This window comes from Rhineura floridana, chromosome 7, assembly GCF_030035675.1.
Source record: "Rhineura floridana isolate rRhiFlo1 chromosome 7, rRhiFlo1.hap2, whole genome shotgun sequence".
Lineage (NCBI taxonomy): Eukaryota > Metazoa > Chordata > Lepidosauria > Squamata > Rhineuridae > Rhineura > Rhineura floridana.
Window position 1 is genome coordinate 16555031 of NC_084486.1, and position 72089 is coordinate 16627119.

General features: G+C 41.7%; 3 protein-coding genes across 3 annotated transcripts in view; 2 read left to right on the plus strand and 1 right to left on the minus strand.

Annotated features, from left to right (window-relative positions):
* The first annotated feature begins 2123 nt into the window (after window positions 1-2123).
* Window positions 2124-11787, plus strand: LOC133388330 (pulmonary surfactant-associated protein A-like). The gene is made up of 4 exons (XM_061634310.1): window positions 2124-2304; window positions 6496-6615; window positions 8788-8865; window positions 11411-11787. Exons 1-4 carry the CDS (start codon window positions 2124-2126, stop codon window positions 11785-11787), a joined length of 756 nt encoding a protein of 251 aa, XP_061490294.1.
* A 12820-nt stretch (window positions 11788-24607) lies between these two features.
* LOC133388620 (pulmonary surfactant-associated protein A-like) lies at window positions 24608-32517 on the plus strand. Its single transcript, XM_061634579.1, has 4 exons — window positions 24608-24698; window positions 25660-25749; window positions 29191-29268; window positions 32141-32517. The coding sequence occupies exons 1-4, from the start codon at window positions 24608-24610 to the stop codon at window positions 32515-32517; spliced, it is 636 nt and encodes a 211-aa protein (XP_061490563.1).
* A 36126-nt stretch (window positions 32518-68643) lies between these two features.
* MAT1A (methionine adenosyltransferase 1A) overlaps window positions 68644-72089 on the minus strand; it is a 22695-nt gene continuing 19249 nt past the window's right edge. The window contains exons 8-9 of the mRNA XM_061634972.1: window positions 71882-72015; window positions 68644-70543 (exon numbers count right to left, since the gene is read on the minus strand). Of these exons, the coding sequence (XP_061490956.1) occupies window positions 70441-70543; window positions 71882-72015 (237 nt within the window). The 3' untranslated portion in view covers window positions 68644-70440. The remainder of the gene's footprint in view (window positions 70544-71881; window positions 72016-72089) is intronic.

Here is a 72089-nt window from a genome sequence, read left to right on the forward strand (position 1 = left end):
AGACTGACTATCTGGCTAATCACAGAGCAGTACCATCTGCCATCTCCACCATCTGATCTCAGCAAATCTGTAGGGCCAGTACCTTCTGCCACCACTACCACCCCACAAGCTTACCTGGCAACAGCATTCCTGTAATCATCAGTAGGTGGCCACTATTCTAATTTTCCAGAATGCCCCATAGCAATGCTACATCAGGGCATTGTCAGAAATGAAAATGGTGGCTAGCAGGCAAAATTTAGGGAGGGGCAGGTCAGGTGTTGATCGTGGGCTGTGCCAAGGCATTGCCCAGAGATACTGGATGGTAACACCAGGCCTGTGATTCTGGGCTGGAGATTGCACACTCCAAGTCTGGATCTTGGTGCCATCCATGGCCTTTTCAACCTGCGCTCTAGGAAAGCCTGTTGTTAGCACATTGACAGCTTACCCAGACTGTTGATGTCCTCCTGCAATGTACAAATGCAGAAGACTGTTGTGTCTGTTCTGGTGTGTCTGTAAGATCAATACCTTATGTTAATTGTGGGCCCCTCCAGACATCCTTTTTATTGTACATTCATGATGATTTGTGCTCATGATGATACCTGGCTGGTCACACCCAATCCCACTTTCAATACTGTTTGTGCCTGCAAGCGTTTTGGGGTAGCCACCCTGCTTCACTTCTAATAAGTGCATATCCTGCAACTTCCTGGTAAAGTGCTGTAACTTTTTACACCACAAATGTTCTCGTTTATTTTTGTCCTGCTTTGGTTGTCCTACAGCCCTCTGGACAGCAATAATGTGGTAGCATTGGGGAAGCATCGCAGAACACACTAAAGCAGAATAAACCCACCACCAATGTGTTGTTATTGTGTCAAGAACATGTTGCAGAATACACCCGCAATAAAATAGCAGTCTGGAGGGGTCGTGAATACTAGAATATACTTGTGCAATTGACAGAGGGCCCATGGCAGACAGACAGTGGTTCTTCAGGATACATTTAGTTGGCATGGAAAGGGTTCTCTCAAGATAGAAAGTATGAAAAACATTAATCTAGAAGATTGAAGTTGATGGGAAGTATGACAGGAAACCTGAACATAAGGACAGGATGACATGCTAAAAGAACAGGCAGAGAGTTTCATGTAAGCCTTTATATCTTTGAATGACATCTTTTATCATGTCAACTTCTTGTATTTTTTGAATGAGAATCCAGTTATTTGGAATCTACTCTTCATTATTTTCTCAGTGTGAATTCTCTTTTATTACAAGAAAGCTTACCTTCCATGTCAGACATCATCACAGGGTCCTTCACTCCATGATCACACAGGAAGCATGATGTGTTAATTGTACAGGGACTGCATTCCAAGTAAGTCCTTACATCTCTTAAGGCTGCAATCCTAAACCCACTTACTTGGGTGTAAGTCCCACTGAATTCAATAGGAGCTACTTCCAAATGGACATGACTGAGATTGCACTATAAGTGGCATTCCCCCCCCCGTATAAACCTTTACATCTTTCAGATGAAATTAGAGTTTTTTGGAGTAATCATTTTTATTCCTGTGAATTTTCCTCCACATTTAACAAAATAAATCATTCCCCCTCCTGTTTTAAAGAGAAGTATAATCACTGAGTCCTTCACCTCATTTGAAGTATTTCAAGTAAATGGAGTACTTAAATAAAACAAAGACTCATTCAAATCAACCCTTATCAAACTTCCATCCACATTCACAAGAGTATATCAAATTTCCACTTAAGTTTGGAGCCAGCTATACGGCAGCACTGTATAAATTAGATGGCTTGAAACCCTTCTTTTATGTCAGACTGGAACACTAGGGTAAGTGGACTTGAATTAGCATTTTGCTGTCAAATTTATTGGCTGAAACATTATTCTCTTTATTTTTATTGGCATAATCATTATTTTTTATTATATTGCCATGATTTCATTTTGTACTACTAAGTTCTAGGGGAGATTATGTATCCCCCCCTTTTGTCTGTCTTTGTTCAAGAAGAGCAGGGTGAGAACACACTACCTTCAACAGATGAAATTAGCATGTGAAGTTTCACAGTTTAGAGCAAACAGTTTTCAATACCTTTCAATGGATACCATGATTAGTTTCATTTATGTATGTTTTTTTTACAGCTGGTCAGAAATGAGGCTCTTGTCCCAGTTGCTTCATGTGGCAGTCTTAGTCACTGTTTTCTCCCTGCCATGTCTTGGACAGTCAGTGGATAAATGTGCAGGAGCACCAGGAATCCCAGGGACTCCGGGTTCCCATGGGTTGCCTGGAAGAGATGGACGGGATGGCATGAAAGGCAATCAAGGACCACCAGGTATCTGTTTATTATACAGTGTCACACATTCAGAGTAAATCCTGATATTGAGAATTGCTAGTAATGAGCTAGTGTTGTTCCTTATAGACACCTGGTTGTGGATTGATTCATATCAGTGTTCAAATTACAGAGGATCAGAAAAAGCCCAGTTCCTTTACCTTTTGTGATGTTCCCCTTTGCTACAGTTTTTACAAAGCTATGGGGAAGGACCATGATTTGGCTAAAATTGGGGTGGGGATCAGGAATCATTATGGGCTTGATTTTATAAGTTTGGGTTTGTAGATCCTTAAATACAGCTCTGGATTCTACCAAAAAGCAGTCCTGAAGCCAGCCTTCCTTGCTAAGTGGGGCAGCTACATTTCCATGTGGGGCGTTTTTGTGGGGGGAGGTGCATAGCTCACTGATGGAGAGATGTGAGGCCAGGAAAGGAAAAGGCAGAGACCTTCCCCTTCACGCCACCTCCATGCAGAGAGTGTGTGAACTTACATAACAGGCTATGTAAAGGTCAAGTTAACAGACAACTTAGTATGAACACCAGGAATTAAATGACCGGCATATTTTTTGTTTCATAACAAAAAAGGATGTAAAGGATACAGTGAACAAGGGGATACCCAAAGTGTTAACTCCTCCTTAAGGATATCGCATTCTAGTCTTGTGCCTGATTTTCCTGACCTTTCCTTCCTGTTGGACAATCAAGGGAAAGAATTAACTGGTTGCTATATAAAGGAGTAACTAAGCAATTGGAAGCTAAATGTGGAAAGCAACTGGGTTGTGTTTTTTACTGGTTGCTGGGTTGATTTATATGGCCAGAAACCCTGAAAAGGCCTCATGCTGAGTTGCACACGTTGGGAAAATCAGAAATTAGGCCAGAGTTAAAGTCTAGTTGGCCAGCCAGCCAGATAACTATATTGTGCAGAGCGGTGTTTCTATTCCTCTAGGGCTGTTTTCATCCTTTGCCATCAAGTAGTCAAGAAAAAATTATTGTGACTGTAGTGAACACTTTAAAAGAGTCAAGGGTAACTTAGGGTAGATATTTTTTCTCATCACTTTAAGTTATCTCTTTATTTCATCCTTTAGCAATAAGCACCCATTTGTGCTCTACTCATCATAACTGCAGAACAAACACACTGTTTCTTCTTACTGCCGACAAACACTCTTCTTTATTGCTGGCTGGGTACAGAACACAACTGAAACTGAAAAACTGAGCAAAGGAAAGTCCAAGGGGTGGAGTTGAATAACTGTAGACCATGATACAAAGTTGTAACACTTAACTCTTTAAGGGTCATGCTGCTATACAGTCTATTGGGGGCTCTTCCAGGTGTGTGTGTGTGTGTGTGTGTGTGTGTGTGTGTGTGTGTGTGTGTGTGAGAGAGAGAGAGAGAGAGAGAGAGAGAGAGAGAGAGAGAGAGAGAGAGAGGGAGGGAGAGAGAGAGGAGAGAGAGAGAGAGAGAGAGAGAGAGAGAGAGGGAGGGAGGGAGGGAGAGAGGGAGGGAGGGAGGGAGGGAGAACTTGCCCTGTCTTATTCAATGAATTTTTCAGAGTGTTCTAGTCTTAAATTGCTCCTGTTCTTAGAACAAGCTGTCATTCTTTAAATGAAGACTGTCACTGTCTGTTATGTTAATAAAAAGGTTAATTATATTTTTAAAAATCCTGGGGTGGGGAAGCTCAGCTCGGGGGAGGGGGTAATGTACCCATTTGCCCCACCCTGGCTACAGGGCTGCTATTCTTCAGTAATTTTATTGTAAATCACTCTGTCTTTTTCTTTTTTCTTATTGGAAGTTAGACTTCCCCTTATAAACATTTTAATTGAGAAAACTCCAAGAAGTAATCAGTTCTTTATACATAAGCACAGCCCCACATGTCTATGTGAAGTGGAGGAATACCAGTGTTTGTTTTAATCAGACCAGTAGAAAAGTTGAAGGTTCACTACCTCTTAAGGCAGGTGTTTCAGTGCCATTGGGAAGTTTCTCCTAGCATTTTAATTATTTAAAAAATACTGCTTCCCAGCAGTTTCCACCTACTGGTTCAAGTCCTCTGTGACAGGTCTTCAGATATTTGAAGACTGCCCTCATGTCTCCCGTTACACTTTGCCATAAACTTTAGACAGAACATAATTCAAAGTGTCTAGAAAAGAAAGAAAAAGAAACTGTATGAATGATCAGAGTGCATTCATGAAAGCTTTATTAGGAGATTTCTTAATCAGGCTCTACATTTGTAGTGGAAATATGGTTCCCTGAGGCTTCCCAAGGGCCATTTAAACAAATACTTTGTAAAAGAAAGAAATAATAAACTGATCTTGAGAAGCAACATTGTGGAAGTCATCTGTTCCTTTTTTATGTGCTCAAAATATTAGGTGAGCAACTAAAAGGTATTCAGTAGTATACTAATTTGTGTCCACATGCTAAACTAGTTAGCTGATGTGTAATCATATTTTAGAGTTCAGGAGATTAGATAGCTTCCAGTCTAGAGAGAGACTATACTATGATTTTGCTTTCTGACTAGGGATGTAGTTTGCCATATTTTTTCAACCAGAGTGCTGTCTGACAGACAGTTTATATTTCCCAGACCATGGATGTTCATGATCAGCACAGCTACATCTTTACCATCCCATTGAGCTATAATGGCAGAATTTAACAGTACTCTGGCATCCCACCTACCTCTACGTCTAATGTAACTTCCAGTACTACTGATGATTTCCATATATTTCCTGATAGTTTTTATTCACAAATCAATGAGGCAGCTAATTGCCCATCAAGTAGTCATCTGCCCACAGGGCGATTGCCTGTCTGGGAGATGAAAGATGAAAAGACACAAACAACGTGGTTGCCCGCCTCCACAAACTGAAATGATGAAGCTTGCTGAGTTGAACTGAACAGAACTATTTTTAAGTATTTTGCAATGGTGAAACTGAAAACACTAACACTTCATAGGTTTGTTGTGTAATGCTGAGAAAATTTACATGTGGAAAATTTACTCCAACCCCAACTTGATTATTATCAGCAGCAGTGTCTTGGCTAACTGTTTTGTTGTATTTTTTATCATTTTCCTAAATACATTGTTCAATGTTTGGATAGTAATACATGCACTGTGTTCTGACCTGACTCTAAGAGTGTGAACAAGCTCCCCATGCGTCTGTCAATGAGTAACTCACTATTCCCCAAGCAGCCAGCAGCCAGCACACATCATCCACAACAACACTGTGAGGTAGCATGGGATACTTCAATTTTTTTACTATCTCAAGATCACACACTGAGCTTCATGGTTCCATGTGCATCTTTGCTGATGTATCAGAGGGCTGAGTCTTTATTAAATAGCGGTTCTGGTTCCAAAACAATTATTTCTTAACATTGCAAGAAATCTATATTGCAGCTGGCTGCAGTCCCCCAGTACAAATAAATGTTTAATTAACTTATATGCAACATAACTTATATTTATTTATTTATTTATTTATTAAATTTGTTAGTTGCCCATCTGGCTGGCTGTCCAGCCACTCTGGGTGACATACAAAATAAAAACATACAAATACATTAAAAGCATACTTATAGGCTTCTCTCATTCTGATTATCTGAAGGCCTGAGTTCCCCTCCACTGTCATGACTTTACCTCATTCAGTGCGGTCAGACATTTTGCTTCAGGCATCAGACCTCTTAAAAACATTTTTCTTTTGTCATTTAATTTGTCATTTCTGTTTTCACCCCAACCTGTGCCTGCTGTGATTGTGAAAAAATGACTGAGCCATTTCACTGATTGGATTTGCCAACATGCTAATGCAAAGCAGACCCATAGATGTTAATGTTAGTAGAATAAAACTAACATTAAAATTGACCTTGTTTTGTTCATTGAATGTAACAATAAAAAATGAATGGCCTCGTTTGGTTAATGATGTTCTAAAGTTTGCTGACCTTTTTCAAAAAAGAAAATTGGTGTTGGTGAAACCTGTTGGCATTTGCGGTCCTCACACCAGGCAAATGTGCAAACTGCAGCAGCATCTGTGCTTGCATCTGATTGGAGCAGATTTCTCCGGTATCCCTATTTCTGACTCATCATTCCAAGGAGATCAGCAGGCCTGTGATGCAGTCTACATGCTCAAAGGCCACCTGTAGGCTCGAAATGGTTTTTTACTCTATTTCTACTATAGTATACCACTGAGAAGAATATCTTGCATGTCATTATTACTGTGTTTTCTTTTAGGTCCAATGGGCCCCCCAAATGGCCTACCAGGTGCTCCTGGAAGAGATGGACCTCCTGGTCAAGTCGGGCCAAAAGGTGAACCAGGAGAGAAGGGAGAGATGGGGCTTCCTGGACCAGAAGGTAAAAAGGATGGTTAGCCTCCATGTTATACAAAGAAAATTGTGACAAATTTCCCTGTACACTCAGGCCGTACAATTATTAATTGCCTGAGCTAGGGATAGGGAGAGATTTGATCCAGTTTAAAGGTGAATCTACCAAATTTGCACTCTCTGAAACAATAAGAGAACTGAAATGCAGCCACTTTTCAAAATTCACACTTCTATTTTGCAATATGGTTCTCTAGTCAAGAAATCTGTACAAAAATACATATACATATACTAGGGTAGTGGTGTGCATAAAGATAATAGTGAAAATAACATGCAAAAGGCATTGTATATGGGAAAATTGCTTTGCAAAAATGTTTATATTAGAGAAAAAGTGCATACAAAATGTGTAAATTAGGAGAATGATGCACTAAAATAAAGGATTTTTTTTAAAAATCACAAACTGATGTGGGAATGTGGAAAACTGAACTTAAGACTGGAGAAACTGAGAGAAACCAAAATTGACAGATGTGGCCATTCCTAATTGCTTCAAACTGACATTGAATCAGCTTGGATAAAAGAATGCCCAAAACTCAATAAAACACAATCCACACTATTATATAAGCAGGGACTATGCCTCTTCATTCTGTTTGGCTTTGTACAAAGAGGACTCTGTGCTAGGACATCTACAAAGTCAGGTGAGCACAGTGCAGACAAGGGTTTTCAGACTCTCAAGTGAAACATCTGGCTTATTCCACAGACAAATACCATGTCTGGGCACACAAAATTGTTGAGATTAAAATAAGCCATATGTATTTTGTTTTAGAGTCTGATTTTCAAAATGATATCTGTTTGAATGATCATATATAATCTACCTCAACATGCATTTGAAAGACATATACTTTGCTTAAAAGTAGGTTTTGTTTGTTTTAAAGTTTTTAAAGTTGTTTTGTTTTAATATGTTTGAAAGTCTTTTGTTTTTAAGATGTTTTGAAGTGCTTTTAGTGTTTTTGTTTGCCCCCCTGAGGAAGGGCAGGATATCCATCCATCCATCCATCCATCCATCCATCCATCCATCCCCATCCGTCCATCCATCCATCCATCCATCCATCCATCAATCAATCAATAAGTAGTTTTGATCGAGTTAGCATTTTCTTTTTATTTTACCAAGTGGCAGCTAATTTAGGACATAAAAGAAAGAGACGTGTAATGAATGTATTATTAGATATGCCTTAAAAATGTATAAAAGGCAAGTTGCTGATATTAGCTTAGTTTTCTTGCTGAAAACTTGTATTAAAGAGAACTGGTAAAACCACAATTATACTGTTAAGCCTTGTTTAAGTATTATCTAAGCTATGATTTCATATACTTGTACTAACCTCATGTTAAATTTTTGTTCTATGATAGGGTTCATATTTTGCTAGTAAAAGGGCAAGATGTTTACTAATCTTAGCCTTAGGAAGTCATTCCTGGGATTCTTCTAATTCGTAGGCTGGGGAATTTCCTTATCTGGATGATTCAGCTGAATTCTTAGTTGTTCTGAGGGGCCCTGTGTTCCAAGGTATGGTCAGCAGGCACATGGGGCCACCACCTTACTGAATCTAAGCAAGTCTGGGTCTGGTCAATGTCTGGATGGGAGGTTGTTTGGGAACCACATGGAGGCTGCCAAGGTTCCATGATGGAACAAAAGGTGGGATATAAATGCAAGAAAAAAGATAAATAATATCTACACTATCAGTAAGGAAAATATACAAACAGTATATCATGAAGATCAGAGCATAATACTTCATACACCATTTCCACCATGATTAGAATGGTTTTGGCTTGTTTGGAATGGCTTAGATGCCATTAAAAATGGATTAGACAATGGAGGATACACATTACAAATGTTATACACCTGGAACTCAACACTCACCCACTCATCTAACAACGGATAAAAGAAACTGCACTTTTAAACGTTTTTATCCTGTAGCTTAAAACTAAGGGGATACTGTTTTCTATGTTGGATATGCTGGGAATAAATCGTACTCCAGAAGTGATTTATTAGTGGTCACTGTTAAATTTAAGAAATGTGTAACGGGGCTGAATTATTCTCCACTGAAAATGAAATACACTGGCTCCAAAAATGATTTACACTAACGACAATAAATTTGCTATAGCCAGTGAAGCACAGTTCAACTCAATTATTTCTTTTTACATTAATTCACAGGCCGTTCTGCTTCACTTGATCCAGAAGTGCAAGAAGCCCTTAGAAGTCTGAATCAAAGAATCTTCAGGCTTGAAGGAGGTAATCTCTCTGCTTTATTTATTTATTATTTGATTTATATCCCGCCCTTCCTCCCAGCAGGAGCCCAGGGCAACAAACAAGAGCACTAAAAACACTATAAAACATCATAAAAACAGACCTTAAAATACATTAAAACAAAACAACTTTAAAAACATATTTTAAAAAAAGAGTTAAAAACATATTGTTTTTAAAAAAGGTTTAAAAAAATATTAAAAAGCAATTTCAACACAGACGCAGACTGGGATAGGTCTCAACAAAAGGCTTGTTGAAAGAGGAAACCCATCCTAATACTGCTGAAAACATATGTACATGTGAAACCCTGTCTTATCGTCTTTTGTGTAGCTTCAACTGGAGACAAATAATAATTTTAAGAGAGTTAAAAGTGGTTTGCAAGAGGCTAACTTCCCATTGTGTCTACCCATTTATTTCACTCCCTCTCTTTTGCCTCTGAAAGAACAAAAACAAGCCTGTTCACCAAATGTGAACGTAAGGTAAGCATCCACACCAGAAGTAGCAATCCCTCTTCCAAACCATCTTTGGGGGAGGAAAATCCTATTGCCTGTCTCCAGTCCAAATTTCAAAAAGTTAAAAATTACATATTTGGGTTTTCCCCATGCCCACCCCTCCAAATATTTGAAAGAATAAAGTATTCAAAAAATAAGAAACACTTCATAGCTGTGCTATTGATTGTATGGTTTTTCAACAGAATTTTAGCTTTCTGAAATAAAGAGTTGTCATATTCCTAAATCTTAAAAACAAATAAAAATAATGAATTTATGGTAATACTATGAGAGAGCAGGTTATACAAGGGATACTTTTGAATTATCTTAGGATCTGACCAGTCTAATATGCAGATCATAACGGGCAGAGAAACCCAACCCAGGGGTAGCCAGTGGGAGTAGTACTGGGGCAAGAGAAGCCGGCGTAAAGTTCTGCCACATCCAATTGCGATTCAGGGGCCTCTGGGTTAGCTGAATGCTGAATGCTGGCTCAGCCAGGAGCTGCATGCAGGGACCAGAAAGTAGAAGCCTGCTCTCCTAAATCCCCCTACCAGGGAGTAAGCTCTCTCCATTGACTTCTATTGCAATTATTTTCTTAGACTGACCTTTTTCCCGGCATATCTTTTGCCTGAATTGGGACCTGTAGGAGAATTCTGAATACGAGCTGGATGTGGCCTAAGTCCCCTCACCTTGGCCCCTCCCCTGGCATGTCCCCGACACATCCATTTTTCAGGGCTTATGCCGGCTTCACTTAGGCTGGTCTTGACTGAGCCCCTGCTAAACTGGGATTTACTCCGGCATAGCCTGGATGAGCCGGAACCCAGCTGGCTCAGCTGGGGATCCACTGCATCCAACTCCACTCAGCCTGGTGTAAATGTGAATTGGATTGCACCCCTAGTTATCCACTTGCTTTTGCACTTCCCTAGCATCCCAACACAGTATTTGGTTTTAAAAAATAATAATAGGAAAAGCAGGTTTTAAAATGTGCATTTTGAGAGAAAATACATTTAGGCTACAACCTTAAGGCATGGGAGAAAGAGAACTGAAGGTGATTGATCTGCCTCATCCAGTGCTCAGCTGGGCTCTCACTGATGGGGCAGGTGGAGGGATTTTGCGCTCCTCTCTCCTTTTCCAAGCTTTCTTCCTTCTACAATTTCCCTCCCGTTGGGAACAATGGCACAGAGATATACTACACCAGTTCCTAGGATGGCATAGTTTCCCCCCCCCCGGCTTGGAGGCATATCGAAGGACTGGGAGGGCCTTGGATTCTTCAGATCCAAGCCTTCCCCTGGTCTGTTCCCAGCATGCCTCCCCCCTTTGGCCTTACTGATGTTGGAGTTCTGAAGTCGGTTGAAGAAAGACTAAGGAAGGGTAGAAACACTACTCACTGTTCTGCCAGTTCCAGTGTGTCTCCACCTCTCTCTTCAGAAAATGGGGGCACACACTGTAGTCAAACTGCACCCCTTTTACTGTAAAACCTGGTGGGAGCAGCTTGAGTGCGCTTTTTTTGTTAAAAAAAATTCAGCTTCAAAGAAATTTCACAACTGATTGGCAGATCATCCCATTCCCCCTTCAGGTGTGGCCAATGGAAACACTTTGCTCTGGTGACTAGTGTTATTCACAGCCGAAGTTTCTGCAGCAGTAGAAATGGGACATCTAACATTGGATCTCCCTCTTCAGGATGGAGCTCTCTGTCCACCCTCAGAGAGGGAGATCTGGTGCTTCCTATGGTGCCTGGGACACCCTTAGAAATGTGTCTTTTGAGGGAAAATTCATTTTAAATTTATATTTCACAATGTATTTAAATGCACATTTTTGCGCAGTTTTTTTAAAATTGCAGATTAATGTGGGAAAGAGATAGAACAAATTTATGGGACAACACACGCAAAAGTAATATGGCCTGGAAACAGATTGATTCACCCGTCCCTAATATATACATGCATGTTTGTCACTTGACGGTACAAAATCTAGTGATGGCTTCCACGCATTCATTTTTGTTGAAATAGTACAAAATGGATAAATGTGATTGTTTTTCTCTATTGCAGTGCTTGCTCTAAAAGGAATTATAAATAAAGTGGGACACAAAATATTTGCCACCAATGCTCAGCAAGTTAATTTTGAAACCACACTCCAAACATGTGAGAAGTCTGGAGGTTCAATGGCAAAACCCATGAATGAAGAGGAGAATGGTGCCATTTTGGATATCGTGAAACAGAATAACCAATATGCCTACTTGGGAATTAAGGAGAGCCCTATTCCAGGTGAATTTGAGTATTTAGATGGGACGGCTGTGAATTATACTAAGTGGCGTCGATATGAACCAAATGGCAAGGGAGCCGAAAACTGTGTTGAGATGTACACCGATGGAGGCTGGAATGACAAAAAGTGCAATCAGTATCGTCTTGCTGTCTGTGAATTTTAATCAGATTCCTCTGTCTACATTAGAAAACCTAAAACAACAAAACTATCATGGTTTCTGGGAATTGTGGTTCTGTGGAGGCCCTTAAGATATTTGTCAGAAATCAACCTTCACAAAATGACAGTTCCCAGCGTTCCTTATAGGAGCCATGATAGTCCAATTGACACAAAGCCAACTTTAAGGTTGAATGTAATAAACAGATTTTAACCCACATCTGGCATGTAAAATCAAGAAAATTAGGATTTCCAGCTTCTGAAGGCTTAAAAAAAATTAAAAATGTTTTATGGATTAATACTGTTGACATCATGCTATATCCTTTCCAAATTGGAGCTAAAACAAAGCACAATCATGATACTCAAATGCATATTCAAATGTTTTGAAAGTGAGTGTAAAGTTTTGAGTGGCCCTCTGTGATTTTTGCATCGATTTTAGACTTTTGTTAGGTCCAAACCCAACACGCAAGCCGCCCTGTCAACCCCAACTCGCTTATTACACCCAGGAAGAGTGCGGAGCTGAGTGCAAATGAACCCACTATCAGAGATCAAGTAACACGAGACAAAAACCTTTGCAAAGGGGACCCAATACTTACAAGCCGAAGCAGGCCAGCATGGGAACCTCGTTTATTGGCGTTCCAGAGTTTATATAGGCTTACCCCGAAGTTTACAATATCGGGTTCACGTCATAAAATACAAAAGAAGCAATTGCTAACTGACATAGCTTTGGGGCATATGTAAGGAGGTAAAGGGGTACAGGGGGAAGGACAAAAGGAGAAACATCAAGACTATCTCTCAGACTCTATGTCTGCATATTTCGCATGTCCTTGAGATAAGCACTATGCAGGAACAGACAAAGGCAACTATTGAGGGGAGGCCCAGCTGCAACCGGGCGCCCCCTAAACTGGAGACAGACATGATACTATTCTGCTTACATATCAAAAGGAGTATTACAAGTCAAGGATATGAGGGGCATAGGAATGGCGTTTGACATTTCTGTGCAATGCACATTAGTAACAATAAGCAAGGCCATAAGGATAAATGTGATACAGAAATGCATAGTAGGGAAGTTTCCAGCTTAAACCGGCTTTTACTATGCGAGCCACTGGAATGTAGGTAAGGGTCAGGTCACCAGGAAATAAACCGACATTTCATATCAAAAGTCAAATAAAGGCCACTTTGGTTCTATTTCCCATAAAGCCCGAACTGGTTTAGATAGGGCAAGTGAACTATAGTTTACAAGCACTGGGGATTTCAACTTAACCTCAACACTTTCAATGGACAGGTGTAATTGGCAACATTCAAGTCATAAAGAAACAGATCTCTCATCCTAAACTCCTAATATTTTATAAAACATCCAATTAGTCTTTGGTAAATATCATAGTGAATTTATTCCAGCTAGACAAAAGAAAAATTAACCATGACATACAATTATCTTCAGGGCCGGCACCAGGCATGCTGTGGCCCTTGGGCACTAGCCTGCCCCGGGGCCTGGCACACGCGCTTATGCACGCGCACTTCACCTACCTACCTTTCCCTTGGTGAATGCTACCTGCACTGTGCGTGCATGCCTGCCATCAACCAAGATGGCGGCTGAGGCATCAACCCCTTAGGGAAACCTCAGCCACCATCTTGGTTGATGGCAGGCTTACACCTGCAGTGCACCCAGGCAAGCATTGCAGGCCTGAGCATCAGTAGGTGGGGTGCCTGGGAGCTCCTGCTCGCAATCCACGGCAGGGTCGGGAGCTGACGCTGCCATGGATTGTGGAAGGGAGTGCTACCCACCCACGCTAAGGAGGGGCCCTTCAGGGGCCCCTTGGGATCCAGGGGCCCTCAGCCAGGGCCCAACCTGGCCGCCCTCTGGCGTTGGCCCTGATTATCCTCATGTGCTGCTCTGATGCTAACATAATAGAGTTACCTGGCCCCAACAAACCAGATGCTGACACTATGAGACTACTGCCAGGGCCTCCCTATTTTAGTCACAATAGCCCTTAGTCAGGAAATACAGGCGGGCCCCGCTTATACGGCAGGTTCCATTTCAGACCCCCGCCGTAAAGTGGAAATTGCCATAAAGTGGAACCCCATTGAGTATAATGGGGTGCGTCGCACGAAAATGACGTGAAAATGCCACAAAAGCGGCTTTAAAATGGGGAATGAAAGCCACCGCATTAGCAGAACGCCGGGAAGCAGAGCGCCAGTAAGCGGGGCCCTACTGTAGTACCTACAGACTTGCAGCATTGCTAGAAGGAACAGAACAGCAGAGTCACTTTATCTTCTGAACTCCAGGCATGGCTTAGGTTTGCTGGATCTGGGAGGGGGAGAGATAGAATGTCAGGGAAATGACTAGGCTGAACCCTTTTCTCTGACATGCTCATTTTCTACATAACAAGAGTTTTTTTTTCTTTTTACTACTATGTAAGCATTGTCATGGGATTCTCTCCCCCCATTTACACGCATTTTGAAATGGTACAGTCCAATAAAAGCTTTATCACATGATTCTGCTGATTGAATTAACCTAGCCCTGAACCTATTGAGAACAGAGGGTTGTACTTTATGTATGTTGTCACCAATGAAAATGATGGCAATGATCTTAGACTGCTATGTGCATAGGTGCAAAAGAAGGGTATGGAGATACAACTGGAGATGCTTTGAAAGTTTTTACCGCAGCTGATTGCCAAGCAGAATGGGCAGATTGCTTTGTCATTTGAAACAGGCTTGCAATAGATTACAGTTAAAAAAATCAAAATGCCGCTGACAGTGCTTACCCTTCTCTAGCCCTCATGCATATGACTGCCTAGGACAGCAGCTGATAATAGCAGATGTGTGATCGAATGTGGTGTTCCATTGTGTTTACACTGGCTGATTAATGGACAGCCTGGTGTTGAGGAAGCTTGTCCGACAGCAGCTTCATTCACTGCAATGGGATTTACTTTGAGGCCTTAACTGCCAGTCATTAATACAGTGTATAGGAGCAAGATCCATCACAATAACGGATAGCATTTATTATATATCATGTTAAGAATGTTCAAACCATTTTGCATATATGTTCCCAGTAATCCTTAATCACTAAAAAGTAAGCCAGTTTAGCATCTCCCCATATGGTGGAGGCTGAGAGAGAGTGGTTTGCCTAAGGCCATTTAGTGGGTTCTAGTGGGTTGAACTGAAGGTATCTTGGCTCACAGCTCACAAGTGTCACCACTGTATAGCCTTAAACAGCGTGTAAACGTTGAAAGGATCACTCATTCAGTGGATGCAGAATGGTGAATGTTTCCCGATACAGACAGAATATTGCTGTACATTTGATTTTTTCTTCTTTTGCCTTTTGTTCTATTTACATTATTTCAACTCAAATAAATCAGATCGAAGCATCCTCAAGGAGTGTTTGCGAATTCTTGCCTGGCAAAGTCAGTGCAATAGCTTAAGTTACCAGGACATTTATTGTATAGATGGCATTTCTAGACCAGTATTACTTCAGGGATTCTTCTTTTAGTATTGACCTAGAACAGTTAAGTGTTTGGTTTTCAGTTACCTCGGGCAAATATGCTGCTGTTTTATGTTTTGTTTGCTTTTTAAGTATTTTATAGCCCAGAAAATTGTCACTGCATCTTTAGCAAAGAAAGAAAGGGCAGGAAATTTTGAATATAAAAAAATAAAATTGTTCTAATGGAGAAGAGTGTGCTCTTCTATATCTGTTTCAATAACTGTAAATAATCCAGCTGAAAAACGTGATTGCTATGTCTCCATGGTTGCTCCCAGGCCACTCCTAGCAGCATGGTATGAAATCACATGCTCTGTCTTTGGTTTGAAGGAAATACAGACATTGCCTGGAGTTGTGTAGGAGCAACTATGGAGATGTGGCAACCATTCCACTCTACGTAACATGCAAACGGGGCTTCAGTCACCACCTGGCTCTTGTGGAGTGACAGACATAGGAAGGGAGCCACCTTTATGCACAACTCCCATCACCCTTTACGCACAACACTTTATGCATGACTCCTATCACCCATTCTGTGAACATGTGGGAGGAGAGAGGGCGCCCGCCTACTAGCTCCACCCAGAAGGCTAAGCAACCTACTGGCTCCACCTCCGAAGTCTGCACATTTAGTGTAATGTCTGAAAAGGAAAGCCTATATGCATACACCTGTACACCTGTGAATTTGCCACAAGATCGGGAATCCCAATTGCATAGGGTTCCTGAGTGCATAGCCTCTTCTTTTCAGATGGAATGAGGACATTGGGGAAAGCCTGGTGGCGGATTTGATCATAGTGGTGGAACCAACAGGTGGTATCCCTCTGTGCATTCGCTGAATATGTGGAGAGTCAATGGGTAAGCTAATGTGTCCTATCAGGATTTTTGCTTTTGTAATGGGACTTTTCCTCCCTCTTGTGGGAGGCCTGCACCCTCCCCAAATCTGCTCCAGAGGGTTGGGGGAACCCCTAGAACAGATTTAGGGGATGGAGGAGAAGAGGGGGCTTATTGGAGTTTGATCTATCTATCTATCTATCTATCTATCTATCTATCTATCTATCTATCTATCTATCTACAGCAGCAGAGTGCAGAAATGAATAGTCTGGTAAGACTGGTGGTTCAAAGAATAAAGAAACGTAAAGTGTATTACTCCTGGGAGATAATGCCATTCTGAGTATAGACATATATGTGACGACTATTGAGTTATGAGGTTAACACAAACACCATCAAACAAGAAGGAGGAAGGAAGGAAAGCCTGGGAAAAACAATCTACATAACAACAAGTAGTTACTGAAGAAGGAATCACTGAGGGAAGAATAGGTTGCCTTTCTGTCTATCGCCCTCACTCTGGTTCAGGTTACTTGTTACAAGTGATGGTGCTTTACTCCCAACAGGGTGAACTTTCCATTGCACAAGCAGAAATTCTTGCACTCGCATAACACTACATTGGATGCAACCCAGTGTCTATGACCACATTTAAAAAGTTCTCAGCATTGAACTATGGATCAGCATGTACTACTGGGCAGGGTAGCAGAGGTAATATAATAGTACTTTGTCCAGTTCTTTGATGCATGCTTATAGGTACAACAGTAATTCTTGTCTACATTAGTGACTGTGGGACTAGAGCTCTAGTAGCAGCTATTGTAAATCAGGAATAGCCACCTTGAGGCCCTGGTCACATTGTTTTATGAAGCAATTTTATCTGTTGGAAAATTCAGGACAGAGAGCGGAGGCTGGTCCATTAGAAGGAATGGAGTATTGCCCAATCAACCTCACACTGCCCTCAGCCAACCCCCACCTACCTGCCTGCCTTACTTACAACCCATCCAAGGGATGACACTGCCTGTCAGCTTCCTCCTCCTCAGTTCAGGGTTGCTTTTGTAGAACTCAGGGAGGAGGACTGAGACAAAACTAGAGTAAGTTGGCTTTGCCTGCCATTGGCTCTGGCTCCACCTACTGTTGGTCTCTCTGACTTTCACCCTACCAGTCCCAATGGGTACCAGCCACCACTGAGGGCAGACAAAAGAAAGTACTTCTTTACACAATGCATAATTAAACTTTGGAATTCGCTCTTGCAGATATAGAGATGGTCATCAGCTTGGGTGTTCTTAAAAGAGGATTAGACAAATACATGGAAGATAAGAGCATCAAGGGTATGAGCCATGAAGGACATGTGCTACTACTTCATGTATCAGAGGCAGTATGACTCTTTATTTATTTATTTAGTATATTTGTTTGCCACTTTTCATCACCAGGTGACCTCAAAGCAGCTTCCATAGCAAGAACAAAACAATATAACAAAAACAATTCAGAACATCATCATAATAAAAAAAACTACAACAGCATCAATCAATAACATAAAATATCACAAAACAGGCTGAAATTTCAAGTCAATCTAGTCTGCAAAATCTAGAGAAAACAGGGGGGGGAGTGTTGTTGTGTTCATGTCCTGCTTGTCGGCTTCCTGCAAATATCTGGTTGGTCACTATGAGAACAGAATGCAGGACTAGATGGGCCTTTCGCCTGATCCAGCAGGGCTCGTCTTATGATCTTATGTTATCTCACTCTGGAAAGTCCATCCTCAACTTTAATGTGTGGTAAAAAAAGGGGGGACGGATGAAAAAGTCCATCATTTAACGTATGGAATAGATAATATTTTGGAAACGTTTTTGAGATATAGAGATATTTCACATCGTAATGTTATAGTCTTCTTTGGGTTTGGGTTTTTAGTGATATTGTGCAAGTATCCTATGCAGGATTACTCTGGATATTCTCTCATTCTGATGTGTAGTTCAGATGTAACATACTGAATGTCCTTGAGCAAATAATAATGTAAAAAATATTTTGTGGCACCCAGGGCCAGTTCTAAAGGGCGGCTAGGTGGAGCACTGGCCTGAGGGCCCCTGGAGCTACAGGGTAACAGGGGGCCCTCAACAGCCCCTCCGCTCCCCTTCCGCGATCCGTGGTGATCCGCCCCCCCACGCCCCTACTTACCTGTCTCCTGCCTTTTAGTATTGCCCTTAATGAAGATGGTGGCTGCGTTTTCCCTAAAGTACTGAAGCCCCTGCCGCCATCTTAGTTGATGGCAGAGATGTGCGTGCATAGCACGCGTGCCATCAACAAAGATGGCGGCTGTGGCTTCATCCCCTTAGGGAAACCGCGGCTGCCATCTTGGTTAATGGCAATAGTAAAAGACAGGAGACAGGTAGGTGGGGGGCTGCGCACACGCACGCGCATGCATGCACAGGCTGGGGCCCAGGGCAAGCTGATGCCCAAGGGCCCTGGCATGCCTGAAGCTGGCCCTGGTGGCACCAAGAAGGCAATGTTGAAACAATGTCAAAATATTTTCAACCAGTGCTAAAAGCCACTCCAAACAAGCGGTGCTTTGTGACTCTCTGAAAAACAGCATGAAGAGGCAATTTCTGCATAGCCTTAATCCTAAAAAGGATATGAACTTATCCTAAACACCAGCTGTCCTATCTACTGTCTTTTTTCAATCATGGTTAATGATGACCACTAATACTCTGAGCAGTGCACACCATTGCTTGATGCACATTCTGTATCTGTACTAAAAAAATTTTTTTAAAAGAGCTACTGAAATATCGCATGAATAATCTGTCAACAGTCATAAAGTATTTACTGAGAGAAATACTTTCCAGTGGAATGTTTGAGAACCAGGATCTTTACTGCATTGAAATGTGTTTCAGAACTTGTCCAAGTACTGTTGCTGTTATTGAGAGGAATTCTATTATGAGCCATTGTTTGTACGAGGCTTAATTCAATATTGTGTAGAGAGTGGAGCTTTGTTTTACAAGGTGCCTTAATATTTTATTTATTTATTTATTTGATTTATATCCTGCCCTTCCTCCTAGCAGGAGCCCAGGGTGGCAATATCTTGCCCAGGGCGGCAATATCTAGATAGATCTGTACTTGGAGGGATCATTCATGAGGGGTTTTGCCTAGCTGCACATTGACTTGACTGAGTGATCTAAAATTGTTTTCGGAAACCTCAGGAGGGGAGAGTGCTCTTGCACTCAGGTCCTGCTTGTGGGCTTCACATGGGCAACTAGTTGGCCACTGTGAGAACAGGATTCTGGACTAGATGGGCCATTGGTCTGATCCAACAGGGCTCTTCTTATGTTCAGATCCCAACAGACAAAAACTGAAAAGAGAAGGATGCATTCCTATGCACCTTAACCTGGGAGAAAGCAACACTGAACTCTGAGCAGACATGTATAAGATTGCACCGTTAAATGTTTTTTTTAGACTATTGTCTTGTGAAATGCGATTGTAAAACCTGAGGAAAAAGTAAGAAATTGACTAGAGCAGCCTTTCCCAACATAGTGCCCTTCAGTTGTTGTTGGACTCCAACTCCTATCAGCCCCAACCAGCATGGCCAATGGGCAGGGGTGACAGGGGTTATAGACCAAAACTTCTAGAAGGAACCCAGTTAGGGAAACTGGGCTATAGTGGGTATATAAGGGGCAAGATGATCTTTCAGTTTTATCTCCTTAACTATTTTAGAACAATTATATCCCACTGTTCCACTGTTAAACTCACATCAATTTTAAAGCACATAAATAATATATTAACAAAGATATAAAAAAGGCACTAGAGGGAATCGCAGCAGTTAAAAGCATTAAAAGCTATAGGATCAACATTTACAAATCAGATAAATTCAAAGCCTTTCTTAAATACACAGGTCTTAAAAAGATAGCAGAAGACAGAGAGGGGGCCAACTGGGCCTCCCTTGGAAGAGAATTCCTTTTTTTTTTTCAATTAATTTTTATTCCAATTTTCAAAACCAAAACAATACAAAAAGAAAACAACACAAATCAATAACTAGTACAATACAAAAAGAATATATATATATATATATAAAAAAGAAAGAATATTGACTTCCAATTTGTCATAGTTCAGCTATAAATCTATAATATATAACAAACCTATCTCTTAATAGATTATAAAATCACCTTCCTCCAGCGGTTATCTTAGTTGGTTTCAAATCTCATTAACATCATATCATTTTAATCTTCCACAAAAAGTCAAAGAGAAGTTTCCAATCCTTGAGATACATGTCAATCAATTTTTTTTCTAAATAAACATGCCAATTAATCCAACTCATCAAATCTACTAAGTCCAGTAATTTCAAATCGCTATAATTCAGCTATAAATCTATAATATATAACAAACCTATCTCTTAATAGATTATAAAATCACCTTCCTCCAGCGGTTATCTTAGTTGGTTTCAAATCTCATTAACATCCTATCATTTTAATCTTCCACAAAAAGTCAAAGAGAAGTTTCCAATCCTTGAGATATATATCAATCAATTTTTTTACTAAATAAACATATCAATTAATCCAACTCATCAAATCTACTAAGTCCAGTAATTTTAAATCGCTCTTCTGTCATTATCCATATTGGGTCCATCTTCCATCTTCCATCTTTACGCACCCAAAAATCTTGCTGTCATAGTCATATAATAAAAGTCTGATAGGAATTTCCTCCATCACAGATATTTTCTTGCCATCAAATCCAAACGTATCACTGAAGTATTGTTGCAAAGCCGCATCTCTGTTCCTCTTTTCCACATGATATACTAGTACATCTCTTGAAGATTTTTCCATTGACACAAAACAGGGATTAATTCTGTTAACTTTCTCCATTTCGAGTTCCATCAAATCCTTCCAGTCCAGGAATTTTTTTGAACCGATAATATCTTTATCTCCAATCTCTTCAATTCCTTCAGGGACAGCGCTGAATTCCAAACTGTAATATTTGTCTCCAGGATCCATCACAGCCAGGAAATCCAAATCTTTTTTCATGTCCATAATTAAGCCAATCTCCATAGTTTGAACCTTGCCTTTAATTTCTCTTTCATCCTTTTTTTGTTTTCCAGATCTATCTTTATTCTCCTTTCTCATAGAATCCTGAGTTTCTTTCAGCTCCTGTCTCATTTCGTGAAATTCAATTCTCCACGCTTGTCTATTATTTCTCAGTTCTTGTTTTATTGAGTTAATCCCATTCATTATTTTCTGAAACATGTCTAGAGATAAAGTCCCTTCTTGTACATCCATGATCTGCTTAATTGTCATTCTTAAAACCAAAGGAACAAAACTCCTTCAATTTTCAATGTCCCAAACAAAGAGCAGCTTATTTCTTTAACCAGTTACAAAGGAGTTAATCTTTCCAACCAACTAACGTCACACGCTACACAGCCCTTATCTCTTATCTGCCCGGAAGTGTAAGAACGGCTTTAGTTCACAGCGTCCAAATAACTAGTAGCAGAGAGAGTGAGCAGATTCGTCAAAAAAAAAGTAGATCAGGAAAAATAGTCCCAGCCATATATTACACAAAAGTCTCATATATCAAAAAGATTTCTTATCTCTCCCAATCAGAAATTTCTCGTCCGTTGTAATCTTTAAAATGCTATTTTCCATGTCAGCTTTTTGCAATAAAAAAAAAGATAAGCTATTTATATTTTCTTCCCCCTTAGCTCCGTGAATAAAAAAAGGAAAGTCTTACCTCACCTAGGTTATCTCAATTGCTGTTACTTTGACAAATCTCTTTAGCTGTATAGATAAGAAAATGATGAATGTAGACAGGAGGATGTTTGCCTGTTAATCCGTATAAAAAAAACGGGTCACTTATCCAGCTGAGCTAGCATAAAAATCCTCGCTCTGGCTGAGTTGCTGGAAGACAGACAATTCTGACGAATTCCAGACTCCAACAATCAAAGCAAAGCTGTGTGGGAAATCTCACGTTTCTTCCTTATCCGGAAGAAATTATTCCCAGTCAGAAAAGAGCCTTCTGACTGAATTTAAACTGGATAAGTTTCATCCAAGACGGAGCTCGTCTCAGAGGCTGCACAGGCGTAGGGATCCTCCTGGGAAGTCCCCTTGGAAGAGAATTCCATAGTTTACCTGCCACCACAGAGAAGGTTGTCTCATACATCCAAATACCCCATCCACAGTACGGAAACAGAAAAGAACCTTCCGATCAAATCAGACAGATTGGTAACTTACATGACACAGGGGAAGGGCACCATATAAATGTTTCAATTTCTCTAATCTTCTACACACACACACACACACACACACACACTTGTTTTTGAGTGGGAACAGTGGCACAAGCCAGCCATTTTCATTAAGCTCCCGGTTATATTTTATATTATGTTGTGGGTGTGTCGGCGGGGTGGGGGATGCCAAGAGGATGCCATATCTGAACTGGGACCCTGTTGGATGTAATATAATACACCTTAATTTCAGAGCAAACATAATGGTGGTGGATTATTAATTGATATTGTCCCGATGTCAAGGTGAAAGACAGAGCATTTGACCAAGATGAACAGTATGTCTTCCTGCACTATGCTTTGGTCAAGTGTCTCAGATTACTAATAATCTTTTCATCTGTGTACATTCTGCAGCACTTGGGAAAATACTATATACAAAGGATGTGTGTTTTATATAGAGATGTACAGAGAACAGCTTGTTGCTTATGTGAATGACGTTTTGATCTGGATTTGTTTTCCCTCTGAAAATTACAATGGGCATATCATTATTTATGAATTAGATTAAGTCCTATGGAAACTTTATATCTGGCAAACAATTCTCAGCAGAAATATTTTCTCAAAGGTTTATTGTCCTACTGATTATGCTAGATCTTATTTCAAAAAGTTAGGGAATCAATATGGGCTATTGACCATTCTGCTTTTGCAAAATCTTTTACATAATGCAGCAACTATGTAAATAAAATTGAGGGTTAAATCAAGTTTAGCCAGCAGCTATCTAACATGAACATAAATATCAAATAACACATACTATAAATGGACCCTTTTCTCGCTTCTTCACTATTCTGCATTAGATCAAGAAGGTAAGTCAAACTTCTCTATGGTCAGCTGAAATCCAAAGTTTCCTGGAACAAGCCCCATTGAACTTAATGGAACTTACTTCTGAGTAGATATATATAGGACTGTGGTATAACGTAGCATTGAAATTCCTAAGGTTACCGACTTACTTTTGAGTATAACTCAGTCCAATGTACTTCTGGATAAAGATGCATAAAAATACTATGTTACGTTAGGTTTTTTCCTTATCTTTTAATTTATTCCAACAATATTTTATTGAGAATATTTATTTATTTAAAATCATTAATATTTTAAAAATATCTAAGAATATCATAAAGACAAGCAGTATAGGAAGCTTATATGAAAAGGACAGATGAAGGAGAGAGGGCCATCAAATCATCTTAAAGAAAAAGACCATAATAAATGTTTCCTTATGGGCACTTGTGATTAGTACACCCATATTCCAACAAGGAAGTTGGTTTATCGATGTAAACCTCATGAGCAAGCAAAAGAAAATACCCAAATGAGATGTAAACCTTCTGTTTGAAATAGACAGTAATAACTAATAATAACCTATCCTGTTCTGGATAGGTTTGGATTTTCCCTGAGGCAGCAGGTTTGCTGCTTGGAGGTACCCCTGGATCCAGCACTGCGCCTGAATGTTCAGGTGGCATGGCCGCAGTAGCCAGGATGACCTTTTACCAATTCTATTTGATGCTCCAGCTGATAACACTCAGCAGAATGAGCAGGAGGGCCAGGGCCCCCAATCACAATACAGGCGCATCTGACATCATCATTTTATAGCCTCCACCATATGCTAAAGACACACCTCTTTATCCTAGCCTTTGACAACTGATAGAGAGAGATTTTAGGGCCCATCCCATTCTTCTAATTGTAAATCGTTTTAACTGACTTCAATATTGTGTTTTTATATTGTTGTAACCTGTCCTAGGCAGGAAAGTAAGAAAACAACAGCAATAGCAGCAACAACAACATAAAGGAAGGGGCATAATAATCATTAAGTCCAGAGTCCACAGTCTAAAATTACTAAACAGCACCATTGCTTGTAGAAGGGCTTGGAATACTCCAGTTGATGTTCTAAAATATACGGGCTGCTTTTTACCATACTTGACTGTTTGGTATTGTTTAAGACTGCTTGACATGCTGGCTTCTTGGTTTTTAATTGTGGTTTGCTGGGGAAAACAGATGCGAGTAGAAAAAGAGGAAGACCAAAGTAGAGATGGACTGATTCCATAAAGGAAGCCACAGACCTAAACTTACAAGATCTGAACAGGGTGGTTTAAAACAGATGCTATTGGAGGTCACTGATTCATTGGGTTGCCATAAGTCGTAATCGACCTGAAGGCACATAACAACAATTGCACTTGATTGTGATGCCTCTTGCATAAATTTTGACATTTAAAGGGTGGGATAGAAAAGAACAGAAAAAACTTATTTTGATGCGTGTCCACCTGGTGAATGTTCTCCCCCTTTGACTAGCTGTTCGAAAAGATGCTGTCATCTCAGCTGATTCATATCTTCATGGCAGCAGTTGTCCTGCTGGTACCAGGTGATGCTCAGTCAACATGTCCGGGAGCTATAGGTAAGCTTGGAAACAATCAAGGGTCTGGAAGAGATGAGCAAGAGAATGTGAAGTGGAGAATTTAACAGGAAAATGTTCAGAAGAAAATGATTTCCACATTTTTTTAATGTGGAGTGGAGATGGACATCAGGAAGAGGGTGTTTCTTGAAGTGGGATTGTCATCCATTTTTATAATGTTTTTGGGGAAAGGGTGGGTGTGGGCACTTTGTTCAAGTTTGAATTGGTCAGACATTGAATGAATGTTTTGCTCAGCACCTAGGTTATTTCTTGATTCGTTGTTATTGGTGACTCTAAACCACCCTGCTTCAAATAACAACTAATAGACTAGTGAAGTGGTGCTGAAAACACCATTTCCTTACGTATCCACAGGAAATGATGTGCCATTAACAATAGCATCACAGTGGACTAATTCATTTTAGAAAGAATTTTACTGAATGTGGTTACAACTTACTACATTGTCTGTGAAATGCTTGGACATGGGGACTATAAATAGCACCCAATAAATATGATTTATTGTAGGGCAATGTGTTATGAACATGGGGACACAGATAGCTGCTTTCTGCCGAGTTGGACCATTAGTTCTTTTACCTCAGCATTGTCTACACTGATTGGCAGCGGCTCTCCAGGATTTCAGACCGGGGTCTCTCCCAGCCCTACCTGGAGATGCTGGGGATGCTGGAACCTGGGACCTTCTGCATGGAAAGCAGATGTTCTACCTGTTGACATCAACATCTCCTGTTATCAGTGAAGGATATTATTGAAAATAAAATAACTTAGGATGTTTCATGCATGGACATTCTTAAGTTCAGAGAATTGGATTTCACATGTGTATTTGTTCGTCTATTGCAGAGCAAAGGAATATTTCATTGAAATCCAGATGTTCTGCTCAAGGGTGAAATAAATGTATGCGATGTTTAAAGACTGTGCCAGATTTTCACACTTCTGTTTTTCACTTCAGCAGGTCCTCAAGGTCCTCCTGGAAGTAATGGGCTCCCTGGTATGCCAGGGCAAAGGGGCATACAAGGCGAGAAGGGAGATCATGGGCCAGCAGGTGATAATGAGTATGATCTTTAAAATGGCATGTTAGCCCAGACATTTGCCTCCAGGTATATATTAGAGGGAGGAGGGGGAACTGTGCCCATTGCCCCTGCCATCATATGTCCTGCCAGCTCTGCCCCCAACATCTGTAATATCTGAAAATATAAGCCTATGTGTATACACGCTTCTTGCACAATGGTGAACCCTGATTGCGCAGGTTTACTGATCACATGACAGCCTATGTGTGTGGGTTCCCTTTTTCAGACATGCATTGTGGCATACCATCGGAGTGGAGCCAACAGACGTGGTCCTGCTCCCCTTCTCATATGCTTAGTCAAACTCAGAATATGGTCTGAAGGCTCCTGTGACCGCCAGCTTGCTGAAACTAAGCAGCCAAGGGTCTGTTCAGTACCTGGATGGGTGGCTCCATGTGTACCACTACCCTGCCATGGTTTTGATGACAAGAGAATCAAAGGCAGGATATAAATATAAGAAAATAATAAATTTACTACATGCATGGAGGCAAATGTCTGATCAGAACCTTTGTGCTTGTGTGTCGTGGGATGCCCGCCTTCTGTTTTCTCCAAAGGTCACTAAGCATTTTGTCCCATAACTCAATACAGTGGTGGGTGATCAGTCTCATTAACAAAGGTGTCACCAGCTGGCAACACAGGCACTAAGTTAGTATGAGGTCATCAATTTGGTGGGGGAGCAGGCTGAGGAAGCCACGTGCTTTCCAAATGGCACAGGTTGAAAAGACAATAAAATGCTGCAGAAGTCCTTCTCCCAGCTGAATGGAAGGAGGAGAAGGGAGCAAGAAACGTGCAAGGCCAAGGCTTCACTTGAGCTCATTCTTGGGCTCATCTGACAGCCTCAGCCAGAAGTCGGGCATTTAGTGTCGCCAGCCCCATGCTGTGGAACACCCTTCCAACAGAACTTCAACAGGCATCCTCACTTTTGACTTTCAGGCATCTCTTGAAGCCTTTTTTTTTATGCTGTCAGGCCTTTGCAATTTAAATTTTTTCTTGAGTAGTAGCCAGTCATTTTAGTAGTTATTCCACATTGCTTTTAATGGTTTTTTTTAATGTTGCTGTACACTGCCCTGATGTTTCGTGAGAGGGCGATACGTAAATACTTTCATAAATATAAATAAAATAAATATTCAGACTTGTACACATAGCAGCAAACCCTGGGGTTCCCCCCCAGTTTAATTAATTTGTTATTTCTTGCACTTGGAGAGCCCCTCATGTTTTTCTTGCCTTCTGATGGACGCACCCCTTCATTTTTCAACTTATTTCAGTACTACTGATGTTTATGAATTTTTTATTTTAAAAAAGCCCTTGGCTTCAGAACATCTAAGCTGTGCTGTGCCCCTTAGGCTGCAGTGAAAACCCCTGCCTGGAAAGAGTGGGACTTAATGGAGAGGTATAGGCACATGCACAGCCACAGCGCCACTGCTTACGCCACCCATGCAGAAGGTGAGGACAGAAAAAAATAGCTCTTTGTAGTGCTCCCTCCCTGGCTAGCACAGTCAGGCCTGAACTGGGTCCTTTGCACCTTAATCCACCCCCAAATGTCCTATTTCAGGAGTATCTGTTGGTGACTCTGCCCACCATTTGGGCAGGTGCATTGGAGCACTCCTCACCAGCAGAGAGCCAGGCAAGGCTGGTGGAGGAACACCTCCACCTCATCCAAACCCCCTCCAGCATGACTGTTTAGACACCTCTAAATAAGTGGTCTGAAAACATAAATGTTTGTAAGTGCAGAATCCCAGAGAATATATAACTAGAAAGAAAGAAGAGTTTGAGAATCACAGCCAAGCTAAATTCTCTAGCTCTGGGAAGGTTTCAGCGAAAATCTGTCTCTAAAGGAAAAGCACACATAAACTTGGAATGAATGAGGCCGTACATTTAAAACCACAAGCCTGCTGTGAAATACAACATCATGAATCAGGCTAGAAGCGCAGAAAATTAATTATTCTTTTCATTGCTCCTGCAGAAAATGCTTGTGAACTAGAAAGATAATTCTAGCTCATAATTTGTCAGTCATGTGCAAAATACATATTCATAGCATCAAACTCCCACTAGGCTCTGTAATATAGACAAGCCACTAGAGGGAAGCATCTACTTTAAATATGTGCTACGCTTGGTCATTCCGCAGAAGCTTCAGGGCTCGAAGTTTATAGTACTTGAACAAAAAGAACATTTCTGCCCAAATCAGATCAACATTCCTGACACCACAATAAGAGCTTGTCCTTTAGTTTTAAAACCACGATCCAGCACCCCTGTTGCTATCACCATCAGTCTTCCCTTTGGTCAACGGATTGGTGGAGCAGAAGAACAGTTTTCAAACATTCTACTCTTAGGGAACACTTTTTCCAGACTGATTTATTTTCCCAGGAATCCCTGAGCATTTGCAGAAACCAAGTGAGATCTATATTATTATTATTATTATTATTATTATTGCTGCTACTACTACTACTACAGTGAAGATGATGATGAAGATGATGTTGCAGTGTGGAGTGCTCCTGTTCGGTATTCATGTCAATTGTGCCTTCTTTCAGGGTATCCCCACTTCCCCTCCCCGGTTTTGTCCTCCAGCAGGCATTCAACATTCCGCAGCTGCTGAACATGCTGAGTTCTCATCAGGCTATAGGGTGGGGTTACCCCCTTGGGGTTTTTTCCTAAAGTTTTTTTCATACATCTGCAACCCTTGGGATTTCCCTTAACCTATCAATACTTTCTTCTTGTTTCTCACTAGCCAGGTTTTGGCTGCCATAGCTATCATAACTTGGCCCCTGCGTTTAATATTAGTATTTATAAAATGATGCCAGGGAACATTCCAGGGCGCGCAGCTTACAGAGAGGATGCAGATGGCATGAAGCAGCATTTTGAGGCCTTGCTGTCACCGCACAGTAAATGCAATAGTCCATCCCAGAATCCTGTGCAATACCCACTGCAGTCATGAAGGACAATCTGTCTTTTAGGGAAGTTTCTCTGTCATCATTGGTTTTGAGAACTTCTGATAAAGATACTAGGAATACAGTGGTTTTCACTGACAGTGCGATACTCTGCATGTTTACTCGGAAGTAAATCCCAGTATATTCAGTGGGGCTTGCTCCCAGGTTAAGCATGCTTAGGTATGCAGCCTGATTGAATAGTCAGACATTTTCCTTCCAGTGTATCAGAAATATTTTTCACCAGTATAATTCATCATCAGAATAACAAATATACCACAAGTCCATTTAATTCAGCAAAACCAATTTATTTCAGATAGAAAACTAAACAGATATACTTGGCATACAGAACTTTTTTTTAATGATTTGACCCTTCTTTTCTACATTCAAGGCAGCTGTTAAGGAAAATTGCTATTTTGTTTAGTGCATTTCACAGTATCATACAAAACAAAAAACCAATTAAAACAAAATTAATGAATAAATGTTATTTGTTTGCAGGTCTGCCTGCATCTCAGGATGCTAAATTACAACATGACCTCAAGGAACTCAAATGGAGAATCACCAGAATGGAAAGCGGTATGTTTATTTTTTAAAAACAACACTTTCTTCCAATTGTTTGTCAATTTAAAAGTGGGTGACTTGTTTTGATTCTTCAAGTAATTACTGCCTAGTGTTCATTATTTTTTTAAAAAGCTCTGGATAAGAGATTATATGCCAAAAACTAGTTTGCCTCCAGCATTTTTTGTTTAAAGTGTGTATGATTCAAGATACCATTCAAAGTTGAATTCAATGATTTCTTAGTTGAATTACAGCCTTCAATCCAATTTTATCTATTTATTTATTTATTACATTTATACCCTGCCTTTCTTTAACCATGGAACATCTCACTACCAAAAAAAATATCCTTACACATAGAAGACCAGCATGTCAGAGAAAATATGAGGCTTGAATTCTGCCCCCTGACATCTGGCTTGCAATGTGGAGGGACTTTGTTTTATTTTATTTGTACAGGGCAGCATTCAGCTGTGTGAACCTTCACCAGCAATCTGACATGATATAGGCTAAACACAGTTTTACCTCTTCAACAGAACTAAGTAAGGGTGAGCCAGGGCAAATAGTTTGACATCTTTAATCATAGGGTGGAAGAGGAATTTCAGCAGGTGCAGCTTTTAGCGCAGACCTAATAAAACTTTCATCAGCTGGAATTTCCTCATCTAAAACAACTATTAAATATACAACAGCCCCATTGTCATGGAAGGCTTAGAGGTCACACCAGTTTGGTAGCTAAATGAGAACTTTATTGCCTCTCTTAAACAAGAACAGGCAGGGACAGAAAGGAAACTCCTGTCCACCCAGATACAACTGAGTCCAGTGCCATCTAGTGACTAAACAATATAATAGCCTATGGTCATTCTAGTGTAGGGATGATCAACTTCTGTTTTATTACTTATCCTATAATGAAGCTGACAGCCTCTAAAATTAGCAGTTTCACTGCTATGGCACTCAGGCATAGCATTACGTATAATCATGTATAGTTGAGTGATGTGTACAACATGGAGAACTGTAATATTTTAGTATGGAACATCCTTACAAAATATCTGGTATGGGACAGAGCTTGGAAGATTACTTTTAAAAAGTAATAAATTACAGTTACAGTTACATGTCCCCCCCAAAAGTAGTAATTGCCGTTACAATTACAATTGCTCTGAAAGTAACTGATTACTTTACTTTTACTCAAAAGTAATTGCTACAATTACATTTTAGTTACTTTTTTAAATGAAATTGCCTACAAGGTGCTGGCCTTGGCTGCTGCACATCTAAGTAGCCTAAAACAACATTAAAAATAAGCACACACACACAGAGGGTAGTAGTATATATTTTTTTATCCATAAGGTTAACAGAATGGCGTAACAGATTCTCACATCCCCTCACCCCACCCCCAGCAATGATACCTCAACTCAAATATTTTTTGTATATATATATTGCCTCCAGCTCTTTTCTCCTTCCACTCCTGTCAATTTTTAATCAATTGTTTTCTCCACCCCATCTCGCTCTCCACCTCCTCCCTCGTTGCCTCCTAAGCACCCATAGAGCATGAAGGAAGAACAGCGCTGCACAGAAGCCCAATTTGAAGCACATGATTTTTATTCACAAATCAGAGGAGCAGAAGACTTTCCCTGCTCTCCCCCAAGTAATGCGCAAAAGTAATGCTGGAAACATTACAATTACTCTTCAAAAGTAATGAAGTTACTACTCGTTCTATTACCAGCAAAATGTAATGAAGTTACCCACTCGTTACTCAAAAAACTAATAAATTACAAGTAATTTGTCACTTGTAACTAGTGACTTCCAAGCTCTGTTATGGGATATCTAATACAGTACTTTAGTGTGGAAAATCTCTGCAAAAATAGATGTTGGAAACAGAACCCCTTCCCAAACAAAACTGTGGGAGCAAAACATTTACTTTAACTGGATTCAAAGTTGGCAGGGCATTAGAGGTCAGATAAAATCCAGCACATAGGCCACCAGTTAATTAGTCATTTCTTCCCTAGTGAAAGTTTGTATTTTCTTTCCATGTTTGTCCATCTGTTCACTTAAAAGGTAGGATAAATGTCCCATCTTTAAAGCTTAACATCTGCATTACTCCACAGTTTATGATCCACTAAGTCAAACCTAGCCCTAGTAGTCAGGTAAGATGGCCCAACAGAGGCTCAATAAACCCCTTGCTCTTTGGCACCTTACCTACTACCAGGCTGTGTCAAAATATGGTGGGGTTTCAAGTGCCTGGGTAGGATGCTTTCAACCTGGTGGGGGCAGGGGGAGGATCACAAGTTGCACAGACCCAACCACCAAGAACTTCTCCTGAGTAAGCCCTGCGAAAAGAAATGAGGACTGCAAAAGAGCTGTGTTTTCCTCCCAATTCAGAAAAGCCTGCCCTGAATCTCCTACCACTTGCATGGAAGAAGGGACCTTGTGAATTCATAGGGAACATAGGAAGTTGCCTTATACTGAGTCAGGCCATTGGTTCATCTAGCTCAGTATTGTCTACAACCAGTGGCAGCAGACTGGGATCTCTCCCAGCCCTTCTGCATGTAAAGCAGATGCCCTACCACTGAGGAATGTTCAGTGAGGAGGAAGTCTAATGGGACTAGAAACATAGAATAACAGAGTTGGAAGGGGTCTATAAGGCCATCGAGTCCAACCCCTTGCTTAGTGCAGGAATCCAGCTTAAAGCATATCCAACAGGTGGCTGTCCAGCTGCCTCTTAAATGCCTCCAGTGTTGGAGAGCCCACCACCTCCCTAGGTAATTGCTTCCATTGCTGTTCCATCACGACGTTTTTCCTGATGTTCAGCCAAAATCTGGCTTCCTATAAGTTGAGCCCATTATTCTGTGTCCTGCACTCTGGGACGATCGAGACTAACTGGATCTTCCATTTTCTTTTGCAGCCTTGGCTTTGAATGGAAAGATTGTAATAGCTGGCAGCAAACTGTTTGCCACTACTGAGAGGACCGCTGATTTTGACAATACAGTAAGAATATGCAAAGCGGCTCATGGCAGTATTGCCTCTCCAACAAATAAAGAGGAGAATGATGCTGTTATGAGCTTTGTTAAAGAGTTTAACACATATGCTTACCTAGGCATTACTGAGGGGCATGTTCCTGGGGAATTCCAGCTCATGAATGGGAAACCCCTGAGATTTATAAACTGGTATAAAAATGAGCCTCAGGGCAAAGGGGCAGAGAAATGTGTTGAAATGTACGGTGATGGCACCTGGAATGACAAAGCATGTGATAAATACCGCCTCATTGTCTGCGAATTTTAAATTGAACTCTGTCACAGATCTTAATAATATGGGGTTGTGTTTTTTTAAGGGTCCATGTAACTGAGGGTTATATAAATGAATCAGAATAAAGAAACTTTCCTTGTTATATAAGTTGATTAAATCTGTGATCATTCTCTGTCTGAAAAGGGAAATCAATAAAAGCACAATGCAATTCGCTGTGCTTTCCTTTTGTTTCATAAGTACAAAGGCTGAGCTACACTGATTGGGTCAATGTCAGCTTTATTCAGTTGCAGAAGTGGGATGTTAGGGACATGAGTTAAAACACAATAATAAATAGGATGATAAAACTAAGAATGGGGAATGGTTGTTAATGTCATAACTGGTATAAAAACTTGTCTAGGACTGAAATCTGTGTGTATTCACTGGGTGTAGTGCAGGAGGAGAGGTTGGGGTGTAATTTTAGTAATGGAAGAGAGAGCGCTAGGTGGAGAGGTGTGTGTGAGAGGGGGGGAGTGGCCCAGTTTGCACATAACAATGAGCCAAACCATAGCTAAGTGTGAATGAACAAACATACAGGTACTCACAGGAAAAATGGTAGCCACATTGCTCCTCCCCTAGTCCTGCTATGGCCATACTACTCAGAGTTAAGCTATGGCTTGGTTAAATCATGAGTCCGGGTTCAGATCAGAGCTTGGAAAAGTTACTTTTTTGAACTACAACTCCCATCAGCCCAATCCAGTGGCCATGCTGGCTGGGGCTGATGGGAGTTGTAGTTCAAAAAAGTAACTTTTCCAAGCTCTGGTTCAGATGTAACATTAAACTAAACCATGGCTGGGCAGCATGGAAGTAGCAGGAGGAACAAAGTGCCCATGATTTCTCCTGTGAATACCCACGTCCTTGTGCATCCGCACGTAGTTACAGTTTGGCTTAGAAATATGTGTGACCTGGGGAAGAGAGAGGAGACTCAGCCAGATGCAAAAATGGGCTCTCGTTATAGTTGCCAACTAACACAAAGGTGGAAGCGGGGGGGGGGGCTGGCCTATAGAAATCCTATTTTGAAATAAAGAGATAGGTTGTTTCCTTTTTCCCCTTTTTACTGCTCCTGCTCCTGTTCACAACAAAACTCATGTTGAAGAAGAAAAAAACAGTTTGATCCTGCTCCATTTATTTATGGTAGACTAATGTTAAAGGCACATTACCATGTTGTTGTTTTTTAAAAGAGTCAACCCTATTTATTGGAGGAATACCTTCACCCATTCTTCCCCTTCCCCATCCTGGTGCCCTCCAGGGGTTTTCAGCTACAACTCCCATCAGCTTCAGATAGCATGGGAGTCAGGAGCACATCTGGAGGACCCCAGGCTGCCTTAACCATTTTTGATACCCCTGTGAGTATCACTATGGCTCAACTGTCTATTTGTAATAAAATTATTTCCACCACTTCTTGCAGTCGAGTCATCCTTCCTTAGCTGCCCATGAATCCTTTCATATAGTGACTCTGGAAAATAGCTTGGAAGTGGAAATATTTGTCATCGAAATGCAGCAAACTGATACATTTGCCAAATTCCATCCTGGAAAAGGATCCCATTTCTTTCATTTTGAAACATTTCATTTTGAAACAAAGCTTTTGTGTCTTTAAAACTTGTGTGATAGGCAGGAATTCAGCAGGTGCCACTTTCTCCAGCCTTGATATATAATGATGGGGGAAATGGTACTGATTTCTGTCTGTCAAGCAACTGTTACTTTTCTTGAGCTTTCCTCAGAAAAAGGATGGAAACTCTGTGTCTTCAGAAGCTTTCACATAACACACTTCAAGCATCAGGCTTGCCTCTTTTTTTTCTAGACATGTTTTCCCTCTTTAGCTTTGCTTGTTGCACTGATTGTCATACAGCTATCAGAGGCACTGCGTCTGTTTTAATGGCCTAGTCCTGGGTGGGTGGGTGGGTGGGGGGGGGGGGGGAAGAGAAATTCAGTTGCATTTAAAGCCTAATTTCTCAAATTTGCACATTCCAAAGCAACATGAAAACCAAAACACAGCCATACCTCAAAAAGCTCACACATCCAAATTTTGCAGTTCAGTTCTCCACCCTACTAGTGTTTACAAAAATGCATATATTAGAGGGAATGTGCATAAAAATGAATATATTCATGAAAATAACATACAAAAATGCATTAAATTAGTAGAAATTGCAAAAACTTGTACCTTAATCAAAACTGGAGACAAAAATGTGTTTATTAAGAGAAATCACACTAAAATGCTGAAGAATTTTCATGAGGATTTTTTTTTTTAAATTACAAATTGCTGCAGAAATGTGGAGAGCTGAATTTAAGACTGGAAAAATGAGAAACTGAGAACCAGAATTGACACATTCCTCCATCCCTACTCCAGGGGTAGCTAACCAGAGGCCTCCAGCTTGGCCAGTGGTCAGGGATGACTGGAGTTGTAATCAAACAACATCTGGAAGGCCACCCGTTCCCCACTGCTGGCCTACTCTATACCTAGAATAAAGAGTCAGCTAAATAATGTGAATTTCTCCTTCCAAACAAGGTTGCCAACTTTTTAACCAGGCCCTGTTCCTGTGCCTTTCAAAAACAGCATGATCTGCTGATATGAGTAGGTGCCAATGCTATGTCCATGCTGTGCCTAGGTCCACTTGCTGATTTCTGCAGCTCACACTTCTGGTAAATACACAGGAGCAGGATATGCTACTTTTTTGTTTAGCTGGCAACCCTACTTCAAAATGTACATTTTTTTAATGTTGAAAAAGCTTTGCCACCTAGAAGCACACCTCAGAGCCAAAGGTGGGTCAAGGTGAGGGGAAAGAGAACATGATGGAGAACATTGTGAGGGGCTTATCTTAACATCATCTGTTTCTCTACAAGCCAAATAGCAGTTGCTTTCTACCTGTGTGGATAGTTTGCCAAGGCATAGCATCTCTGCTATGGCTGATTCAACACTGCTTTCATTTCATGACACATAAATCATCATCTCCCTTCCATTTTGTTTGCGCCTGAATTGTTCACTTGGCCTGGGATTTACAACTGTTTGATCAAGGTAGTTGCTGTATTATTGAACAGTGCACTTTCCTGTTTGGACATGCTGGCGTCTGTGTTGGTATTTGCACAGATATTCAGATTATTAACACTGGCAATATGGTGCATAAATCTTCCACCTTTTTCGTCTCTATAAAATTGTTTTGCATTCTGTATAACTGATCATGCACAGCAAGGATAGTCATGCCTAGACAAGTGAAAAGGACAACCAGGCTCTTCCTTCCTCTTGCTCACCACCCCTCTCCCAAATCTTGCTTGTGGTGGCTGTGGCAGGGGGAGCTGCGGTGCATCTCTGTAACAGCTACACAACCAAAATCTTAAACACATAGGCATCTTCTCTGAGTCAGGGATAACAACCCTATAAATGATGTTTTCCTTCTGGGAATTCCATCTGAAGCAGACTTACCAGTCAGTAAGCCTTTCTGAACTATGTGGAAAATTACTACCATACAACCATCTTTAAATATAAAAGCCATTTCCCCAGCATTCCATCAAATCTTAGAATGACCAAAGAGCCTATTAGGTGCGACATCAGCAGGATGGGGACTTTTTTTTATTACATGGGTTCAGGGCCGGCACAAGCCTGCCCCGGACCCCAGCACCTGCACACATGCTCCACCTACCTTTCCCTTGAAGTGAATGTTAGCCACACTGGGCATGCATGCCTTCCATCAAGGCAGGCATGCGCCCGCAGTGCACCAGCATTTACTTCAAGGGAAAGGTAGGTGGGGCGTGCCAGCAGGTGTCATGGGTCTGCAAGGTAGTAAGGGGGGCCTGCGAGATCCCTCTTTGCAATCTGTGGCAGGGTCAGGAGGTGATGCTGCCGTGGATCATGGAAGGGAGTGCTACCCACCCATGCTAAGGAGGGGCCCTTCAGGTGGCCCTCAGACCCCAGGGCCCAACCTGGCTGCCCTCTGGTGCCGGCCCTGCATGGGTTCATCCATGCTTCGCCATGATCCTGCTTCTATGTTCAAAGGCCTGCTGCCACATGTGCAACCCCAATCACATGGGTCCTCACCATCCAATCATCATCCTGATCCTGGCAAAGCTACAGCCACAAGCTGGCTATAATGCTCATCTCCATGCTATGAAAAGCTTCGCCTGATGGCTTCTATACATTGAGCTTCACAAGTTGCTGGTCTGTGGGCAATCCCAGTCTAGCAGCATAACAGCCCTTACAAAGTAACAAACCAGTGTAAAATCAACAGGCTGAGAAGGCTTGGCATCAGGCCTGCTGAACCTGCCCCAGTCTTAATGCATGGAACAAATATTCTAAGAGCTTGAACATGTATAACTTGTACATGCACAAGTTCTCCACAGATAGGGTTGCAATATTGCCCGGTTAGCTGGGTTTTACGTGGATTCCAGCCATGCTACCCAGTGCCCACTTAGCCCATTAGGTGGCCTGGATTCCCAGGTTTCCTTTTTTTAAAAAAAGCAAGTCTCTAGCCCTTCTGGATCCAGAGATACATGGCACAGTGTGGAGGCAGTTTTCTGCCCATTGTGTGAGAAATGAGCCTGTTCCCGCCTGTTATTAGCCACTGAGGGACACCACAGCTGTCCTGGGAAAATCAAGAATTTTAGTCTGCCTGCCTGCCGCATATGCAGAATCTAGCAGTTTAGAAAACTGCACATGCTTATTTGATCAACACATGCAGCTCCACCTCTTACCCATAGACTTTCCGGAGTAAGAGAAGCAGACTTCATCTCAATTGCCTCTGTGTCTCAGGGTGTCTTAAGTGGCGAATGCAATGGGAGTGTCTGCCTGCCATCATGGAGGATGGAGCAAAGGGGTTTGAAGCCACCAAACACTCCCTCCCCTGAACAAATATAAGATATAAAACCAAGTGTCTCTCTAGAAAAGGCTGAGCTATTAGTATTTGCATTTTTCGGCCCTGCCCTCACTCTGCTAATTGGTGCTTACTCCCAAGTAAAGTTGCATTGGAATGCAGCTTGGGAAAAGTTATTTGCTTACTATGTGATATATTTTGCTCATGGTGCTACATGGCTGCCCCCTGGCAGTGGCTAAAATTCCTTATTCCTCTTGCCCAATTAATAGAGACAAGCTTAGAATTTAATGCTGTAGAAAGAACACATATTTAGAAGATCCATTTTCATTATTATTATTTCACATATAGTCAAAGCCCAATTCTTGTTTTTGCAAGGAATGGGAGAATTTCCTTTATTTAAAATTTGAAATGAAAATGATTGCTTTGTAGTTATCTTCTTTTATACAGCCAAATTCCAAACATTATATATTTTGCTATGTAAACCGGTTTGGGAACTTTTTGTTGAAAAGCAGTGTATAAATATTTTTAATACTACTGCTATTTTTGGCAGGACTTCATATACACTCTGTGCTCAAAATACTCGGCCATTCAGGCAAACCTTGCTGCACACCAAGGTTCTATTCTTTCTAGTGGCATATTAAATACTCTAAAGATAGAATATATCATTCCTGTTTCCTTGCTGACTTTCAGTTTACTGTTCAGCAAAAGCATAAGCTTGGGTGTCTTCAAGTACTTCAAACTTGTGCAGGAGTATAGTCTGGTGGAGGAGTATAGTCTGACCTAGATAAAATAAAAGGAACATGGAAGCAATACACTGAAGAACTATATAAAAGAGATGCAAGGATGACAGATTCATTCATGGAGGAACCATATAATGAAGAACCAGAAATTTTAGAATGTGAGCTAAAAGCTGCTCTTAAAATACTTAGAAGAAACAAATCACCAGAAACAGATGGCATACCAATAGAGTTGCTATAAGTTACTGAGACTGAATCTGTCCAAATTTTGACAAAAATCTGTCAACAAATATGGAAAATAAAACAATGGCCTACAGCATACCATGGTTGAATATATTTTTTACAAATGGCCAAGTGGATTGTAGATTAACTGGACAACTGGTGCTTGCCCTTGTACCTTAGGAGCAGTGTGGTGTGCAGAAATCAGCAGGGGAAGCTTTTTGCATCATCATCATCATCATAAATAGGATCACCTGCTAATGTTGTCTATACATCATGCTGCAGTTAAAGGCACAGCTACAGTAGCCAGTTGAGAAATAAGCAAGCCTATATGGAATTTCCAATTAAAAATGAAAACTGAATCATGGGTGAATCCAAAGTCCAGTGAATTCAATGCATGTCTTTAGCCCTTTTCCATCTTCTGAAAAGTAATTGGAGTAGAGCGCACAGCACGACATTAATCCTAACAGCAATAATGATTTCTAAAGCAACCAAAGCATTGCCAAGGTAAATGGCTTTAATGAGAATGTACAAATGACTCATTTGTCTTTCTTGTAAAACCTCCAAGGAGTGCAAAGCCCAGTTGTCCAGCCTGTCGTCGTTATTTTACCCAAGCTGTGGGAAGCAAATGGAGCGAAACCAGTTTTAAATCGGTGTGGAAATTTCCTTAAAAGGACCATGTCACTTTAACAGCAACCAAGTGGGAGGTGATACAGGCACCCTATTTGTATGGTAATGTCAGCTATTGCCTGGTCCCTGGTGTCCTAGAGATTATTAGCCTCCCTGGGTTTTTGACAGCTTTATTAAATAGCTGGCACACAGAAGCTTTTGAGTGAAGAAAATGTGCTTTACTTCAGCTGGACAACCCTGAATAGAAGCTGACAACAAAGAACAGCTTTAGCTGAGATCAACAGCACTTGGAAGCAAACGAAACAAAAGCCAGACTTTATAAAAGCAGGTAAGGCTAGAAAGACCAGCCCTGTAACTTGTACTGTGTGTGGTAAGCTCTCTCATTTTACTACGATAAAATGTAGCCTAATGCCGTGGTGGGAGGGAAGCCTTACTTTTTCCAAAAGTTTAGGTTTAGGGGAAACATACAGCGACCAGTTCTGACAGAGGATAGGCTGCGATGAGATCCCCTGGTCCTTTTCCTGAAAATATACTTCTGAGAAAACAGGGACTGACTTTTCTGATGTTTTCTGTGAAATCATGAGAGGACTGTTGCTTGCCGTACTGGGTTTCTGAAGAAAATATGGCCAGTGGAAAGCTGTGGAGAGACTCTCCCTCTGCTTCCTGCAGGCCACATTCCCCAGAATTGCTTGGGAGGGATGTGACATGATGTGGTGTTGATCCCAAGGGAATTTCAGATGCATTTCTCTCCCCACACACACCCCAAAATGATTTTTCAGGAGGACTTTGTTCTGACCTCACTCGAAAAACGATCCTAACAAACTTTTTTTAGCACCACTCCAGATATGATTCCAATGCCTTTAATAATGGTGCAGAAGATAGAATTTGGGTAGGTTCAGCTTTTCGTGCAAAGCTGACCAAAACTGCCCCATCTGTACAACTGTTAAAAGAACAGGACCCGTCTCCTCCTCTGCATCTGATTACTCTAATGGTGTATGAACAATTCATGTTTTAAAAAGCGTTGTTAATAGTCAACCTACCAAAATTGTCTTCCCATTTGTCACCCTTAAAAGACTATTACGGCACTGATTCTCTGCATGCCATGGAAAAATGATTACATTTCCTAATACAGCATTGTAAAGTAATAAATTTAGACAGTATTGCTGGTGTGACAATGAACTGGGAAAATTATCACCTCTGGTACAAATTTTGCATCTCCAGTCACACAACAGGATGTCCTCAGGCAACCTCTCAGCCTTGGCCCCTCCAACATTTGGATAAATGTATGTGCCTACCTCACAGGGCTGTTATAAGGATAGCATGAAATGATGTATGAAGTGATTTTGTACACTTGAAATATACCATTATTAAAAATGTGCTCAGGATGGTGATGATGATGATAATTGGACAGTATCTGGATGATCACAAGTATTTATGCAAGAGAAGGATGATTGTGTTACCGCTCCATGTTTAAAAAAATGTAAATGTACTGCCTTCAAGTCGATTCTGACTTATGACGACTCTATGAACAGGGTTTTCATGAGGCTGAGAGGCAGTGACTGGCCCAAGGTCACCCAGTGAGCTTCATGGCTATGTGGGGATTCAAACCTTGCTGTCCCAGGTTGTAGTCCAACACCTTAACCACTACATCACACTGGCTCTCTCGCTCCATGTTTACAAGGTGGTAATTTCATTCCTTCATCAAAAACAGGAATGGCTACCCTATGGCCCTCCAGATGTCATTGAACTCCAACTCCTATCAGTTCCAGCCATGGTCAAGGATGATGTAAACTGTAGTCCAACCACATATGGAGGGCCACAGGTTCCCTACCCTAATCTAAAGTCCTTTTTAAAAACTATAAAGAAGAAAGGTTCCATGTGCAATTTTTTAATGTCATGGGAATCAGAGGGCACTGGTTACTCCAGACAGGCTAAGAACCAGATTTTGTTCTTATGTTTGTGGCAGAAAACTGCCCAGATTTTGTTGTTTTAATGTGTCTGATCCCTACAGCCTAGTAGCAAGGGATCCTTTATCATGTACAGTACTGATCCTCCTCCTTCCCATTATACACTACCCAAGCTGGAATAAGCAAAGTTGCCACTGGAGAATAGATTGGCCCAGATCACCTTGGACAATGTTGTTCCTGTTTTGAAAAGAGCACTGTGTACTGCAGGCAGAGTGGCCAGATGCAAAACAGTACAAGGTTGTTGCACCTTCAATAGGTGTGTAAAAGAGGGAATTTTGGCAGATGTGCAACATATCCAGAGGAGAGTGGCAAACAGTGCAACCCATTAGTAGTAGTAGTATTTGACCATACAAAACAATATAGAAGCCAAGCAATGACAAGATGTGTTTATATTTATCTTTAAAATGTCATAAAACAGCAGGACGGTGTACAGCTATAAAACATAATTAAAAACAATAAAATAATCATGAAAGTGATTGGCTAACCAAGCTAAATATCTGCAAAGGTCTGTCTGCATAAAAAGATCTTCAAGAGACACCTAAAAGTCAAAAGTGAGGATGTCTGGTGAATCTCTGCTGGAAGAATTTTCCACAGTGTCAGACTGGTGTCACTAAATGACTGTCTCCTTGTGGAGGCAGTTGAACCTCTCTTACATGGGGGGGGGGGGAATAACAGTGCTCTGCCAGAGGATCTCTGTGATCGAGCTGGGATATAGAGCATCAGATGATCCTTAGGTATCCTAGACCCAAGTTGTATATCGGAACAAGACATAATACATATATATTCAAAGCATTAGTGGGAGATATAATTTAGATATCCAAATACAAGCATGTGACCAAGATGACGATGAGGATTTAGCTAACAGATGCTGTGGCAGTAAATATTTCCAAAAAGACTTTTGGGACTCTGACAATATTAAATTACCATCTTGTCTAGTAATAAATGTTATATAAAGCCCCCATGTTGCCATGAAGTTATCATGCCTTGCAGTTCCTCTGAGTGCTCTGTTGTAATACATAACTTTCTCAGCTACCTCAAGAAACCACACTTTTGCCTATCCACATTGTCCTGTAAACAGAGATGAGCAACACCTGCGGTGGGCAATTTTTAAATCATGCTGCTAGCCATAGCAGCAGCAGCATGACTTCTGGAAATATTGATAAAAGGGCCAATTGTTATATTATGGCTAATATTTCCTGAAATAACCTTTGCCAAAATGAGTATACTATGGGGCAGTTCCACCATATATGGTTGTACGTGCCCAGAAAATTGTACTTTCACCAGCACAACAGGGACAAATCCTTATTAATATGCCCTACCTGTAGTGGTATATAATACCTTCAGTTTACTACCTTGTATCATGTCTTCCTTACTTGAACTGAAATGGTTTTCATTGGCAGTTTCATCCATATCCCATGCCATACACCATTCTCTAGCACATATCTCAGATCAGCTTCCCATACTTCCTTCAGTCACATTGTTGTACCCCGTTTCTGGCAAAAGTTCTTTATAGAACCTCAAAATCATTCCCTGTAAGTTGGAGTAAGAGTTCACACACATACTTGCAAAAAAATGTTAAACCACTGGTTGCTTCCTCAGTTCTGGCTAGCTTTCTGCTGAACATTTGAACCAGCTCCACTTGCAGCCAGGTGGCACACACATCCCCCAACTTTTCAACTATTTGCTTTTAGCTAAAGGATTGACATCATGGAATAAATGCTGAAACCAGTATAGGCCTCTCAGTTCTTATGCTACCTGTGTTTGGTGTCTTCTGAAAATTGTAGATGATCAAGAAATGGCAACAGAGGCAGCATCAGAGGTGCTAATTTTCACCTCTTGAGGCCATAAAAGTTGCACTGAAAAATTGGTTTTCCGTGTCCTGCACATGCAAGGGTACAAAATGGCAAAGCCCTATATTATAGCGGACTTTACCCTGGTTCCATAGATTCCCAATCCACTTCTAAATTACCTCTTGTCACTTGTATCGACTGCTTGATCTGGCAAGAATCATCATACAGCTGGAAATTTGGGGGGTGGGGGGCAGGCCTCAGCCTTAAACCTCCACAGCATGGCTCTGCAAAGTCTTGCTCTCTTCCTTCCATTTATTAAACTATTTAATAAAACTTTTGCCAAGCTGCAGTAGTCTTTTTTTTCCCCCACCCAAATTTGTAACATTTGAAAAAGAAAAAGGAACCTGTGTAGGAGCATCGTCTTCCTGTTGCTGCTATCCCTAACCAGGCTAATTTGAGTTTCTTCCAATTATGTAGCTCCTGTCTAAGTTCCTTTGCTAATGGGTCAAAATTACACTTCTCGAGCTGTTTTAAATCCTTGGGTATCACCACACCCAGATACCAAATGCTACTCGGATGTACTAGACACTCAGCATTTTCTTGCAGCCATGTTTACTGGTGTCTGCACACATAGCATGGCAGATTGATTCCAATTCACCTCCAGCCCTGCTGCTGACTGAAAGCCACTGAGAACACTTTTGATCTCAGGTGCAGCCTATCTGAGGGCTTCTAAAAAAAGAGAAGAAGCAGATCTGCAAAAAGACTGATGGTGTATTATTTCCCCCCCTCTTCCATGGAGACTTTTTTTAAATAATTTGATTACTCCTAATCACATTCACTTGTGTCTGCATTACCATGATAAACAGAATAGGAGAAAGGCGGCAACCCTGTCTGGTCCCACAATTTAGAAAAAATAGGAGCCAAATCCAGTCTGTTTACCCTTAGCCTTGCTTAGGATTCTGAGCAAATCTGACATATCACAGTAAAGAACTTGCCAACAAAATTCAATCCACGCACTGAAACATTTGCCACCTAGGGACAAATCCCTGCTGGTCATTTTAAATGTTCTGCCCCACACAGTTGTTCACGTGAGTGTCAAGACCGCTGACAAATATCTTGGCATCTTTGTCTATCAGTGCTATGGGGTGATAAGATCCCATTCTCCCCTTTACAAGGAGGCATAGGGAGTCCTGAGCGAAAAGCCTTCATAGCTTTGCTAACCCCCTTGAACAAGGATTTGGGAAGACCTGGCCATCTGGGGTGTCCCCAGGATATCTTAAACAGGGGCCAACAGCAGAGCCCCTGGACTTTTCATTCCCCCAAACACTGAAACCTGGGAAAGGGAGGTATTGGGTATCTAGAGATGCACCAACTGAGAAGATGTGATTGTACTGCCTGGGAAGGGCATGTGGACTTGGGGGCTGTGACGTTCCCACCTTTGGCTCCACCTGTCAGGTTCCCACCTGCTTGTGGCTACCGCCTTTCTCTAGGCACCACCTCAGGACACCACCAGTCAGGATCGTCGTCTTTATTTTTTTCTCACTCCGCTCTAGCACAAATCTCACAAGATCCCACTGCTAGGATGCACCACCAGCCACTCCCTGTAAACAATACTTCTAGAAACTTTGCCTCAGACTCTCTATAGCTTGTTACTTTATGTCTGGGTGCCCTTGCTGTCCACAACCCCCCCTGTATCTTTGTCTATAAAGCATACAATCCTGGGTTGCTCTGGATACTTGATGTTGTTACAATATCTCCCTTCACCGCTGCCACCATGTGATACAGTTTCCCTTCAGCCTTGGTAATTACCCTGCCCTCCCTTCTGGTCTGTGTATTCCCAGCCAAGGATCAGGCTTTTGGTAAACCAATAAAAGTATTTATTTGATAACACCAGGAAATAACAAGATTACTTTAGGAATGTTGAGCAAGCGTATGGTTTCATATAGTGTCACTCTTTATGTTTCTGGTCATATATATACTGTCTAAATATCAGCCAAATATAATCCAAACCTCGCTCAGAACTCTGCCAACCAACCCATCCAAATAACTCTCCACTAACGACTCTCCAACAACTCTCACCAACTGACCTCCTCTCAACTGTCATCTCCCATTTATACCTTCAGCCATTCAAACACTCAGCCAATCATCATCCAGCATTCTCCAGCCTTCCAACCCATACTCTCCACCCTCTCATTCAATTCACTTACCATATATCCCTTAATAAACCCACACTTACCATATTTACAGGTTTTAACATATAAGGACATCACAGGGGCCTTATCCTGTTCTTAATGCTACACCTCAATAAACCATGAGTAAGCTGCTTGATTTTGAGCTTATTCCCCATGGAGCCTGAAGCATTTAAGGTGCTCCTACAACAGGTCGGCACTACATACAGTTGAAGCAGACCATTTTACCATGTACAGTTTTTCTGATGGGGGTGTCTGTTTATTTAATGTAGATGAGCTAGAACAGTGAAGTACCTAGAAGAACAAGTTGTAAAATGGTGGAAATCTTCTCTCTGCCATAGGCAGAGCTTGGAAAAGTTACTTTTTTGAACTACAGCTCCCATCAGCCCAATCCAGTGGCCATGCTGGCTGGGGCTGATGAGAGTTGTAGTTTTAAAAAGTAACTTTTCCAAGCTCTGGCCATAGGCAGCCTTAGGCAAGCCACTAGCTCTTAGTCCTTTTTGCATCATATACCTCATAAGTGCTGGTCTATGGTCTATCTTCCAGAGTCACTGTAAATGTTACCAAATATATATAATATAACTCTGTTTTGCATCTTGAGTCAGGTGAGGTGGAGGAGATGCCTAGCAGCAATAATTTACAGGGTGAAGATCAACGAACAGCCGGATGGGCCAAGGAGGTGATCAATGCCTCTTTATGAGAGGGAGTGGTACCACCCTGCCTGAAACAGGCGATGGTGAGACCGCTCCTAAAAAAAATCCTCCTTGGACCCTGAAAACCTTGACAACTATAGACCGGTAGCAAATGTTCCATTCCTGGGCAAGGTTTTAGAGCGTGTGGTTGCTCGCCAGCTCCAGGCTCTCTTGGATGAAACTGATTATCTAGATCCATTTCAATCGGGCTTTCGGCCGGGGTTTGGTACAGAAACAGCTTTGGTCGCCCTGTATGATGACCTGTGCCGGGAGAAAGACAGAGGGAGTGTAACTCTGTTGGTTCTCCTGGATCTCTCAGCAGCTTTTGATACCATCGACCATGGTATCCTTCTGGGGCGTCTTGCGGATTTGGGAGTTGGAGGCACTGCTTGGCAGTGGCTGCGCTCCTATCTCGAGAATCGTCTCCAGAAGTTGGTGCTTGGGGAGCATTACTCGAGTCCCTGGGTACTCCAATATGGGGTCCCACAGGGTTCAGTTCTGTCCCCCATGCTCTTTAATATCTATATGAAGCCGCTGGGTGAGGTCATAAGGAGATTTGGAGTGCGTTTCCAGCAATATGCTGATGATACGCAACTCTACTTCTCCTTTTCATCTTCTTCAGGTGAGGCTGTTGATGTACTAAACCGCTGCCTGGCCGCGATAATGGACTGGATGAGAGCTAACAAACTGAGACTCAATCCTGACAAGACTGAGATGCTGTTGGTGGAGGGGCTCTCTGCCCAGATGGTTGACGTCCGACCTGCCCTAGATGGGGTTACACTCCCCCTAAAGGAGCAGGTCCATAGTTTGGGGGTCTTATTAGATCCGCTCCTGTCACTGGAGGCTCAGGTAGCCTCGGTGGCACAGAATGCGTTCTACCAGCTTCAGCTGGTGGCCCAACTACGACCCTACCTGGACAGGGAGAACGTCGCCACAGTTATCCATGCTCTGGTAACCTCTAGATTGGATTACTGTAATGCACTCTACGTAGGGCTACCTTTGAAGACGGTTCGGAAACTTCAGCTGGTGCAGAATACTGCGGCCAGAGTTCTTACTGGGACAAAGAAATTTGACCATATAACACCTATTCTGGCCCAACTGCACTGGCTACCAATATGTTTCCGGGCCAGATTCAAAGTGTTGGTTCTTACCTATAAAGCCCTTAATGGCATTGGACCGCAATACCTGGCGGAACGCCTCTCCCGCTATGTATCTACCCGCTCGCTGCGCTTGACGTCGAAGGCCCTTCTCCGGGTTCCAATGCATAGCGAGGCCCGGAGAGCAATAACTAGAACTAGGGCCTTCTCAGTAGTGGCCCCCGAATTATGGAACGACCTCCCTGACGAGATACGCCTGACGCCTTCTTTGTTATCTTTTCGGCACCAGGTAAAGACCTACCTCTTTGCCCAGGCTTTTTAAATTTAAATTTTAAATTTCAAATGTTAATGTTAATTTTGTTGTTGTTGTTGTTGCAATCTTGTTTTCACATATGTTTTATAGTGCATTTTATTTATACTCACTTGTATTTTAACCTGTTTTTATTGTTGTACACCGCCCTGAGAGCTTATTGCTAAAGGGCGGTATAAAAGCACAATTAATAAAAATAATAAATAAATAATAAATTGAAGTACAGTCATGATGGCATGGAGATGCTGTTTGTGGTTGGTTGGTTTGTTCAGGAAAATGATGTTCAGATCATACCGTATGGATCGGCGTTCCCCTTGAAGGATGAGGTGCGCATAGATCCATCTTTGTCCCTGTAGGCTCAAGTGATTTTGGTGGTATGGAGCATCTCCTCTCACCATAGGCTGCTATGCCAACTGTGACAGAGACAGCCTGGCCATGGCAACCCATACTCTGGTAACCTCCCATGCTAGGATGTCTGCATGAGGTTACATTTTGAAGATGGTTCAGAAACTACACCTTGCTCAAAATACAGCTGCCAGTTTGCTGACAGGGATCAGATGGCAAGATCTTGTCCATGTGTTATTTCTGAATTCAATTAAGATGGTCACAGCTCACCTGCATAGCTTAGGACCTAGATATATGCTGGACTGTAATTTTCTTTAACAGTGCAGCCCTTCACTGAAATTGTCTGAGGCCTTTCTTTGGAAGCCCCTGTCCCCCCACTTCTTGAAGTTTGACGGGTGGCAACCAAGTAGAGAGCCTTTCAGTGGTGATCCCTCCCTTTTAGAATGCTCTGTCTAGAGCAGCCTTTCCCGACCAGTGTGCCTCCAGATGTTGTTGGACCACAACTCCCATCTTTCCTGACCATTGGCAATGCTGGCTGAGGCTGATGGGAGTTGTGGTCCAACAACATCTGGAGGCACACTGGTTGAAAAAGGCTGGTCTAGAGGGACTCACTAGGCACCTATATTGGTGTAGTTCTATGACTGATAGCTAAGTCTTTCAATCAGGGTACTACTTTACCAGGGTTGTTCTTTTACTTTCAATCACAGTAGTTTTGGTAGGGAGGTAGAAAGACTATGACTTTGAAACAAACTGAGCAGAAAACATTTTTTTTAACTCTCAAATGCTATTTTTATTCATGTCTTCCTAACCCTTGCACCACTCCTTCTGATGGGCTAGGGACACCTTTATGTTGCTGGTCATTTTAATTTCCCACAAAACCACAGGGAAAAGCATCAAAACTTTTTTTCAGGCCCTTGTACTATAAATGTGCCTAGCACAAGGACTGCTTTCTGAAACTTGATGGGCTTCATCCCCTCAGAAGGGACAACTATGTCAGCAAACGTCACCTGATTATGCCTAAAATTTATAAAGGCATCTGCTTGTTTTCCCATTGTAGTCAATGGAGAAGACATTCCAGGCTTTGGGAAACAAGGCAAGGCAACCCTGAGACCTGAATATGAAGTGAAATGTGATGTCAGTTGGAGCAACTAAGTTGAGGCAACCCCCTATCTGAAACAATGAAGTGGATTCCAAGGCTGCTATTTTTTCTGTGCACAGACCTAACAATTGTTTATGAATATCTTAAACACACAAGTATGCTTGAATAGTCAATCTGTATTTCTGCTTCTTAGTACTATTTTTGTCTTATCACATTAACAAAGAAAATCTAATAGAGAGTGTTTTTCCTTGCCAAAATGGACAGCTATTCAAATAAAATAAAAAAATGTAGCCAACAAAATGGCTTATAATTGAAATGATAGAGGGTAGATAACAGTGTTCTGCTAGGCACCCAAAAAGAGCAATGAATGAATATTCTCTGTAAACTACTTCCAGTGAGGACTGCCCACAAGCACAGGTCTGAGAGAGTAGCCAATAGTGTGCCCTCTGGATGTTGCTGGACTCCTACTCCCTTCAGCCCCAGCCAGCATGTCCAATGATTGGAGATGATGGGAGTTGTAGTCTAACAACATCTGGAGGGCACCATATTAGCTACCTCACATCTAACCTAAATTTGTTGTTGTTATGTGCCTCAGGTGACCCTGTGAATCAGTGACCTCCAAGAGCATCTGTCATGAACCACCCTGTTCAGATCTTGTAAGTTCAGGTCTGTGGCTTCCTTTATGGAATTAATCCATCTCTTGTTTGGCCTTCCTCTTTTTCTACTCCCTTCTGTTTTTCCCAGCATTATTGTCTTTTCTAGTGAATCCTGTCTTCTCTTTATGTGTCCAAAGTATGATAACCACAGTTTCATCATTTTAGCTTCTAATGGTAGTTCTGGTTTAATTTGTTCTAACACCCAATTACTTGTCTTTTTTGCAGTCCATGGTATACACAAAGCTCTCCTCCAACAGCACATTTCAAATGAGTTGATTTTTCTCTTGTCCGCTTTTTTCACTGTCCAACTTTCACATCCATACATAGAGATTGGGAATACCATGGTCTGAATAATCCTGACTTTAGTGTTCACATGTGTAACAAACTTCTTATTAGGGTCAAAATAGACATGATGAATTCTGTCTGGTACCCTTCTCTCTCCCCCCCCCCGCAGTTAATAGAAAGGGCGGCTTAAGTCAGGGAAACAAGCGACTTCACCCACATACATATGGCACAATGGCCATGATTCAGGACCGAAATCTACCCCGATCCTCAACAGCTGTTTTTAACCAAAGAAATCGGAGCTCTCCCTATCATACTCCTTTGACCCTTAACTGAAAAAGCACAATGGAAGGGGAAGCAAGAAATGGGAGACTGGGGAAGGGGGTGCTTAGCCTTTTCCCTGTCTGTCACTAGGGATGTTTTTCCCCTAGAGTCTGGAATTATTCAAGGCTAAAATAATTATGCTCTAGCAAAAATAGCAATGCAAATATATGTACAAATCTTAAACAAGGAACTGAAACTCTTTGTTTGCCCTGAAATTAATGGAAAGGACAAAAACAAATGTATACTTTATGCCCTCTTTTCCTCCCTCCCTTCCTTCCTTCCTTCCTTCCTTCCTTCCTTCCTTCCTTCCTTCCTTCCTTCCTTCCTTCGAGACACTATGTTGTGTTTTTCAGATGGTTAGTCCTTAAGATCAGCTTTTCAGGAATTGTTTAATGTTGCATATTTGATTTGCTAATAAGGATGGCCTACAGAGTGATTCACTAATAGGCAAAAAAGCTTGTGGTTTAAGAATGTACCTATAGCCCACAGATATTTCTATCAAACTTTAAAAAGTAGGGAAATTGGGCAGCTCTAGTGAATGCACCAGGGGAGCAGGAGACCTGACCTCCCCTCTGAGATATTGGACTGCCCTACAAATTGGTCAAAATGCAAACACCATTTGGGTTGGTCTTTCACAGTCCAATCCACTTGCTGTGTAAGCTTGGAAGAATTGGGTAACGTGCCTCTGAGCATATGGTGAGTGGTGGCAACACCTGCCATCTCCAAAGATGGAGAATTATATTTTTGCATATTTGTTGGTGTTCTTCCTACTTTGCTTCTTTCCTGTTTTACTAATGTTTGTACAGAGAATCTAAACTAGAAAATTTTATTTCCCAAATTAATCATCATGGAAATCTGTGTCAAATTTATTTTTATTAATTTCAAAGCCTTTTTACTGGTCAGTGTCATATGACATAAGACATAAGACAGCCTTTGTGTTTCAAATTGGAGGTTATGTTCTATTTCTATTTTGGGTGCATTAACAGTTGAATCTGAAACTGCAGTTTGATGTAAAATGAGACTGATTAAAAACAGAAGGGAGTAGAAAAAGAGGAAGGCCAAACTAGAGATGGATAGATTCCATAAAGGAAGCCACAGACCTGAACTTACAAGATCTGAGCAGGTGTTTCATGACAGATGCTCTTGGAGGTCACTGATTCATAGGGTCGCCATAAGTCATGGTTGACGTGGAGGCACATAACAACAATGCTTAAGCCACTTTATTTAAGGCAAGGTGGGCACGGTCAATTAAAAACATAGAGTACATCTAGGTTTTTGCTAGAATATATTTCACCTCCCACCATTTTATCTTGTGCAAATTGAAACTCTCCTGAGGTCCGCTGGAGGCTATTCAGCAGAAATCACTGCCATTATTCTAATCCACAGTTATGTTTGAAGTTTTTTTAGTGTAAATTTTGCAAAGTGTTGCTGTACTTCACATATTCACAGAAACAGAAACAAAAGAAAATGATATCCTATTGGAAACTTCACTAAAATTGCAAAGTAAATCAGACATATTTACAGTGACCATCTGAACTATATCAACTGTCTTAATAATGTTGCTTCCTCCCTGCTAAAACAAGATCAGCACAGCATATATCTTCTTCCTATTATTTGGGCTGATTGAAGGTGTTGCCACCACTCACCATATGCTCAGAGGCACATGTTACCCAATTCTTCCAAGCTACACAGCAAGTGGATTGGACTGTGAAAGACCAACCCAAATGGTGTTTGCATTTTGACAACTTTGTAGGGCAGTACAATATCTCAGAGAGGAGGTCAGGTGTCCTGCTCCCCTGGTGCATTCACTAGAGCTGCCCAATTTCCCTGCTTTTTAAAGTTTGATAGAAATATCTGTGGGCTATAGGTACATTATTAAACCGCAACGGTTTTTGCCTATTAATGAATTTCCCTGCTTTTTAATCCGGGAGGTAAGAAATGGGATCCTGTCCAAGTTTGCTGAGAATGGATTGATCATTTGCATGCTTATTGAGTTGAGTGGGATTTACTCCCCTACAATCATGCTTAGGATAGCTGAAACTGACCACAGGGGATGGGGAGGGGAGGAGGGGGAGGAGGGAGGGGAGGGGAGGAAAGGCAGAGCGGAGGGGAGGAAAGGCAGAGGGGAGGGGAGGAAAGGCAGAGGGGAGGGGAGGAAAGGCAGAGGGGAGGAATGGGATGGGAGCAGGCAGGAGGGGGAGGGGAGAAGGACAGATTCGATCATTTGCATGTTTATTGAGTTCAGTGCGATTTACTCCCATTCAATCGTGTTAAGGATAGGTAAAACTGACCAGGGGGAGGGAGGGAGGGCTGGAGTGGGAAGGGGAGGAGAAAGAAGGAAGAGGGGAGGGGAGGAGGAAGGGAGAGGAGAGGGGAAGGAGAGGAAAAGCAGGTCTGATCATTTGCATGCTTATTTAGTTCAATGGGATTTACTCCTATGCAATCATGCTTAAGTTAGGTAAAATGGACCATGGGGAGGAGAACATAAGACGAGCCTGCTGGATCAGGCCAGTGGCCCATCTAGTCCAGCATCCTGTTCTCACAGTGGCCAACCAGGTGCCTGGGGGAAGCCCGCAAGCAGGACCTGAGTGCAAGAACACTCTCTCCTGTTGAGGCTTCTGGCAACTGGTTTTCAGAAACATACTGCCTCTGACTAGAGTGGCAGAGCACAGACATCATGGCTAGTAGCCATTGATAGCCCTGTCCTCCATGAATTTGTCTAATCTTTTTTTAAAGTCATCCAAGCTGGTGGCCATTACTGCCACCAGGAGGAAGGGGAAGGAGGGGATTGGAAGGGGGAGGGAAGGGGCAAGAGGGAGGGGATAGGAGGGAGGAGAAGGAAGGGTGGGTTTAATCATATCTACGGGCAGTAGATTGGGAACAACAGCAGTTGAAGCCACACTTCCCAGTATGTGAATTCTCTTCTATCACTATTGGGCAAGAAACAAACTGTCATGAAACCAACAAGGTGCATCATCAGTGGATATAAGGGGGTTGAGCTGACCATATGGAACCACTGTTGTTGCCTCTATGAATGTAAGGGAGTAAGGTCAGAGGTAAATGAAATGCAAACAGGGGGGAAACAAGACAGTGATGATTTCCTAAATGCAATTGTTGTTATGTGCCTTCAAGTCGATCACAACTTATGGCGACCCTATGAATCAGTGACCTCCAAGAGCATCTGTCATGAACCACCCTGTTCAGATCTTGTAAGTTCAGGTCTGTGGCCTCCTTTATGGAGTCAATCCATCTCTTGTTTGGTCTTCACCTTTTTCTACTCCCTTCTGTTTTTCCCAGCATTATTGTATTTTCTAGGGAATCCTGTCTTCTCTTTATGTGTCCAAAGTATAATAACTTCAGTTTCATCATTTTAGCTTCTAGTGATAGTTCTGGTTTAATTTGTTCTAACACCCAATTATTTGGTTTTTTCACAGTCCATGGTATGCACAAAGCTCTCCTCCAACACCACATTTCAAATGAGTTTATTTTTCTCTTATCTGCTTTTTTCACTGTCCAACTTTCACATCCATACATAGAGATTGGGAATACCATGGTCTGAATGATCCTGACTTTAGTGTTCAGTGATACATCTTTGCATTTGAAGACCTTTTCTAGTTCTCTCATAGCTGCCCTCACCAGTCCTAGCCTTCTTCTTGACTCTTGTCTCCATTTTGGTTAACGGCTAATGTGGAATTAGCACTGTAGCTTTACTCCCAGAAAAGCTTCATATTGGGAAGGTTTTCAAAACAGGTTATGAATAAATAAACTGCCCTCTTCAGCAGTCTAGTAAAATTTAAACTTGTTTGAGTCCTTAATTAGAAAAGTATAACTCTGCAGCATGTACCCTTTTAAAAACTTCTGGTCTAAAATTATTTGAAAGATAAAAAGTATAATGTGCCATTTTTGCAAGTAATTAAAAAAATCTGCATGTATACTTTTATGCCTACCAAGATCCTGCTGTGATCTTCTGTTGTAGTGCAATCCTATTCATGTTTACTCAGAAGCAAGTCTCAATCCTGTACAGAGAAGGTACTCTTTATGCTGCTGAAAGCTATATATTTCCTGAATTCCTTTTTCTTTTTTTGCAATTAATTTTTATTCCAATTTTCAAAACCAAAACAATACAAAAAGAAAACAACACAAATCAATAACTAGTACAATACAAAAAGAAATATATATATATATATATATATAAAAGAAAGAATATTGACTTCCGATTTGTCATAGTTCAGCTATAAATCTATAATATATATCAAACCTATCTCTTAATAGATTATAAAATCACCTTCCTCCAGCGGTTATCTTAGTTGGTTTCAAATCTCATTAACATCATATCATTTTAATCTTCCACAAAAAGTCAAAGAGAAGTTTCCAATCCTTGAGATATATGTCAATCAATTTTTTTTCTAAATAAACATGCCAGTTAATCCAACTCATCAAATCTACTAAGTCCAGTAATTTCAAATCGCTATAATTCAGCTATAAATCTATAATGTATAACAAACCTATCTCTTAATAGATTATAAAATCACCTTCCTCCAGCGGTTATCTTAGTTGGTTTCAAATCTCATTAACATCCTATCATTTTAATCTTCACAAAAAGTCAAAGAGAAGTTTCCAATCCTTGAGATATATATCAATCAATTTTTTTACTAAATAAACATATCTATTAATCCAACTCATCAAATCTACTAAGTCCAGTAATTTTAAATCGCTCTTCTGTCATTATCCATATTGGGTCCATCTTCCATCTTCCATCTTTACGCACCCAAAAATCTTGCTGTCATAGTCATATAATAAAAGTCTGATAGGAATTTCCTCCATCACAGATATTTTCTTGCCATCAAATCCAAACGTATCACTGAAGTATTGTTGCAAAGCCGCATCTCTGTTCCTCTTTTCCACATGATACACTAGTACATCTCTTGAAGATTTTTCCATTGACACAAAACAGGGATTAATTCTGTTAACTTTCTCCATTTCAAGTTCCATCAAATCCTTCCAGTCCAGGAATTTTTTTGAACCGATAATATCTTTATCTCCAATCTCTTCAATTCCTTCAGGGACAGCGCTGAATTCCAAACTGTAATATTTGTCTCCAGGATCCATCACAGCCAGGAAATCCAAATCTTTTTTCATGTCCATAATTAAGCCAATCTCCATAGTTTGAACCTTGCCTTTAATTTCTCTTTCATCCTTTTTTTGTTTTCCAGATCTATCTTTATTCTCCTTTCTCATATCTTTATTCTCTCTTTCAGCTCCTGTCTCATTTCGTGAAATTCAATTCTCCACGCTTGTCTATTATTTCTCAGTTCTTGTTTTATTGAGTTAATCCCATTCATTATTTTCTGAAACATGTCTAGAGATAAAGTCCCTTCTTGTACATCCATGATCTGCTTAATTGTCATTCTTAAAGCCAAAGGAACAAAACTCCTTCAATTTTCAATGTCCCAAACAAAGAGCAGCTTATTTCTTTAACCAGTTACAAAGGAGTTAATCTTTCCAACCAACTAATGTCACACGCTAGACAGCCCTTATCTCTTATCTGCCCGGAAGTGTAAGAACGGCTTTAGTTCACAGCATCCAAATAACTAGTAGCAGAGAGAGTGAGCAGATTCGTCAAAAAAAAAGTAGATCAGGAAAAATAGTCCCAGCCATATATTACACAAAAGTCTCATATATCAAAAAGATTTCTTATCTCTCCCAATCAGAAATTTCTCGTCCGTTGTAATCTTTAAAATGCTATTTTCCATGTCAGCTTTTTGCAATAAAAAAAAAGATAAGCTATTTATATTTTCTTCCCCCTTAGTTCCGTGAATAAAAAAAGGAAAGTCTTACCTCACCTAGGTTATCTCAATTGCTGTTACTTTGACAAATCTCTTTAGCTGTATAGATAAGAAAATGATGAATGTAGACAGGAGGATGTTTGCCTGTTAATCCGTATAAAAAAAACCGGGTCACTTATCCAGCTGAGCTAGCATAAAAATCCTCGCTCTGGCTGAGCTGCTGGAAGACAGACAATTCTGACGAATTCCAGACTCCAACAATCAAAGCAAAGCTGTGTGGGAAATCTCACGTTTCTTCCTTATCCGGAAGAAATTATTCCCAGTCAGAAAAGAGCCTTCTGACTGAATTTAAACTGGATAAGTTTCATCCAAGACGGAGCTCGTCTCAGAGGCTGCACAGGCGTAGGGATCCTCCTGGGAAGTCTCATATTTCCTGAATTCCTGATGCGAGACAAGCAGGAAAAGGAAACTGTTCTCAGAACTTGAAATGGGGTTCAGCTATTGCCAATCATAATCCTGACTTCACTTATTGGCTAAAAACCTGAAAGGGAAACGATTAGAGCAGCTGGTACCAAGAGAAGTTGCGGGGGGGGGCTGACATGTTGGTTTATATATTTTGAACCAGACCACCTAGAAAGTTAATTTTTTAAAAAATGAAAGCTAAGAGTCTGGAGATTAAGGTGACTAACCCGGAGACTCGCAGAGGAACCCCAAAAACCAGAGTCTTCAGGTGAAAACCGGTAACTTAGCAACCCTACTACAGGAAGTTGCATGGAGTCTGTCCCCTGAACACAATGGGGTACAACTAGATTCCATCCTTGCCCAGGATTTATATAACAAACATATTCTGTGAATGGCACTATCCAAGCACCAGCCAGTAGTCTAGTGACAAATTTAGAAGTGCAGAGTCCCTTCATGATAAGTCATGCCACACCCCCTCATAGCCACATCCCGTCATTTACTTGCTTGCACTCCGTTGTCATCTCCACACTACTCAGTCCTTCCCACATGCACCTTCTCCCACAACAACAGATGTCCATAGGAGCCAAACAGAATGCAAGAGGAGTGTGTTAGCTACTGAAAAGAATCTTCGCAGTGGTTGACTTGCCTCATTTCACTCTGATTGGCTCCAATCAGCAGGAATGAACAAGGAACCATGTAAGAAGATTCTTCTCAGTGGCTAACACACTCCCCTTTCATGCTGATTGGCTCATAGGATGCTGGAGACATAGGGACCCTGCTGGGACCCTGCTCCCAAAAAAGTAAGGGGTCTAAGACCCCCTGAGACCCTGGACCACTACACCCCTGGCACCAGCAGGAGTTTTTAACAAGTGTGGGGAAACCCCAAGGTTTAATATTTTTTAAAGAAAACTAAAGTGAAAACACCCTCAAAACCACCTAATGAGGCTTACCAGTAGGCACAGAATGCTGATTGACTGTTATGGGGTGAAGAAATGGAATGGAGTATCCTGGAAAAGAACATGGCTGGCTGGCACACTAACCAGGAACACTCCACATTGCAACAGTGCGTGTGTTGGAAGTGTTGGGAGACAACGCAACTTTGGTGGGTTTGCATGGGTTACAGTAGACAAAGACATCAGTACGAAACTAATTCTAATTAACTAGGTATTGTTGTGACATCATCCCATTCACTACAAGATCACCAATTGATTGGTATTGTCCATGTGACTAGTCTATGAAAGAATAAGACCCAAGGGAGAAGTATGATGGCACTGCCTCATCAGGTTATGAAACAATGGCACAAATAGTGGCAAAAGAAAAGAAAAGAAGGCACAATATCTAGAGGGCCACAGATTCCTCATCACTACTGTAGTAGAATGGAGGCCTAAAAGCTGAGCTGAGAGTATTCCATGGGAGCACGGAATAACATAAAACACGAGGGTGCAGAATTCGGCTTCCTGAAAATCTCAACCATTAAACCGCAGAGTAAAAAATTCATATGATTTAAAAGTTATATAATTGTTGGTGTGAGACAGAAAAGTTCAGCTTGTCTGGCAGCATTCCAAAGCAAGTGAATGGGTGCCTACATACTTGCCAAGGTATCATTTGCATGTATGCCTCAAGGGGTGAACTGATCTCCAGAAAAGAACTCTTTCCTTCTCAAGCATGGCCTTGCACATTCTGACCATGGCAGGTAAAACTCTACAATAGGGAAGTAGTGGAGGAGCTCTCCAAGGACAATGTGTGCCAAGAAGCAGAGAGCAGATCTTCATGTGGGCTTGTTAAAGGGCAAACGCGATTTGTTTTCATGGACTATGTTGTGGTGCCAGAATCCTTTTGCTTTTTTTGTTTTTTGTTTTCTGCCTTAATGACAGCCCAATTTACAACCTGAGAATACATTTGAGTTACTCTACTTGAGGCACTACCAAAATCCGGTCATTATTTCTTAGGTAACCAAGAATTCCAGAAAGTTGCACTCCTGAAAGCTCGCACATCAGTCTTTCTTGACAAAAGCTTTCTTGCTTCATGTTTTATTTAACTCTGGTTTTCTTAGTTCTTCTAAAGCCATGTCACAACAACTTTTGTGTGTTGAGCCTCCATGTCTAACTGACAGAATAATGAACCTGTTTTCTTCCACTATAGTTCTCTTTGTCTTTTGCCTCAGTGTTTTAAAATTCTTTTTCCAAGGACACTTCCTCATGTTTATTCCAGGGTTGGAAGTCCTTAACCGTAGATTAATCAATTAAAGCTTTACTTGATTAATAGATAGAATGTCATTTTAAATTGATGGGGTGGAGAGTTAAGGGCATATTTGTTCTTTTTCGTGGCTATTTTGGTTTGCACATGTTCAATGTAACAGAGAATGGGAAAATATTAAAAATAGCCTTTCCCCCCCAAGACAATCTGGAAATCTGACTTTATTAGCATGTAAGATCTCTCCAAGCATCACCAAAATTCAGGCCTTGGCAATGTGCATATTTTATCTAAATATGATTAACTAATTCATTGGCTACAACAACAAACAGTCATGATTCACAACCAACCAACCATTCAATGGAGGAGTCCTCTTCATTCCTTCTCCCAGCCAGCAGGCTCTTAAGCAGCGGTGGGGGAACCTCAGGCCCAGGAGCTGAATGTACCTTTCCAGATCTCTCTGTCTGACCCTTGGGACCTCCTCAGCCACACCCATTCTCCCCAGGCCTCACTGGCCCTGCTTTGCACCACCCTTCAATATGTTCGCCTTTCTGGAATGTGCCCTTGAACTCTGATCGTGCCTTTTGCTTGCCTGGATGGAGGACAGAGAGGGGCGTGTGCAGGGCCGGCACCAGGCATGACTGAGCCCTTGAGCACTAGACTGCCCTGGGCCCACAGTGCCATAGCCCAACCCCCCCGATACAGGTGGTGTGGCAATTGTAAGCCCTCCCACACATCCCACCCACCTCTCCCATCCCTGTGAATGATGTCTGCCATCAAGATAGCGGTAGGGGTGCTCAGCCCCTTAGGGAAGCCCCTGCTGCCATCTTGGTTGATGGCAGGCATGCACGCACAGTGTGCATGTCATCCATAAGGATGGGAGAGGTAGGCGGAGTGTGCATGCAGGCTTTTTGAAGCCCACTCTGACTGCGGGGGTGTGTGCCTGGGAGCTCCCTCTCTATGATCTGTGGCAGGGACAGGAGTTGACACTGCCGTGGATTGTGAAATGGGAGCGCTACCCTCCCTCCCTAAGGAGGGGTTTTCAGGGACCCTCAGCCAGGGCAGGCCCTGGCCACCCTCTGGCACCCACCCTGAGTGTGTGAGCATCTGTTGGATGGTAAAATTTACATTCACTGCTCCACCACTTTTGCTTGTGGCCCTCAGGTTGAAAAAGAGTCTCTCTACCCCTGCTACTAGGCATGCACAGATTACACAATTTGTTGATGAATTCAGAGGCCTGGGACTCTTAGAAATAAGAACCTGGATTATGGTTGCTAAATACAGGGAGCACTTTCCTCACTCACAGTTACATACAGGCTGGTGTTCTTCCTTCTAGAATTCTCTATAATTCCGGAGGTGAACTAGTCTATGCTTAGTCCAGGGCATTCTGGAATCCTGTTCTGTATCAAATAATAGATTTACCATAGACTTTATACCTACTCTCCACGATGTGAGGCTGGTGCATGTTTAGCAATCCACCCTTCCCTCTGATCCACAGAGCGGTGGTCTGTGAGTTACTCCTATTTAGGGTGGCTGACTAAGGAGAGCTTCACTGATAGGTCATACCATAGGTGAACTCACAGCTCAATAGGGAACATTCTGAAAATGATCAATTCAGACGACTTCTTTTTTACATCATTTCTTGCTCTCTTTATGTATTCATGAGTGCTACTGCTGAGGATGTCTTAAAAACACATTTTTCTTTCTTTTTTGTAGGTTCATTTTTGAGGGAGGGCAGCCAAGCAGAAAGCCATGGTGGCAACAATCCTGGCACCATGGACAATTGTCTTGGTAATCTTTGCCACAGTGCTGGTCATGAGCTTTGTTATGCTTCTCCCTCCTGCTGTTGTGCTGATTTGTAGAAGGAAGACTTTGTCACAGATCTCTTTGGATGGAGCTGTGTAGCCACACTCATTTTAGCTGACTGTGTCAACGTAGGTCCCCCTGAGGCTGCTTGAGAAGCTCCATGTGAAACGTGAAGGCTTTATCTCCTCTGACATATGTGAGACAATGGATGCTGATATTCAAGATCCTGGATGTAAAACAACATGAATTGTCTTGAGACATTTGATACCCTATACCTATCTTCCATCTTTGCTCCATTTTCTCTTTGCGAAGATGAGGGAATGAAAAGGTACCAAAGGGAAAGAAAAGGAATATGGCAGCTTTTAACTCTGCCCATAGTGTCTTTGTTGCTTACCCTACTTTGCTTGTAACCAGTATTAAGAAAAAGAGAATTATTATATTTAAGTTATTAATGGCGAGACATTAACATTCATAGCTCTTTTGTAGTCATGTTATACAAATGTATAGTTGGAAGATGATTCAATATTTGTCCGTTTAATTAAGTTCCTTAAATAATAGCTAATCTTATTTTATTCATTATTTATTCAATATGTGTCAATATGAGTCTGTTTGGTTAGCTTTATAACTATGAACTTATAGTATGGGACATGAATTTTCACTTAATAAAAAATAAAACCAGATGTTCTCACATAGTTAGTCTCCGCTCTGTGACACCATGTAGGATTAACAGACAGCCAGGACACCATGTTGAGAGAGGTAAAACATAACTAACTTTATTTTCCTGCTTGAAACCTTCAGCACCCATGCACAGCGCCACCTACTGACCCTTGTGCTTATACAGCTAACACCACACCATTAAGTTGAATTTGGAAAATAGGTGAAAGCACATAGCTTGAAGAACAGATAAGCTGACTTTAGTTAAATTCCATCTGAGAGAACTGACACTAATTTTAATTTTACAGGGATTGTTTTTACTAGATAGCTCTAGCCAGTCTCGGGTTACCTGCTCCTACGAGTGTATTACTGTTCATATTAGTACAATATCACATTTGGAAGGAAACTACAAGTAAAAAGAACACCTCAACAATGCAATCCTATTCATGCTTACTCAGAAGTAAGTCCTGCTGTGGTCTAAGGGGCATACTCCCAGGTAAGTGTGTGCATGATTGCAGCTTAAAAATTTCCAGTAATACTGACCAGATAAGGAAACACTTGTAACTCAAATCTGTCATTACTGATTTAGAAGAGGTCTTCAGCCACAGTGCAGATTGCCCACTCAGCTGACAGTACACTGATGGTGAAACTGAAAGGTGATAGACTGAGCAAGAAAGAAGGTAAGAGTGCTAGAAATGGGCTAGAGATGGACGTATGAGTGGCCGTTGCCATCTTAACAGATGTGGGTTTTAAAAATCCACATACTGAGAGAATACCTTGCGCACCATTTGAAAAGTTCTGGAGAATGTAAAGCCCAGCAGCCAATTATTCTGCTGTTGGGTTAGGATAAATCAGATAGTTGGGGACAGGGAGGGTGGGGAAGGCTTGGGCAGCCGTAGACACTTTGGGGATGCGATTCACAGATCCAAGGTGGCGATGGAGTAATAGTCTCCTGTCTTAGTCTCTCTGCTTAATGAATGAATCTTTCCCCTTTGAAGCCCAGTTTGAGGATGCAGCAGGTGACCTGCCCAAGGCAGGAAAGAAAGATGAGTGGGAACACAAGGGGTCATGGGAGGGCAAAGCAGAGGAGGTGCATGCACCTTTGCAGAGCCACAGGTGCCCCTCACCTTCCCTCTGTATGCCCAATATATGGAATGTTAAACCTAAGAGACCTGCAGCTGCTGCAGGGCATTTGCTTCCACCCACTTCCTTGCCAGAAAAAGCACTCTCTTCCAACCACCAGATGCCCTAGAGCTGCAGAGCTAATGAGAAGTGCATTGTGGCCGCTGGGAGGCTGCACCCTCTGCCTCTTCACAAGAGCATCATGGCAAGGGCAAAGCAAACATGGCCCCCTCCACTGGTTGATGATGGTACAAGTGCTCCATGCTCACTTTCCTCTTCCCTCCCCATTCCTGTTTTCCTCTTGTATCCTAATTAGATTGTGATGGGGGAGCCTTGTTTCTTACAGCACTTGGAAAATATTAGGTGCTTTGTAAGTGTTAAAGGTAAAGGTGTCCCCGCACTTATAGTGCGAGTCATTTCCGACTCTTAGGGTGACGTCTTGCGATGTTTACAAGGCAGACCGTATATATGGGGTGGGTTTGCCAGTTCCTTCCCCGGCCTTTCTTTAACCCCCCCCCCGCATATGCCGGGTACTCATTTTACCGACCACGGATGGATGAAAGGCTGAGTGGACCTTGTGATGTTCCTGCTTATAGTGTAAATATGGTAAGTGCTGTTTATATAGAAGACATATGGTAAGTGGAGTGAAAGAGGAGGGGGGAGTACATGAGCAGTAGAATGCTGGATGATTGGCTGAGCGTTTGAATGGCTGGGAGTATAAATGGAAGAATCACAGTTGAATCTGGGTGGTGGATGTTGGGAGTGTGGAGAAAGAGGTGTTTGAGGGTGGAGGTCAGGAGTGTGGAGAAAGAGGGAGTTGGAGTTCTGATTAATAATAAGTCAAGTACAAAACAGGAATAGATGAAACCATACGCTTGTGAAACATTCTAAAACTAATCTTGTTATTTCTGATATTTAATAAATACTTATTTGGTTTACCAAAGGCCTGATCCTTGGCTGGGGGATATACATACCAGAAGGGAGGGCAAGGTAATTGCCAAGGCTGAACAGAAACAGTATCTAATGGTGGCAGCGGTGCAGGGAGGAATAATAACAATTCAAGTATCCAGAGCAACCCAGAGTTGTATGCGTTATCTATAAAGATACAAGGGGGTTGGGAACAGCATAAGCACGCAGTCACAAAAGTAACCAGCTAGAGAGAGACTCAGGCAAAGTCTCTGGGAGTATTGGTTATAGGACGTGACTGGTGGTGCTGCCTAGCAGGGGGATCTAGTGAGATCTGTGCTAGAGCGTAGTGAGAAACCATATAAAGGACGGTCCGGACTGGTGGTATCCCTGGTGGTGCCTAGTGAAAGGCAGTAGCCACAAGCAGGTGGGAACCTGACAGGGACAACCAGGGAAGGATGTCACAGACCTCGACCCCTTTTACCGGATATTTGACTTCCTCCTTCCGTTGGAATCGAACTCCGGCCGTGAGCAGAGCTTCGGCTGCGTTACTGCCGCTTACCATCTGTGCCACGGAGGATCTTTGTAAGTGTTAAATAATAGTAAAAACTAGACTCTGCCCAGGCCTTACATGTGCCTATGGTCTTTGCCTCCTTAACAAGGACCCTCCCTCCCTCAGAGGATTGTTTTGAAGGAATGGGTGCTGAATTATATGTTATAGAAACAACAAGCAGCAGATGCATTTGTCTTGTGCAAGGCACCTACATTCACACAGCCTTCTCTGAGAACAAGTTCCAGAAAGAGTCGCTGTTGGTGAATTCAATCCACTTCTGCCTAGGGATAAGAGAAAAATTCAGTTTGGTTTGCATTTTAATACAAACCAACCTAATCTGCAGTTCCTGAAACAATATGCAAACCAAAACACACATACCCTTTGCAATTTGCACTTCAAAACTTTGTGTTGTAGTTTTCCAACAACCAAAAAGTGTACCAAAATGATTATATTGGGGGAAAGTGTGCATTAAAATGCACATATTAGTGAAAATAAAATACAAAAATGCATTCTATTAGAGAAAATTGCTTGCAAAAATATGTAAGTTAGGCAGAATTGCATACAAAAATGTGTATATTAAGAGAAGTGCATGCTAAAGTGCGGACAGTTTTTTTTGTGAGGACTCTTAAAAAAGACATTTCCAAACTGGTGTGGAAATGTTGCAAATTGAACGTAAGACAGGAAAAATGAGAAACTGAGAGTAACCAGAATTGACAGATTTGTCAATCTCCGCTCTTGTCAGAGTGCCAAATAACCAAGGAACAGGTTCTGTGGCTATATTTGCCCAGCCTCCACTAGTTCGAGATTGAGAAAGAAGTACAGCAACATAATTGATTTTCTCAGCATCTGCCAGCTAATGTAAGCATAAAATAAAGCAGGTCGTTTAGCTTGGCATGTGGTCTAGCAAACACAATATATTTAGTTTTGTCTCTGCTCTGTGGCTTCATAAAGGAAAGACCAGTAACGCAAATGGGTATGATACAGAATTTATTTGAAAAGGGGTTTGGTCAGACTTAGTGAAGACACCAGTTTGACACAGTCAAAACATCCCGTTTTATTTTGGAAACTGCAACAGTGGGAGGGTTTTCAAGCCCTACCCAGATATGAACTGCAAAACTTGTTTGCCAAATACAGTTCCGTGTTCAGTGCTCCTCTGCCTCCAGGCAAGAACACATATGTACAAATGTTAAAGTGGGCTGCTGTTATCCAGTCAGCAGTCTCCCACCAGTGCTCCAATAGCCATCAGTCCGCCACCATCACTCATCTCACTTCCATCTCTGTGGTTCTACGTCCACGGTCAGAAGCAGCATGTTTCTGTATACCTGAATCTGAAGTGGGGAGAATGCTATTGCAGTAGAGTCCTGCTTGCAGGCTTCCCACAGACCTCTGGTACAGGATGCTGGTCTACATGGGCCTTTGGATTCAGCAGGGCTGTCATGATGTTCTGCCATTCATCATGCCACAATGCAGGTTCCCATGTGTTGAGTACGTCACAGGTGCTGGAGTGGCGGAGACATTGAGGGGTGGAGAGACGCTAGCTTGTTGGGTGGGGCACTGGTGAGAGGCTGCTGATTGGATAGCATCTGCCCATTTAACAATGGATATCTCTGTCTCCTCACCCCCACCAATCTGGAATTGGGCCTGGGAGAATTCTTCCTGAGCTGAGTAAAAAATGGAAAGGGAATTGAAGCAGGCTGTGTGAGTTTAGGAAAGGGTGTGGTGAAAGCAGACAGCTGGTGGTAAAAACCACTGGGATTCCCACCTTTTGCATCAGGAGGAGGGAAAATATAGGCCATTAACCGATGGGGAAAGGTGAATTTTTGGCAAGGAAATTATTTGGCAGATTGGAAACTGGAGATTAACAGAAGTTTTGTCAGATCTAGCTGGAAAATTAACGCTGGGATTCTGACTGAGTTTTGGATGCTTTAGGGGAAATTTAATTGAAAAAAATTATTGGGTGGGGGTGATGATTGGGACCTAAACCACACCAGTTTTTGTATTCAGCTCCTGGGCTTGGGCACGTTGCTCATTTGTTTTCTGTAAAATGGATGTTATGCTGCAGGTTTGTCTTGGGTTTTGGGGCTCAGACCTCACCTATGCTGTGTATTCAGTTTGTGGTCTTGGGTACTTGTCTCCCTTTAACAGAACATCGTTTCTGACTGTGCTCAGCCAAGTGCCTCTGTAACGCTTAAAAGCATTAAGGTCATTAAAAGGCATTAAAAGGCATTAAAAGGTCAACAGCTCTCCCCTCCTGTCTGTTTCCCACCATCTAGCATTCAAAGATATATTTTTGCCTGTGGATGTTCTATTTAGCTATCATGGCTGATAGCAGGGGCTTCTGTGAACAGAGTATAAGCAGAGCAAGTAATAGTTTTGGGTGGGTGGAACCAAGGGAAGATATTAGGGGGAGTCTTAACAAGTGGGTGGGGAGGACTTCTAGCATCCTCCTTTTTTAAAAGGTTCCAGCTACTTCTGCAGTTTGCAAAAGATCAGCAAGTTGCTAAAAATTCAATAAAATGTGTTGATATGCATGCTTCTAGGATGAAACTCAGGGACCATAGCCACACTACAAGTTTGCGACACAACCCAATGCATATCTATTCAGAAGTAAAACCCCACTGAATTCAATGGAGTTTACTTCCCAGTATGTCTGTACAGGGCAATCCTATGAATGGTTACTTAAACATAAATACCATGTGCTTGGTGGGGCTTGCTCACAGGTAAGTGGGTTTAGGATTGCACTGTTAGACTCTCTGGGGAAGTCAGAGAAACTTGTTTGCAGGGAACTGTATTAGAGAATTCTCAGTATCTCACTGAGGGCCATAGCTCAGTGATAAATACAGGCCCCAGGTTCAATCTCCATATCAGACTAGGAAAAACTCCTGTCTGAAACCCAGGAGGTCTACAGCAAATCTCTGCTGACAGTCATAAGAACATAAGAAGAGCCTGCTGGATCAGGCCAGTGGCCCATCTAGTCCAGCATCCTGTTCTCACAGTGGCCAACCAGGTGCCTGGGGGAAGCCCGCAAGCAGGACCCGGGTGCAAGAACACTCTCCCCTCCTGAGGCTTCCGGCAACTGGTTTTCAGAAGCATGCTGCCTCTGACTAGGGTGGCACAGCACAGCCATCATGGCTAGTAGCCATCAATAGCCCTGTCCTCCATGAATTGGTCTAATCTTCTTTTAAAGCCGTCCAAGCTGGTGGCCATTACTGCATCTTGTGGGAGCAAATTCCATAGTTGAACTATGCGCTGAGTAAAGAAGTACTTCCTTTTGTCTGTCCTGAATCTTCCAACATTCAGCTTCTTTGAATGTCCATGAGTTCTAGTATTATGAGAGAGGGAGAAGAACTTTTCTCTATCCACTTTCTCAATGCCATGCATAATTTTATACACTTCTATCATGTCTCCTTTGACCCGCCTTTTCTCTAAACTAAAAAGCCCCAAATGCTGCAACCTTTCCTCGTAAGGGAGCCGCTCCATCCCCTTGATCATTCTGGTTGCCCTCTTCTGAACCTTTTCCAACTCAATAATATCCTTTTTGAGATGAGGCAACCAGAACTGTACACAGTATTCCAAATGCGGCCGCACCATAGATTTATACAACGGCATTATGATATTGGCTGTTTTATTTTCAATACCTTTCCTAATTATTGCTAGCATGGAATTTGCCTTTTTCACAGCTGCCGCACACTGGGTCGACATTTTCATCATGCTCTACTACAACCCCGAGGTCTCTCTCCTGGTCGGTCACCGCCAGTTCAGACCCCATGAGCGTATATGTGAAATGAAGATTTTTTGCTCCAATATGCATAATTTTACACTTGTTTATATTGAATTGCATTTGCCATTTTTCTGCCCATTCACTCAGTTTGGAGAGGTCTTTTTTGAGCTCTTTGCAATCCCTTTTTGTTTTAACAACCCTGAACAATTTAGTGTCGTCAGCAAACTTGGCCACTTCACTGCTCACTCCTAATTCTAGGTCATTAATGAACAAGTTGAAAAGTACAGGTCCCAATACCGATCCTTGAGGGACTCCACTTTCTACAGCCCTCCATTGGGAGAACTGTCCGTTTATTCCTACTCTCTGCTTTCTGCTTCTTAACCAATTCCTTATCCACAAGAGGACCTCTCCTCTTATTCCATGACTGCTAAGCTTCCTCAGAAGTCTTTGGTGAGGTAACTTGTCAAACGCTTTTTGAAAGTCTAAGTACACTATGTCCACTGGATCACCTCTATCTATATGCTTGTTGACACTCTCAAAGAATTCTAATAGGTTACTGAGACAGGACTTTCCCTTGCAGAAGGCATGCTGGCTCTGCTTCAGCAAGGCTTGTTCTTCTATGTGCTTAGTTAATCTAGCTTTAATAATACTTTCTACCAGTTTTCCAGGGACAGAAGTCTGAACTAGGTTGCCCAATGGTATAACTGGGTGTATATTTGAGGGCAGTTTCCTATATTCTACTAAACTAAAAGTCCTAAGATTCTTTGTGGCTTCATACGACGCCACATAGAACAAAAGTTTGTGGGGTTGAGTGGGCCCTGCAAGTATTTCTGTGTTACAAAATTGTACTGGTTTTATTCATATCAGTTTAATTATCATGGCTCCCCACTCCCTCACACACACACCAAAAAAATCCATCCAGGAAGCCTTGTTGAGGGCGCTGAAAATTTTGTTTAGAGATCCCTAGCTTCCCCGGAGTCTGTACTGAATTTCCCCAAGGAGAAGAAATGATGATGAGATCAATTTCAGGCTGTAGCCTAAATAAGAGCACAAAGTGCTTTCTTCTTCCTCTCCGTTGGCAGAGGGTTAGTCTTATGAGGCCAGAGGCTAAGTATACAGCATATGCTTAAAACACACGACTGCCCCCAGAGAATTCTGGGAACCATAATTTGTTAAGAGTGCTGGGAATTGTAGGTCTGTGAAGGGTAAACTACAGTTCCCAGAATTCCCTGGAAGAAGCTATGTGCTTTAAGCGTATGGTATATACACAGCCTGAGTAATAAACTTCCCCAAATCTTATTGCCAGATAGAAAACTAAAGCTTCTCCTTCTTTTAAAAAAGAATGGCAAATTACACCTGCTGAGATGCCTTGAAAGTGCCTCAAATAGTGAGGCACGTGGTGATAAATTCACTTCAGCCCCCACTTTAAAAAAACAACACTACATGCAGCTCATTTTTCAACTATTATTGTTGAAATAAAAAAGTCCCTCTTTTGAAAATATGCAACCTTTGCTGCCTTGTTGTTGCTGTTTAAGCTGCTGGCATTTCTCAATATTGGCAGTAGTGAATAGAAAACAATCTACCACTTTCACTACATTTCCACAGACCCTGAAGTCTCTAGGGTGGGTTACACTGCCATCTAGTGGATGACGCTGCCATTGCAGTTACTCTTCAGATTCTCAAATTTCTTTGAAATTTTTAGGATTAAATGTCTCTGCCTGTGTTATATCCAAATGCTGATGATCCATTGTCATACAGTTCAAATGTTCTTCATACCTACAGTGTCAAGGGGCAGAACATTTTAATACATTTCTTTTGACATGAAAATTGGTTGCTATAATCACATGGGGGGGGGGAATGTACATATAAAATAAACCACTGATGCAAAGAGGGGCACTGATACAAAGGCACTGATAGCATATTTGGTTCTCCCGTATTGAAAAACAGCATTGGTAGCGAATTGTGCACATGATGATACTGAGACTGGAAAAGTGCCAGCTAAGAATTAATATTATATTTTCATTATTAATTTATGTAGCACCATCAGTGTACATGATGCTTTACATAGTAAAGTAAAATACTGAGATAAGATTCTGAAGTGCTGATACACAAAAGTGCCATATCCCATTCCAGATAGGGCTGCTGTTCCTTTAAGAGCTCAGAAGATTCTTCAGGTGCAATTGGATCTTTTAAAAAGGAGCTGAGATGAAGGAAAACAGAGGTTGCTAAAGCTGTTCTTCCAGTGGTGCTATTAAAGGCAACACTGTGGACCTGCAACCTAGATTAATAGTTCATATCAATGTTAAATTCAGCCTTATTCCTGCCTCCCCCATCCATAACCCTCTAATAGCCAAAACTCTTGATTGCCTATTGTGCCTCCTCTCCCTAGGCCTTATGTGAAGTCACTCTAGCAGTTTCCATTCAGTTCTAGGCCAAGACATTTTGCTGCCTGAAATGGAGTCTAGATCTCTCCTGCATTGAGCCAGTATTTTTAAAGTCTCATCTTTATTAATTTATCCCCATACGATACCACCTGCAGTGGGCTACTACTGCACAGCAGGGCCAGCCCTATTTTCTGGACCTAGTCTATCATCAACTCTGTAGCCCCTCTCTTTTTTTGTCCTTAAAACACTTGAGGGTTTATCCCCACTTGCTGCCTAGTCCATCTTTGGCTATCTGCCTTTGGGACCTTCTTCCTGCTTGGTTTTCAAAGGCCTCGGCACCCTTCCTAACTGATTGTTCCTATCATAAACCATTAGAATGTCAGGAACATTCCCTGAAATCACAGCAGCTTAGCCAATGGATGTGTGGCTTGCAAGCAGGATTTTTAGCTTTTTATATATAAAATAGCCAGAGCTCGGAAAAGTTACTTTTTCAAAACTACAACTCCCATCAGCCCCAGCCGGCATGGCCCTTGGATTGGGCTAATGGGAGTTGTAGTTCAAAAAAGTAAATCTTCCAAGCTCTGAAAATAGCCCTACCTAGAATGAACTGTAGCAACTTTACCAATATATAAGCTTATAGATAAAAGGCACTAAACATGTACCCATTAAAAAGTTTTGTCACAAGGCTGTTATAAAAGAAAGTTGGAGTTTCTTTAGAAAAGAAAGAAAGCAAAGTCTAATAGCAGACAGCTGAAAAAGAGGCCCAACAGAACCCTTTGGATAATATGCATGTTGGGAATAGGCCAAATTCCTTCTCCACACCAAGAGCCCAGGAACTACGTGCAGTACCAACTCCAAAAAGGAAATTAGAGCCCATAATTTCTGACTGTCCAGTCACAGCATTGAGAAAACTTACTGAACCTGAGGGAATCTTTCCTTCCCATTTGAACAGAAGGGTACAAGTAGTCCATTGTTTTCAAGGTGGTCCAAGTCATATGTTGCCTTTCTAAGTGGAACCGAAAAATAGCAGCAGTAGGAAACCTCGGTCATATGCGCAGGTGGTAAGATATTGGGAGTACAGCAGCAGCGTTCATGAAAACAACTTTTTCTATTTTCTCAGCTTTGAGGATGGTTAGTGGATGCATCCTTCATAGTAGAATCCTTTCCCCTTAAGCCTAGGGGTTGGCGCTGTGATTGTTAAAAGGCCAGTTTCTTAGGTACTTCCCAAGAGAATTCACTTCTTCCAAAGTGACCGTAACAGGCAGTCTTCTGATAGACTGGCTTCTTTAAATCCAGATCCCTAGTTTATTCAAAGAGAAAAAAGAAGGGGACATTAAGAGCTGGAGTACAGACATGCTAATTTTTCCTGCATGGAAAGGAGGCTGCCTGAAATAACAGATACATAATAGGTGAAAGCAGCTGCAAAGAACAGCTGTTTTAAAATCCTAGGATGCCTATTTGGTGAGCTATTGGCCACATATGTCAGAAAGCAGCTGCCATGGATCTAGTTTGGATGTGTGTTTGTACATATGCAAAGAGAAGTTGATGACTATATTAGCATCTGCTTATTTTTTGTGATGTGTTCTGGGAATAGCTAGTGGTGTTCACTTCATGGATCATTCTGGAATGGTTGCAGGAACGCACGAGCCTCTTTAAAGAAGGGCAATCGCTCAGTGGTAGAGCACATGCTTTGCATGCAGGAGGCCCTGTGTTTAATCCCCTGCATCTTCAGATACTGCTGGGAAAGATTCCCTGACTGAAAACCATGGAGAGCCCCTGCCAGTCAGTGCTGACAATATTGGGATAGCCCAACATTTGAAACCAAGCCTCGCTTCCCCAGCTGAAAGAACGACATGATTTGCAACTGACCTTCCAGCTAAGGAGGGCTCTGTTTTGAGAAAGAAACTGGGAGACTTTCCAGGCAGCAAGTCTTAAACTGCATAACTCATTTATGTTCTGCTGCTGCTCTTTGGATGTAACTCTACACCCATGAAGACCACCAGCAGAAAGCTCCTGGATAAGGAGAACCAGGATGGTGTTGAGGGGGAAGAGATAACTAGATCTCAACTGGAATGTTGCACTATCCTGGAAGACGCTTTAGTTGAAGGCAACCTGATGGAACGCCTCTCCCGATACAAACCCACCCGTACAATACGTTCAAGATCAAAGGCCCTCCTCCAGGTGCCTACTCCAAGGGAAGCTCGGAGAATGGCAACAAGGGAGAGGGCCTTCTCAGTGGTGGCCCCCAAATTATGGAATGATTTCTCTGATGAGGTGTGCCTGGCGCCAACACTGTTATCTTTTTGGCTCCAGGTCAAGACTTTTCTCTTCTCCCAGGCATTTTAGCATGTGTTTTATATTGTTTTTTAAAAAGATGTATTTTAAATTGTATTTGTTTTTAGTTACTGTAAACCACCCAGAGAGCTTCGGCTATGGGGCGGTATACAAGTATAATAAAATAAATAAATAAATAAAAGCAGAGTGGGAAAAGCTAACACAGTTGAAAGGATAGTTGATATTTCATTTTCTCAGTATTGGAAGTTCAGCAATGAATACTCCTGGGTGCTTTATATTTTCAGTAGGGGGAATGCAGTAATTTGTTCTTCTCACGTGGAAAGCCCCTTGCAAAAGTGCTTACTTGACGATGGCTCCTGGCCGAAGGTCGAAATTCTGGTGCACAATGTTTAGCAGCTCTTGTTCGGGCTTTGTAGAGGTACCGTAAGTGAACAGCGAGATGGAGAGTGGTTCAGCCACACCGATGGCATAGGAAACCTACGAGCAAACAGAGAGGGACAATTTGACCTGGTTCACTCATAGGCTATATATGTCACTTGATGACCAAAGCA

Bases quoted from the DNA above. Each gene is read 5' to 3' on its own strand.
- LOC133388330 (XM_061634310.1), top strand. From the start codon at position 2,124: ATGAGGCTCTTGTCCCAGTTGCTTCATGTGGCAGTCTTAGTCACTGTT. The intron at 2,305-6,495 runs GTATCTGTTTAT...GTTTTCTTTTAG, and splicing joins AGGCAATCAAGGACCACCAG to GTCCAATGGGCCCCCCAAAT. The intron at 6,616-8,787 runs GTAAAAAGGATG...ATTAATTCACAG, and splicing joins GGGGCTTCCTGGACCAGAAG to GCCGTTCTGCTTCACTTGAT.
- LOC133388620 (XM_061634579.1), top strand. From the start codon at position 24,608: ATGCTGTCATCTCAGCTGATTCATATCTTCATGGCAGCAGTTGTCCTG. The intron at 24,699-25,659 runs GTAAGCTTGGAA...TCACTTCAGCAG, and splicing joins AACATGTCCGGGAGCTATAG to GTCCTCAAGGTCCTCCTGGA. The intron at 25,750-29,190 runs GTGATAATGAGT...ATTTGTTTGCAG, and splicing joins GGGAGATCATGGGCCAGCAG to GTCTGCCTGCATCTCAGGAT.